Here is a 60948-nt window from a genome sequence, read left to right on the forward strand (position 1 = left end):
CTCAGATGCATCTGCCCAGCTCTTCCAGGGCAATCCCCTCTCTTTCTCCTTGAGCAACTTTTCCTGGCTCCCAACCCAGCCCCCAGCCCCCTGGTTCCTCTTTCCTCCATCCTCTTGTTTCCTTCTGGTCTTAGGAAAAACCTGTCCTCTTGTTAGCTCCTTGCCTTCTCTAAGGACACTTCTTTCTTTCCTTCCCCCAGCTCCAGTCTTGTGTTCCTTTATGATGGACTGATGTGCATTAGACTCAGAACCCACTCCTCTCCCTTATCCTGGACTGATCTTCAGACTTTTCTAAGAATCTAGGGGAAAATCATACTATATTATTATATCACTTACAATTGTGACAACATTTTAACATTAGAAATATTAAAACATAAATTAGTAAAAATAAGCAAATATAAGTATAAACTATTAATTTTATGTATTGCTATATAATGATGAGGATATTAAAATGGTCTGAACATTCCTATCTTTTCACACTTTTTTTTCAATTTAATTTTTTTTAATGAAGTATAGTTGATTTACAATGTTGTGCCAATCTCGAGTGAACTTGGCTGCTCCAGGGAGAATGCCTGAGCGTGGAAGAATTGGGAGATAGGTTCTGAGTATGCTTTGGTTCCCTAACAAGGAAAGAGTGTTTATTCTGTCCCAGTTGTCTGTTTTGATTCTCTAGAAGAGAATTTCCTTTGCTATTTTCTTAAATCTAATTAGTGGAACCAAAGACCTTGTTGCAAGACTTCCCTTACTCTACTTTCTTTGACAATCTTTAGTGCTTCTTTTAAATATAACTTCCATTACATTTTAAGATTTGTAGTTCTACAAAGTAATTTGCATTCAGTGGATGATATGGTTCTATGCTGGCAATCTCATTTTATGAGAAACGTGTTAAACCGTGCCTTCTGAAAGTTTTCCAGTCCATTCGCCTTAAGCATATTTAGCTAACCTAAACATCACATAGGAATTTAGAAATGCTAGAATTACAAGTGATTTCTTGACTAATGCCTGTCTCCCCTACTAGACTGTAAATGACAATGAGCTGAATCTATTTTCACTCACCATTGTATGCCCAGAGCCCACCACCGTGCCTGGCATGTAACTGGTGTTCCATACATATTGGTCGAACAAATAGATGGTACCCTATTTTGCCTTTAAAGCCTCTCTTGAAGATTTTATGCACATTTTAGAAATAAGGATGAAGAAGAATATTGGCAGAACCATATTAAAGACTGGAACAGTTGTGTTGAGGATTATGAAGGATAGGGAGAATAAGAAGAAAGTGAAGAGTTGGGGATTACGAAGTCAAGCTTGGGCTCGGTGGAAAGAGCCAAGTGCAGAGTGCTGCATCCTTGTATGCTGCATCAGCATACAGAGTGGCTGTATGCTGATCACATCTCATGCTGGGAGGCGGTGGCACCATGGAAAAAAATCACATATCGCCAATGTTTCACATAACTTTCTTCAGTTTGTAAACTCTGTAAGTTCCACAGTTCTGCACCACTCCAGCCATTGGTATATAAATTACTTGCGTTTTCTCATGCACTTAATGCTCTTACCGTTCAATTCAGCAAGCACATGCTGAACACTTGCTATCTTGGGGGTGTGCTGGTGGTGCCCAGTACACAGGTATTATGCTTACTACTCATTTTTAATAGATTTTATTATTTTAGAGAGTTTTACGTTCACAGCAAAATCTACTACTCATTTGTAAAAGCCTGAATCAAAGTTACCTACAAATGTAACAAATTCTAATTTCCAAATGAACCCAGGTAGCAAACAAATGCTAGACACACACACACACACACACACACACACACACACACACACACAACCAGTCAGCCTCCTCTTTCCACCATGGATACAACTTCTATACACCACTTCTCGGTTAATATTTACCAAAGTGAAAGGAGAAAAGTCAGAAACTTCAAAACACACCAGGAACATTTTTCTGTCACACTGGTTGGAAAAGAATCCACAACAATTTCTTTGCCAAATTCCTAGTAAGTTTTAAGATATTAATTGCTGGACACTTGTCAATTAATTAATCCTTGACTTCTGGAGAAAAGGTTGGAGAGTATAAAACTTTCATCTCTGAGCCAATTGAAATGTTTTAACTGGAAATTTTCCCAGGCCAGTCACAGAGAAGAAAAAAAAAGATGGTCAAGAAAAAAACTACATATCCTCAAATCTTCCATTGCTAACCAAAACAGCACCAAGAATTAAGTTCTTAGCTTTAGTGTCATTTTATCAGCAATCATTTCTTGAGTTGAAACTCTTACAAAGTATGTCTAGAAACTAGTGTAGTAAGTGTTTTACTCATTAAAAGTTAGGTTATTAAAACTTATTAAGACATCTAGCAAAGTAGATAAACTACTCTACATAAAAATAACTGTCATTTAGAAATTACATTTGGCTCAATGAACTAGAAATCCAACCATGGTGACTTAATCAAAAGGGGTTTATTTTTCTCCCCAAAGAGGAAGTCCAGAGATAGGCAATTCACAGTGTCAGTCATTAACATCCCAGGATCCTCCTATCCTTCTGGTTTGTTTTCCTTCGAATGTGGTGTTCATTTTCATGATTGCCTCATGGTTACAATATGGCTGCTCCACCTCCAGCATAATATCCACTTTCCGGGTAGGGAGAATAAGAATAAAGAGAAAGGCAAAGGCAAAAGCCTGAATTTGTCCTTGTCTATTGGAAAGCAATGGCTTTCCCAGGAGACTTGCCTCTCCTCTAGACTTCTACTTACACTTCTTTGGCCATAACTGTGTCACATGGTCACCCAGCTATAAGGAAGGGTAAGAAATACAGACTTTTAGTTAGGTGTATTGATACCCTGAACAAAATTTGGGTTCCCTTGTAAGGAAGAAGGGAGAATGGCTGTTGGATTGACAACCAGCAGTGTCTGCCACAAAAACACTTTTAAAAATTGAAGGCAGAAAGGGTTTGAGTCCCAGGAACTTTGGAGGCAGTGAGAAAATGAATGAATTTAACATTGTGAATAAAAGTTTCTTACAAGCTCAAGCTCAGGACAAGGATATTACCTATGTTTCCACCAATGGGCAGTTAGACGTAGTTCAGCATAAGCTGGCTTGAGTGATTTTTTTAAAGAACTATCTAGTCACCTTCCCACTTATGCTGTAGGATGCCTGAAAGGCACCAACTAGCAATGAACACCCTCAGAAGAATTTAGCAATGATGCATAATTGCAAATTTTTGTATTTGTATCCAATTTTAATGCCAACAACCTAATGATGGTCAGTTGCATTCAAAGTACAATTCAAATAGCCAAGTAATTTTTTACATATCCAAACTTTAACTTGTATCTCTTAAGCTATTGAAGGGTAATCATTTCCTACTACCCAGAAACTTCTTGCATCCCTTAATCTCTCTTCCTATTCACCCACACACTTTGTTATATTTTACAAAAGTATCAATCCACAATAGATTGGAACTTTTTTAATGGTCCATCACCACTGAGTTTGAAAAAGTACTGCCCTAGTCTAAAGGGTTGATTTTTGCATCTTAAAGGTCTAGAATGGGTCTAGTGGAGAGAGACTCTCCTTGGAGAGTCAGCATTCTCCACATTAGGCATGTGTGATGGGTGGGGGCAGCATGGGGAAATTTACAATATAGTAATCTTTTTACTCATTACACAATTATACAATGAAGGCGCAAAGTGTAAGTATTTCAGTTGGGGGTGGAGAAGATGGGCCTGCCTAGTTTCCTTTGGCTTCCTTCCTTTACCATCACTCCAGGGTTTTAGTGTTACACCCACCCATTCTTTCCTTGGGTCTCCAGGGGGAGGAAACAGTTAATGGGCAATTGACCAGAAGTAATATAGAGCAATAAATCAGAACTACTGAAATGCTATGGCTCCCTAGATATTCTTGTGTGATATCAAATAGCAGGATCAGACAGGAGAGAGTTGGCTATCAGATTCAACATAAATTATGACAGGTGAGTGTTCATTAAATATAGAATTGATGATACGCTAAAAGAAATTGGATATAAATCAGGTTTTATTTAATTGATAGTATTCTTCGGTTGTGGAATACAGATTTCCCTCACTATCCGAAAGTAGAGCAGGCCTATGTAAACTTTCGTAAGCCAAGACTGCGTAAAGCAAAGAAGCAATTACTGTTAATTTAAATGGAAAAATGTGTGAGTGTTCCCAGACCCAAAAATAATCTACCAAATCATACCAAATAGTATATAAAACCTAAAATAACACGAACATATGGTAAAAGCAGGAATGATATGATAAATACACAGGCTGGATAAAGTAGAAATAATGTATGGTACAGTGTAGTTTCGCTTATCAGAACCGGGAAGATGGTAAGCACACTGGAAGGCAGAGAGGTGGTGATGATGGTGTGTCAGGCTGAGTCATGGGAGGCTGGGGAGGTGGGAGGTAGAGGACAGGTAGGAGGGAGAGGAAGACAGTCACCTATTAAGATCTCATCACCATCTAAATCCATCAGGGCAGACAAGTCACTAAGATCTACACCTTCTGTGTCTGCCTGCCTTGATTGCTGTGGCTGATGTGGAAGACTTGAAATATGACAGTGTGCTTGACTGCTTAGCCTCATGCAATATGCTGTCACAGAATTCTTTGTAGGTACTCAAAACATCCTGCAAAACTGCCCTAAACCTACGTGCCCTTTCAAAATTAAAGTCATGCTTTTCTGCAATCACTGCAGCTCTGCCAGTCAGGGTGAAAGCTCACACAAGTGCTTCATGGTCGGTTCCTGGATGACCCTCTCCACCTGTCAGCTGTGGGTCATGGAATGCCAAAACCTCTTCAACATCATCTTTGCCAACTTCCACAAACACAGTCACTTTTGCTGTATTTATTGTTGTTGGTTCAAAGTCTTAAAATACTTCACTGCTTCGGGACACAGTGTCCTCCAAATGCCATTTCTCATAGAGACGGTTAGCCTATCAAGAGCATCTCCAAGGTTGACGATTACCAGTTTTATATTGTAGCCTTTCCAAATCTCTCATAAAGATGCTTCAGAGTTGCCCTTTCTGTCAATGGCACTTACAATAAAACACATCACATTTTGTATAGAGTAAGCCTTAATTGTGGCTATCTGGCCTGGGTCACACGGTTGCAGCAATGATGTTGTATTCAGTGGTAAGAACACAACACAAATGTTACTGCCATAGTCGGTAATGCCAGGTGGATAAGCAGACCAATTATTGACAATCAAAAGACACCTATTATCGTGGTTATTTTCTCTACAGTATTTTTCAACAAAAGGACTAACATATCCACTCATGTACTCAGAAAAAATCACTTGGGTATTCCAAACACTTGGATGTGAATGAAACACAACAGGAAGTGTATTCTTATCAATGTCTTTAAGTGCCCTCGGGTTTTCTGAATGGTACCCTAGTAGAGGCCTAAGGACAGCATCACCAGTGGTGTTAATAATAGGCATTAGCATTAACCTGTCCTTCAGTGCTTTGTGTCCCTTAGCCTGCTTTTCTTGTATTGAAATTAATGATTTGCTTGGCAACTTTTTCCAATAAATTGCTGTTTCCTTGCAGTTAAACACTTGCTTATACAAATAACCACCTTATGTAATTATTTCCTTCAGTTCTTCTGGGACCTTTTTTGGCAGCTTCAGTATCAGCTGAAGCACTCTCTCCAGTAACCTTTAAGCTATGAAACTCCCCTCACCTCAAAAACTGATCAAGTCACCCATGACTACCTTTAAATTCCACTTTTGCAGCATTTTCACCACCATCAACCAGTGCTTTCTGTTTCAGCTTATTGAAAAGACTGACTGATTTCTCCTTAGGTGTAGGAAAACTTAACTGAACACTGCACTTTGTACACTTTGCTCCTAGCAGAACCAATGGTGACTTCAGCAGCTTTGAAGAATCTCTCTTTCTGGGTGCAATTAGTACAAGTGGTGGACGCAGCCAAGTTCGATGCATGCACAGTGTCTATTTTGTTCACCACGATCAAAAGAATTACATCCAGTTTTATGCTAAGCACAACATCCTACGAGCTCTCTTAGGCTTTTCTGATACCTTAGGACACATCTTTCTAATGGGTGCACAAAATAAATGGAGATAAAGAACAGATGTTCACAGACACAGTTCAAAGCTGTGGAGGCTGATGCTGAGATGCTGAGGGTAGTTCTCAGGAAGGAGCTTGGTGGTGCCACTCTCGCTGCTCTGGGTGCTGCAAAACAAATGCTGAACACTATTTTCAGCTTTTGCCTTTTTAAATCAAAGTGGAAATCCTCTCCAGATTTCTTTTGTTAGCAAAAACAGGTATCCGTAGAAGCAAAGCGGTAAAACTCAAACTGTAGAAAAACGGGGGATACTTGTATCCTAATATCTCAGTGCTTGGACTCCAGCCTGCTGAAACTCACAGGCTCCTGGAATGGCTTTAGATCAGGTTAATATCTATTATTGCTGTATGCAAAATGTCCCCAACTCAGTGGTTTCAAACAACCACCATTTATTATTCCTCACAAATCTGGGGTGGTGCAGGGGCTGGCTGATCTCTGCTGGGATTGCAAACTGTCTGAAGACTTCCTGGGGCCTCTGTTGGGCTTAGCTAGAGTATCTTAGCTGGAACAGATCTGTTCTATGTGTTATTTATCCTCCTTCTGAGACCAGCATATATGCCTAGGTGTGTCCTTCTCATGGCAATGCCAGGAATCCAAGAAAGCAAGCAGAAATTCTAAGGCCTTCTGAGACATAGGCTGGGAATTGGTCCACTGTTCTGGCACATCCCCTCATTCAACCTGCCAAAGCAAATTACACAGCCAAACCCAGATTCAAAAATGGAAGGGAGGGCCTCTATAGTGAAGGAAACCACAAAGTCACATGGCAAAGGATGTGACTCCAGGATAGATAAAGAAGTGGGGCCATTAATGTGATTTCCACAGCATCTACTACAAGTGATAATCAAAGGGTTGAAGATTAAATTAGATGTAGGGTTTACTTGAATCACTGCATAGATAAGAACAGCTCTATTATTGACTAGTGATACATATATATAGGGTTAAACTTTTTCAAACAAAATCATAAAATCAAGGGGAAAGAGAAAAGAAAAGAAAGAGACAAATTAGAAAACAATGAAAGGGGAAGGAGAGGAGCAAAGATGGCAGTGGCAGTGATGGTAAAAATAGGACTCCAGAGCAGCACCTGAAGCACACATGTACAGTGAAGAGGATGTAATAATGAAACCATAGGAATGATTTTTCTAATCGGAACCATTGTTTTTAAACAGATGTCCCATAAAAATCCAAATTTCTGGCTTTCCTTGAAAAATCAGAAGCTCTGTAACACTGGGTTCACATTCCCACGTGGGTTCACAGTTCTCCAGGACTGAGTAGTTGCTGCCCTATGCCCTGTGCATTTATTTGCTTTATCTCCTTAGCCCTCGGAGCCATTTGTGTTTGCTTTACACACTACTTCTACAGCCAGATCTGTTTCTTAAGCTTCAGACGGGCTTCTAGAATGCTCATTACTTACTGAGCATCTGTACTGGATGTCCTGAAGGAACCTCAAACTCAATCTGGTCAACAAAATCAAAATGAAAGCAACCCTCCCCTGTGTAACATACTCTTCTCCAATGGTCCCTACCTTCTTTGTCCAAGCTAGAAAACTATCCATCACTTTGACTTTTCTTTCTCTAAAATACTAGAAAAAAAATTTTCATTCGCAATAAAACACCAGAGTGCCTAGGAAATACCTTAGAAAGAATGCCCAAGACCTTTTACAGAAAAAGTATTAAAACTCTATTAAAGGACAAAAGAGAATGAATAATTTGAACAACAACAACAACAAAAAGAACGTATGTGGATGGGATCTCTTAACAATGTAAAGTTTTATGCTATTTCTTCCCAAATAAATCTATATATTCAATGCAATCTTAATAAAAATTCCTTTGGATTTTTTGAGGATCTCAACAAGCTCATTCTAAAATTTACATGGAAAAATAGAGGTTCATGAGTAGGTCAATTTTGAAAAATAAAAGCAGAGTGGGAACTTGCCCTAGCAGATATCAAGATATACTACAAAACCAAAGTGTTGAATGTAGAATAGTTCTGGCTAACAGACAAACAGAAGAGAATAGAGAGCTCAGAAATGGACTCAGATATATATGGGAACTTCATAGATGATAAATGTGTGTGGAAAAAATACATCTGAATCCCTCCAGTTAAAGTAGAGAACTACAAGTGAAGGTTAAAATTATAAACTTACAGAAGAAAATATGACTCAGGAGTGGAGAAAGACTTCACGAATAAGATTCAAAAGCCCAAATCATAAAACATATGAAATAAAATGAAGTTGAATAAAGACTGATTTCACTCATAAAAATTAAGGATTTCTGTTCAATAAAAGACACCATAGATGAATTTAACAGATATATGACAGACTGGGAGAAGATCTCTGCAATATCTAAAACTGTAAAGGATTAATATCTAGATTATAGAAAGAACTGCAAAAGAACAGGAAAGAAATAGGCAAAAATATTATGAATAGGCAGTTCACAGAGGGGAAAGTCCAAATAGCCATTTCAATAAATATACGAAATTCTCTGATAATCAGAGAATTGCAAATTAAAACAACAGTGAAATACCTCATTACACTCATAAAAATGGCAAAAAAATGTACAAGAGGGACTAATATTATGTATTGGAGAGAATGTGGAGGACAAAGAACTCCTTGTGCACTGTTGGTGCCATTCTGAAAAGCAATATAGCAGAACATAGTGAAATTAAATGTTTGCCCTATGAGCCAGAGTTCACACGCCTTGTTGTATATCCCAAAGAAATGAATGCACAGGTCAATAAAGTGGCATGAACAAGGATTTTCATTGTGGCCTCAATTGTATTAATAGAGAATTGGAAATAACTTAGATGTTGACAACTAGGGTAATAGGTAAATAAAATGTGGTATATGTAAACCTTGGAATACTATGCAGCACTTAGATGTACGATAGCAATATATATGAATTTTAAAAACATCTTTACTGTGGAAAAAATAAGAAACAGCATAAGATTTAAAACCAAATACTACTTATGTAAAAGAAATACACAGGAAACATAAGGATAGGATAGATTTATATTTAATGTCATATATCAAACATGTGAAACTGGGTGCCCATATTGGCAGAAAGGAGGTAATGGGACTGGGGAATGGGGATACAGAGCAATTTTAAAACCAAAACCAAAACCAAAATAACAAAAAAAAAACACCCAAAAACAGAAAAAGAGAAGAGCCATCCATGGGCTAATGTTGATAATGTGTTGTGAACTAAGGAGTATGACTACAGTCTGAGGTACCAAATATCAATAATAACTTAGGAAAAACACTATAAAAACAAAGTCAAACTATGAAGGGTGCTGAGTAGTATGTTTCTCTAGGGCACTGGCCCTGTCCACTCTACTAAGTACCTTTTGATTTGAAAACTAGGTGTGGCAGACTGCTATTTACCTACTCAACAAGTATTTTCTCTTTCTTCCATATTTATAGAACCCTTTATTGTCAGAGGGAATAATGTGTCCAGCTCAGAAAGACACACACACACACACACACACACACACACACGCACACACAATTCCCAGCCCCACTTGCAGCAAGGGGTGAGATATAAACAGAAGTCACTGGGTGGGGCCTTGGGAAAGTCCTTTTGTCCCTTGCCATATTGTACCATGAATTGACCTGGAGGCTGGGAATATGCTCTACGAATAGAAGAGCAGAAAGGCAGATGGAGCCTGGGTCTCTAAAGAGCTGGTAGAGCCACCTCACCAGCTCTGGACAGCCCATCTCCAGACTTCTTTAATGTAATAGAGTAACCTCCTAATTTGTTTAATAAGCCACTATAAACTAAGTTCTGTTACTAGAACCTTAATGCAATTCCCACCTCATACACAAAGCTCTTTTTTTTTTCTCAAAAAAATATTGTGACTCTTTTCTTCCAGACTAATGGTCAGAGGTAAGTTATAGACTAGTGGCATGATAGGTCAGAATTTAGGATTAAATGGATTACCTTTAAGACAAATCATTGCTTCAAGTAGCAGCTAATAAGCTTATTTATTCCTTCTATAATGAATGGTTAAAACTTGAAATTTCCCATCTATAAAATGAGAAAGTGGAAGTCCCTTTTACCTTAAAGTTACCTTACAGGTGGTGTTTATGGAATTCCTTACCCTCCCACCCCCCCCAAAGGTGACGAAAGTGGGAAATATAGCTTTTATTTTAAAAGATTTGGATAAATTCTTGATTAGAGTCATAATGCATTAAGGTAAGTCAGATTTTGGGGGGCAGTACATCTCTATTTTACATCGGGGAGTACATATTCTGCCTTCTCACTAAATATCCTTTGATGGCTAGAAGATCACTGTGGTGCCATTTTGAAGGACTCTTAAAGCCTAAGGAAGAATGTGTGCAGGACCTAGAGAGGGCAGGTCCCCGCTGGAGAACTCACCGCCTGTGACTTAACTAGTGGGCAATGCACGGGACAAAAAGCACACAGAGCGGCCACTGAACTAGGACATCAAACAGGATTCTTATGTTCAGCAAATATTTAAGGATACCCGCTCTGTGACAGGCACTGAGCCGGGCCCTGGGAGAGGACAGGCAAGACATAGTCGCTGACCTCCATAGGTCTCAGGCCCGGCATTCCGAACTCAAGCTCTAATTCTAAAGGACGTTGGTTAAGAAAGGAAGTGTGTTCCAAGAAGCCCTCATCAGTTTAAAGGCTGCTGAACAAACGCCTGTTTCATAGACGAAACACCAAATAGATGCACTGAAACAGAAAAAATTTCTCTCCTGCTTCCGTAGAATCTTGCTGCTTACCTTCCCACTAGTGATGCTTCTCTCTGCAAGCCAGACCTATAGGAATTTGCCTTCTTTTCCTGGGGGGCCTAACCTCAATGAATCCGCAGAAGCACTAAGTAAGCAGAGCGTCAGAACACCACGTTCACAGTCCTGGTTTAGCATCAATTCTATGAACCTTGGCAAAACATTTCTTGGAGATTCACTGTTCTCATCTGTAAAACGAGGAGCTAGGAAGTGCACTCTGTGCAAAAAGTTTGAAAACGTTTTGAAAGTGTGCAAGGGTAAAATTCCGCGACCAGAGTATGCGCGATCTTCTGTTTATCTCTCCCGGGCTACTGTAGCACCTTTTCCGCCCGCTCGCCCCGCCCCGCCCCGCCCCGCCCCGCCCCGCCCCGCCCCGCCCCGCCCCGCCCCGCCCCGCCCCGCCCCGCCCCGCCCCGCCCCGCCCCGCCCCGTCCCGTGCACCACGCAGCCGGCAGGAAGTGCGCCTGTGCACTGTGAGGCCCTTCTCGCCTTCCGTCGCTTCCTTTTCTGTCTTGGCCCCGCCCACCGCCGGCGCCGTCGTTTCCGGTTCAGCCCAGAAACGGCCCAATCGCTTCTGGTCCCTGCTTCGCTGGCCCGCCCATTTCTCCAACGTTTCGGTGGCTTAATCGGTCGCCGGGGCAGGTGGTTACCAATAAAGTTTTACTGTTTCAAAGCCGGGCGGACTGGGCCCATTTTCCGTCCCCTTGCTCGCTGCCCGCAGTTCGCCTCGGCTACAGGTAACCAGCTTTAGGGCCTCATGGCCGCGGGCTGCCGCGGCCGGGCGGGGATGAGGCCGCCTTTCGCTGCCCGCGCGCTCCCGTGGCTCTTGGGTCCGTTGGCGTCCGTCTCAGCTTGAGCGCAGTCCCTCCGCTCCCGCGGGCCGCTTCGCGCCGGACCCCATGGCCTCTGAGGAGCCGCCGCCTTCGTTGTCGCCGTCGCCACCTCCCTCCCCCGAGCCTGAGCTGGCCCAGCTGAGGCGGAAGGTGGAAAAGTTGGAACGCGAGCTGCGGAGCTGCAAGCGGCAAGTGCGGGAGATCGAGAAGCTGCTGCATCACACAGAGCGGCTGTACCAGAGCGCCGAGAGCAACAACCAGGAGCTCCGCACCCAGGTGCGCGGTCCCCATCCAGCCCGAGATGAGGCCTTCGAAGTCTAAGATAGCCTCAGAAGGGCTCCCTGGTAGGGCCCGGGACTGCTTTATAGAGTACCTGAAAGAGTTAAAAGTTCAGTGCGATGATAATTCCGGGTACATTTGGAACAAACCTAAGAGTTGGGGTGCTCGATTTAGATAAGTGCGTGAACTGCAGTTGTGGCCGGCGTGGAGTGCACTTAAGTACTTGAGTCTTCATTCTCACTTGTGAAGTCCCATTGGCAGTAGGCACATTTCTAATATTTTGTTCTAGATCACTTTTGAGTTTGTTAAAGCGCCAGATTTCAATCAGAATCCCATTTATCATACCCTAGATGTGTGAACTGATATTGAGCCTCAGAGGCCCATAAAATGAGAATGCTAGGACCACACTGGTGGAGGTTAAATCAAAGGAAATGTCAACCGACTGTTTTACAGTTTTGCAAATTGCTGAACGCTAGGTATGTGTGAGGTTGTTCTGGGCATTCATCTTGAGTAGTCTAGTGGAAGTAGGGAAGATAGAACTGTCTTCGTTAGAGACAATAAGCAGCTAACTTTGTTCTTATAACGTGCAGTAAGGACAAATATTTAAACTCCCATTTAAAAAAAACTTTTAAACAGCATAATCTTTTCAGCTTGATTGTTTTGGGCAGTCGCACTCTTTCCCAACAAGTTATTTCCACGTAATTATTAATTTCAGTTAAACTGTTGTCTAGTCTTTTGGCATATATTGGTACATTTCCTAAAACCACAAATGTAGGCTGAACGTTAAAGTATCATCAAACTTTGTTACGCTTTGTTATCAAATAATCTATGAAAATAACCGCTGAGTTGCAATGACCTTTCTGTGCGCATTGTATAGAGTTGTTAACATTGTGACATTATCGAAAATTTGTGTTTTGTTACTCAACTATTTCTTGGACAACTACAGTGGATAGCGACTGTGCTAGGAGACTACAAATATTGTTAAAATATTGAGGGGAAAGGGGAGCAAAATATGATGAGCTGTATAAAAACGCTTTTATAATTCTAAATTGTAACAGTACAGCTTGCTATAGAGATCCTAAAAGAAAACGTTTTTGCTAATCTTTGAAGAGCCAGCGTTTTGGTTATTAGTGTTAATTTGATAGCAGTCTAATATGAAAAATTGAAATGCATAGAAAGCTGTAACTTTACTAGTGATAGTAATTACTCTTCTTTATTATCTTTCTAGTCAGCCTCCCCTGGTGGTGGGTAGACAGTTTGTTAACTGTCATTCCTAATGACTAGATAGTGTTTTATGTGGAGCAGTAAAACTTTGGCTTGAGAATTGAGGGTGAACTAGCAGGAAAGTACAATATGTACAGGCTTTGGAGTCAAAGAAACCTTGTGCAAATTACTTTCTTTAGATTTCTCAGATGTAAAATGGGGATTAGGACAACTAATTTGTAAGGTGGTTGTAAGAATGAATGAGATGTTACCCACAGTACCAAGTGCCGTGCCTAGCATGTAGCAGATACTATATAAATGGTCTTGTTCATAGTAATAGTGGTAGTAGCCAGAGCCAGGATTAGAGCAAGGCAGTCAGTAGCCTAGGGAGAAAAATTCAAGGGGGCACTCATTCTCAGGTATGATTCGATACTTGCATGAATCTGAGAGTGAATGCCTCCTTAAATTTTGTGCCTTAGGTGTCTTGCTCGCTTCACTTTAGTTCCAGCCCTGGTGGTAGCAGCAGATTTGATTATCTGTGAAGTGCACAGATAATCTGTATATAATCAGTCTGATCACCTTTCTCTTTTTAAGCTTTATGTATCATTAAAGAAATACTTAGAAGCTTGTTTTTTGGGTTTGCACTTATAATGGGTATAATCTCACACTGAGTTCCTGTCTGACTGAGCTGTATTGATGAGGCAGCTCTTCATCTGCTTATGGGTATTTTTCACACTCAGTTGCTTTGGCCTTGGTATTCAGTGAGACACAGGGAGGTGAGGTGCATCTCTGAGGCAGTCACCTCTCTTTCCTTCTGCTCCAGTTACTTAATTATAAGATTACTATTTCAAGGAAAAAGTATGTTAAAGTATATGAGTGGCATTGTTTAAGTGAATGGTTAATTCCAGGTGGAGAACACTGAATGATACTAGATAATTTAATTCAGTGATTTAATTCTCCTTAGGGAGAACTGCTGGCTGATTAAAATAGTAGTATAAAAACTTTCTTATTTGTTAGAAATAAAGGATCCTGTTCACAAAGTCTTATTAATTTAGTCAGGCTGATTTTTGGAGGTAATAGTTTGAGGTTAGCTAGAGAATATAAGAATAAAAACATCTTCTTTTGCAGATGTAAAAGGTGAAAGCCAGTTATATTGTAGTATTTTCAGTTTTTCTGAAAAGGAAACTAGCTGATATTGGTACTTCTCCAAACTTTTACCAGGAAAAATAATCATTGTAATTTCAGGAGAATAGTGTGTATATTATTAGATTGCTGTATGGTTTATTTTTCCTAAAGCCTTGCTTTCTTTCAGGTAGAAGAGCTCAGTAAAATACTCCATTGTGGGAGAAATGAAGATAATAAAAAGTCTGATGTAGAAGTACAAACAGAGAACCACCCTCCTTGGTCAATCTCAGGTATTCAGCTTATAGTGAAGATATCCTAATACTTCTACATTCAAATCATGCTAACATGGAGTTTTCTTTAAATTAGAATCTGTATACATCTAGATAAATAGGAGAGCTGTTACAAAGTTGACTTTTCTCCATATGATTTGGTATTTTCAGATAATCTATTTGCTCTTTTGGTGGGAAAGTAGAAATGTATTGTTATTCCTGTAAATACGTAATATTGCTAATATGCTTTCATTGGCACATTCACTGAGTAATTTTTGCTATGCTGTAAGCCATCTACTCTCATCTTACCTTACTTGTGACCAGGGGCATGTGTTTTCTTGTTGATGCGTTCCACTTAGCCTCAATTCAGTGTCAGTCTCTTAGGCCCTCCTGGGAATGGGGTGAGCCTACAACCCTGGCCTTATTAGTGGCATTATGTTGTGAGGCAAAATAACTGAGAAACCAAGTTTTAATAAATAGGGATCACAAGAAATGATCTTTCCCATTAAATTTTGCCTTGTTTTATTCAGTACGCAACTTAGCAAATTGCTGAACACAGCAATGGTATGAACATTACATATCTGTATATTATGTATTTTAAAAAGTCAGCACCATGAGCAAAATTTGACAGAAAAGTCAGCCCTCGACATGTTGTCATTTGATATTGAAGTATACTGAGGTATGTAGTTAGACATTGTTAAAAGTTGCTAATTTTTTTTTTTTTGACAGAACACAACCTATCTACCCGTTTTCTCTTTTTACTCTTGCTATGGAAAACCCAAATCTGCTTACCTTTTTTTCCTTTTTAGCTTGACAGCTAGGGTACTGAAGGTGACATTAGAATCAAAGATACATATCTCTGCAGATTTATTTGGACCATTAATTTTAATCTGTTAAAATGTGTATAATTATAAAAATATGATTTGTTTGCAACGTGTGCTCTTTTGTGTTCAGTGCCAGTGTTTTGGAATTAAGTCCTTTTTATATACACTATTTTAATATGATATCACTTAATTTGTTTTTTCAATAGATTATTATTATCAGACATACTATAATGATGTTAATCTTCCAAATAAAGCATCTGAACTCCCAGTTCAGGAAGATCAGGATATCAAAGCTTCTACTTTTAATTCTAAAGACCAGTCACACATAGAAAATGATGCTTATGCTGGTACTGATACAACAGAAAATGTTAATTGTGGACAGGACCATTTTGCCTCAAATTCACAGGTAATAAAATGCTTCACTTGAAACTGTTGTTACTCAAGAACTTGTTCTTCTTTGTTGTTATTATGTAGAAAAATAGACTTTTTTGGTTTATTACAACATATGCAAGGGTTGTAAATGTTCTGTGTGTAATTATGCAGTGAATAATACAGTTTTTGAGAAACAAAAATTAGAACTTGTTCGTATGTGTAACTGTTTTCCTACTCTGTTGTGTTACAAAAGTGTATGCTGTACATAAACTAAAACAAAATTTGTCAGTACGTTTGACTCAACCAAAAAATTTTGAGCAACCACAATACCATGTTCACACCACATTTTTTTTTAATACTTCCTTTCTGTCAAATATCTTGCCACTGTTCAAATTTCCCAAAATGTTTTATAAATTTGTTTTTACCATTTGTTTGAATCAGGAGCCCAGTAAGGTTCATACAGGGCAACTGCTTGATGTGTGATGTATAATTTATAGCTTTCTTCTCTATCTCTTTTCTAAAATTTTTTTTCCCCTTGAGCCTGTAGTTATTGAAGAATCCAGATCATTTGTCTTAAAGAATATTTCAGTCTGTATTTTGTGGATTGCTTCCCTATGGTATTAGGCATTTATTTTTGAGTAATGGTCACTCACTTACTTCTAGTGTCTTCAAAACTGGGTCAGAATTGAATTAACTGATACACTAATTCATATTTTTTAAAGTGGATCAAATTGTAATTGATAGCCATCCCTTTCCATTGCAGAAATTGAGGTCTTATTATTCAAAATAGTTTTTAGGTCTGTTTATTGTTTCAGATTCTGCTAACTTTTATATTGACATGAGGATGTTTTTGTCCTATTTGACACGATTGTATCGTACCTAGGAGCCAGCATCTGTGTTAGCAACAGAAGATACATCCTTAGAAGGTTCATCACTAGCTGAAAGTTTGAGAGCTGCAGCAGAAGCTGCTGTATCACAGACTGGATTTAGTTATGATGAGAATACTGGATTGTATTTTGATCACAGCACTGGATTCTATTATGATTCTGTAAGTATCTCAGACCTTTTAGTACTGTATGGTTGTGTTCTTAGCTGCTTGAATACCAAATATTAAACCCTAGGTTGAATTAAGATAAGCAGGGAGCTGCATGTAAAAATTGATTTAAAGCTATTTGGCAAGAGTAAAGATTTATAAAATAGCTTATGATACTATATTTCTATGTTTATTTAATTAAATAAGTTAATTGTGTTATTATAGATTAATATTTTAGAGAGATCTAATAACCTTTTATATGTAAAGTAACATACAAAAATGTTAGTGTATTAATAAAAGGAGACAACTACATTTTGTAAAATGTTTAAGAACCTAAACTAAAAGGAAGTAATGTTGTTGATTCTAGGTTTGGGGTAAGATTTTTTAAAAATCGTTTCAAATACTTATATCTTTATGAATCCATTTTAGACCACAGAGGAGTCTTTTTCTTAAATTCTTTATAGCATGTTTATTATTAGTCATTGTTTTATATTTTGTGACTTTTAAGCATTTCACTTTTAAAAAATCAATTTGTTAACAGTGAGAACTAGGGAATTAATATGGAATCAGAAATATAATGGACCACGGACTAGGACAAAACCAGAAAAGAAAGTTCTTGATTTATAATATAGTGTTATGACTGTTGAAGGTCTGGTATTTAATTGGATTTTTTTCAGGTGTTGATGACAATGATGCTGGAAGTTATATACCCACATACCTCAACCTCAGTGGTCTACACATATGATCTGGTCCTCAGGAATTACAGAATGTAATGCCCCAAAGTAGAGCAGATATTCACCATTCCAGTTATTGGAACTATTATTAACTAGTCTAGGGAATGTAATGATAATAGTAAATTTTTTAGTTAGATAAGGGATTTCATTAGCTTGTCAGTTTGTACTTGGTATAGTACTTTGTAAATACTTTGTAAAAGAGGGTTTAATTTCACAGGAGTATGCTAATTGACAGTGCTAATTAATACCTAGAAAATTAATGTTTAAACTCTTATTACCAAAGAAAATAGCTATTAATTACTTGGTTTCTAGAAAAATATGGAATTTCCAAGTATATGACGTTAGTCTTTGTCATTCTTCTGCCTTCTTTTCTGTAACTTTCTTCCTGACATCTATTCTGTAAATGCTTAATTACATTCTGCAGGTTGTGTCTCAGTGGAGTAGGGACTTCATTGTTTTGCCATTTTTATTGTGCTAGTTTTCATTTTATTTTAATTAATTTTCTTACATATTTGAAAATGTCTATATTTTGGACTGAAAGACATAGAAGATTAAAAAGATTTGAGTTGTAGAAGTTCTGTTATCACTGGAAATAAAGATCAGAAAGCTTCCATTCAGTTTTTAGCTGAAGGAAAGATAGTGAGAATTCTAAATATTTTTGTAAGAGATCTACAAAATTAATTAAAGAAAATAAATTGCAATAGTATCAACAGTTAGAAAAATAAATTATTCTTTTTCAGGAAGCTTTACTTGCTTAATCTCAGTATATATCTTAGCAAGATGTTTCCAAGTCTGATCTGCATGGATTTATGATGTAAATAAGATACAGACGGTTCAATTAAATCTTGGTTATAGAGTACTGGCCAGTATCTAATAAATGCAGATGATTACATAATTTTATCTTTCTAGTTTTTATCCATAATTTACCAAAACTCTATATGGTATGGCTGCTTTACTCTAAGTCTTATGTAGTTACTTAGTGTAGAATTAATTGATTAGTGAAGACAATTGTTTATTGATTTCTTTGTACAGAATGTTATATTGTAGTGTTCATGAGCTTAATTTTATTTTCAGATTTTTCTCCAGGATTTTGAAACATGAACATTGAAAGGCAAATCTTTGTTTTATGTCATTGAGAGGAGGGTTTAGGGGTTTATACTACCAAACCATTATCGTGTAATTATATGGAGAATGAGTCTGCAATTGCTTTTATATGGTCGGCTTTTTCTGATGCATACCTTAGTTTTCATGACTTCTAAAAGGTTTCTGTTGAACCATATGAAGTTGCTGTTTCTATAAGTAAAAAAATGGTCAAATATTGGCAATTTCATGAGACTTATTATAATATGTTAATGTATTCATTTTCCTCACTAGGAAAATTAGAGCAGATATTGAATGGTAAAGTATTTTGGAAAATTAAAAGCATTTTTCATTCTGTTATCTTTATTCGTTTTTTCCAAAAAATACTATAGTTCTTAAAAGAAAATTTACTGTATTTGAATATATTTGTCATTTCTATTAAGTCTATTTTTCTATTTTATTTCATCTTACATGAATAGAACTTATTGTTTTCTTAACTTTGAAAGGAAAATCAACTATATTATGATCCTTCCACTGGAATTTATTACTACTGTGATGTGGAAAGTGGTCGATATCAATTTCATTCTCGAGTAGATTTGCAACCTTATCAGACTTCTGGCACAAAACAAAGTAAAGATAAAAAATTGAAGAAGAAAAGAAAGGATCTTGATTCTTCTACAACAAATGAGGAAAAGGTAATGTCATAATTTTTTAAATTTACATAATGATATCATAGTTAAGCCAAAATTTTTGATGAAACTGAAAATCATTTAGTAACTCTGTATTTTAAACATATTCATTACAATAGCAAGATATCAGAATCTATCAACCAAGAAGCTTTCACATGGAGCAAACATGGACTTTTCACAAATTCTCAATCACTAGAAGTAGAAAAAATTTCTTAAAGTTTGAAGCAGGTAGATTTAGGGCAGATAAAATACTCTTGTGTTACATAATTTGGAAGAAGAACAATCATACCAGCTATTGATAAGTTGATGTCAGTGCACAATTCACAATAAAAGAAAAACACAGTTTGTAAGTAGGTGTAGGTAAAAGTTCAAAATTCTTAGTTGTGTTGAGCAATTTCTTCTTATGTTAGCAAACATTAAAAAAATCCATTGCTAGCAAATGTAAGATACGTATATATTCATTAGTTTCAATTGGTATCTTTTGGGAAAATGGATTATTTGTATCAATAACCATAAAAATGTTCATATGCTTTAATTGGAAAAGTCTCATTTCTAGTTTGTAATTTAAAAAAAAATTCCAAAGAAAGAAACATTCCTTTGTATAGTTATACAGCAATATTTATAAGAACAAAAAAATGGATTTAAATGGCTGACAGTTATTGGTTAAGAAGATGATGGTACATTTAAACTTCCAGTTACAAAGTAAATGAGTCACAGGGATGAAATGTACAGTGTGGGGAATATAGTCAATAATAATGTAATATCTTTGTGTGGAAACATGGTAACTAGACTTGACATTGTGATCATTTTGTAATGTATAGAAATATTGAATTACTATATTGTGCACCAAGAACTGAGATAGTGTTATAAGTCAGTTACATTTGAAAAACAAATAAATAATCTCATAGAAGATGATAACCAGATTTGTGGTTACCAGAGGCAGGGGGTGGGGAGAGGGGGATAGTTAGATGAAGGTAGTCAAAAGGTACAAACTTCCAGTTATAGGATTAATAAATACTAGGGCTGTAATGTACAACATGATAAATACAGTTAACACTGCTGTAAGTTATATATGGAAGTTGTTAAGAGAGTAAATTCTGAGAGTTCTTATCACAAGGAAAAAAATTTTTTGTATCAAAATGAGATGATGGACGTTCACTAAACTTAACCATGGTAGTCATTTTTGATGTATGTAAGTCAAATCATTATGCTGTAAACCTTAAACTTCTGCAGTGCTGTATGTCAATTATGTCTTAATAAAAATGAAAGAAAAAAAGAAAGAAAATGATAGTACATTTAATTGAAAAAACATTATTTAGTCATTCAGATGGTAGTTTATAAAGGCTGAGGGGAATTTTTAAAATACTTATGATACAATGTTAAATTGAAAGAAGGGAAGTAAAAAAATGTTATCAATGCTCTTATTTCTACTCCCTAAATAGAATTAGGTTGGTAGTTTACAGGCAGGAAAGGAGGCTTATTTGCTATATTGGCATTTTGTAAATTGTGGCAACTATTCGATACTTTACTCTTGATTTTTTTTTTTTCTTTGAAATACAGTTGAAGTACAATATTATGTTAGGTTCAGGTGTACTAAATAGTGATTTGACATTTGCATACGTTATGAAATGATCACCACCTTAAGTCTAGTAACCATCATCTTCCACATAAAAAGTTATTATATTATTATTGACCATATTCCTTATGCTGTAAATTGTATATCCATGGCTTATTTATTTTATAACTGGAAAGTTGTACGTCTTAATCCCCTTCACTTCGTTTGCCCCCCACTCCCAGCTCCCTCCCCTCTGGCAACCATCCAGTTGTTCTCTGTATCTATGAATCTGTTTTCCTTTTGTTTGTTTTGTTTTTTAGATTCCACATGTAAGTGAGATCATAAGGTATTTGCCTTTCTCTGACTTATTTCACTTAGCATAATGCACTCTAGAGTCATTAATGTCTTTGCAAATGATAAGATTTCATTTTTTAAATAGCTGAGTAATATTCCTGTGTGTGTGTGTGCGCGCACACGCCACATCTTTATCTATTTATCTATCAATGGACACTTTGGTTGCTTTCATGTTGGCTGTTGTAAATAATGCTGTGATGAACATTGGGGTGCATATATATTTTTGAGTTCATGTTTTTGTTTTCTTCTGGTAAATACGGAGAAGTGAAATTTCTGGATCATATGGCAGTTCTCTCTTGAATTTTTTGAGGAACCTTCATACTATTTTCCATAGCGGCTGAACCAATTTACAATACCACAAACAGTGCAAAAGAGTTCTCTTTTCTCCACATCCTTGGCAACACTTGTTATTTGTTGTCTTTTTGATAATAGCTTCTAGAACAGGTGTGAGGTGATAATCTCATTGTGGTTTTGATTTGCATGTCCCTCATGATTAGCAGTGTTGAGCATCTTTTCGTGTGCCTGTTGGCCATCTGCATTTCCTCTTTGCAAAAATGTCTATTTGTTCTTCTGCACATTTTTTAATTGGGTTGTTTTTTTGATGCAAAGTTGTGTAAGCTGTTTATATATTTTGGATATTAACCCATTTTTGGTCATATCATTTGCGAATACCTTCTCCCTTTCACTAGGCTGCCTTTTTGTTTTGTTTATAGTTTCCTTTGCTGTGCAAAAGCTTTTTAGTTTGATGTAGTCCCATTTGTTTATCTTTGCTTTTGTTTTCCTTGACTGAGGAGACATATCCAAAAAAATATTCGTAAGACTGATGTCAAGGAGCATACTGCCTATGTTTTCTTCTAGGGGGTTTGTGGTTTCAGGTCATACATGTCTTTTTATACATATATATTCATATTTTTTTATTGAAGTATAGTTGATTTATAATGCATTAGTTTCTGGTGTACGGCAAAGTGATTCAGTAATATGTATATATATTCTTTTTCATATTTTCCATTACGGTTTATTACAAGATAATATAGTTCCCTGTGCTATACAGTAGGGCCTTGTTGTTCATCTGTTCTATATATAGTAGTTTGTATCTGCTAATCCCGAGCTCTTAATTTATTCCCTCACCCCCACCCCTTTGGTAACCATAAATTTGTTTTCTATGTCTGTGAGTCTGTTTCTGTTTTGTAAATAAGTTCGGGTCATGTTTTAGACTCCACATATAAGTGATATATGATATTTGTCTTTCTCTTTCTGACTTACTTCACTTGAGATGATAATCTCTAGGTGCATCCATGTGCTGCAAATGGCATGATTTCATTCTTTTTTTTATAGCTGAGTAGTATTCCATTGTGTATATATACCACATCGTCTTTATCCATTCATCTGTCGATGGACATTTAGGTTGCTTCCATGTCTTGGCTGTTGTAAATAGCGCTGCAAAGAACATTGGGGTGCATGTATCTTTTCGAATTATAGTTTTCTCCGGGTATGTGCCCAGGTGTGGGATTGATGGATCATATGGTAACTCTATTTTTAGCTTTTTAAGGAACTTCTATACTGTTTTCCATAGTGGCTGCACCAACTTATATTTCCATCAACAGTGTAAGAGGGTTCCCTTTTCTCCACACCCTCTCCAGCATTTATTATTTGTAGACTTTTTAATGATGGCCATTCTGACCAGTGTGAGGGGTTACCTCATTGTAGTTTTGATTTGCATTTCTCTAATAATTAATGAAGTTGAGTATCCTTTCATGTGCTTCTTGGCCATCTGTATGTCTTCTTTGGAGAAATGTCTATTTAGGTCTTCTGCCCATTTTTTGTTTTGGGTTGGTTGTTTTCCTGTTATTGAGTTGTGTGACCTGTTTGTATATTTTGGAAATTAAGCCCTTGTCGGTTGCATTGTATGCAAAGGTTTTCTCCCAGTCTATGGGTTGTCTTTTTGTTTGTTTATAGTTTCCTTTGCTGTGCAAAAGCTTTTAAGTTTGATTAGATCTTGTTTATTAATATTTCTGTTGCCTTGGGAGACTGACCTAAGAAAACATTGCTACAATTTATGTCAGAGAATGTTTCTCCTATGTTTCTCCTATGTTCTTCTCTAGGAGTTTTATGGTGTCATGTCTTATATTTAAGTCTTTAAACCGTTTTGAGTTTATTTTTGTGTAGGGTGTGAGAGAGTGTTCTAACTTCATTGATTTTATATGTGGCTGTCCAGCTTTCCCAACACCACTTGCTGAAAAGACTGTTTTTTCTCTATTGTATATTCTTTCCTCCTTTGTTACATTTAAGTCTTTAATCCATTTTGAGTTTATTTTTGTGTTTGGTGTGAGGAAATGGTCCAGTTTCATTCTTTTGCACATAGCCGTCCAATTTTCCCATCACCATTTACTGAAGAGGCAATCTTTTCCCATTGTGTATCCTTGCCTCCTTTGTCATAGATTAACTTCCCATATAAGTGTGGGTTTATTTCTGGGCTCTCTATTCTGTTCCATTGATCTATGTGTCTTTTTTTGTGCCGGTACCATACTGTTTTGATTACTGTAGCTTTGTAGTATATTTTGAAATCAGGGCGCATGGTACCTCCAGCTTTGTTCTTCTTTCTTAAGATTGTTTTGGCTATTTGGGGTCTTTTGTGTTTCCTTACAAATTATAGAATTATTCTAGTTCTGCGAAAAACACCATTGGTATTTTAACAGGGATTGCATTGAGTCTTTAAATTGTCTTGGATATAGTATGGCCATTTTAACAATATTAATTCTCCCAATCCATGAGCACAGTATATCTTTCCATTTGTTCCTCTTCTTTCCTCAATATTTTATAGTTTTCAGAGTATGAGTCATTTTCCTCTTTGGTTAGATTTTTTTTTTTTTTAATTCATCAATCCCTGAGCCTTATTTATTTATTTATTTATTTTATTTATTTTTGGCTGTGTTGGGTCTTCGTTGCTGCGTGCGGGCTTTCTCTAGTTGCGGCAAGCAGGGGCTACTCTTCGTTGCAGTGCGCGGGCTTCCCATTGCGGTGGCTTCTCTTGTTGCGGAGCATGGGCTCTAGGCACGCAGGCTCTGTAATTGTAGCACGTGGGCTCAGTAGTTGTGGCGTGTGGGCTCTAGAGCGCAGGCTCAGTAGTTGTGGTGCCTGGGCTTAGTTGCTCTGCAGCATGTGGGATCTTCCTGGACCAGGGCTCGAACCTGTGTCCTCTGCATTGACCATTGAGCCAAGAGGGGAGTCCCTCTTTGGTTAGATTTATTCCTAGGTATTTTATTCTTTTTGGTGCAGTTGTAAATGGGATTGTTTTCTTTTTTAAAAAATATATTTCTTTATTTGGTTGCACTGGGTCTTAGTTGTGGCAGGCAGGGTCCTTAGTTGCGGCTGGCGAGCTCCTTAGTTACGGCTTGCGGGCTCCTTCGTTGTGGCACATGGGCTCCTTAGTTGTGGCAGGTGGGCTCCTTAGTTGTGGCTCAAGGGCTCCTTAGTTGTGGCATGCAAACTCTTAGCTGCGGCATGCATGTGGGATCTAGTTCCCTGACCAGGGATCGAACCTGGGCCCCCTGCATTGGGAGTGTGGAGTCTTAACGACTGCGCCACCAGGGAAGTCCCTGGGATTGTTTTCTTAATTTCTCTTGTAGTTTGTTGTTAAATGTGTAAAAATACAACAGGTTTCTGTATATTAATTTTGTATCCTGCAGCTTTACTGAATTCATTTGTTAGTTCTCACAGTTTTTTTGGTAGTGTCTTTAGGATTTTCTGTATGTTGTATAATGTCACCAGCAAACAGTGACAGTTTTACTTCTTCCTTTCTAGTTTGGATTCTTTTCTTTTTCTTGTCTGATTGCTGTGGTGAGGACTTCCAATACTGAGTTGAATAAATGTGACAAGAGTGAGCATCCTTGTCTTGTTCCTGATCTTAGAGGAAATGCTTTCAGCTTTTCACCGTTGAGTATGATGTTGGCTGTGGGTTTGTCATATATGGCCTTTATTATGTTGAAGTACGTTTCCTTTGTACTCAGTTTGTTTAGAGCTTATCATAAATGGATGTTGAATTTTGTCAAAAGCTTTTTCTGCATCTGTTTAGATGATCATGGTTTTTATTCTTGAGTTTGTTAGTGTGGTGTATTGTATTGATTGATTTGTGGGTATTGAACCATCCTTGTGTTCCTGGGATAAATCCCACTTGATCATGGTATATGGTCCTTTTAATGTATTATTGAATTTGGTTTGCTAATATTTTCTTGAGGATTTTTGCATCTGTGTTCATCAGTGATATTGGCCGGAAATTTTCTTTTTTTGTCGTGTCTTTGTCTGGTTTTGGTATCAGGCTGATGCTGGCCTTGTAGAGAGTTTGGAAGTGTTCCCTCCTCTTAACTTTTTTGAATACTTTGAGAAAGATTTGTTAACTCTTGTCTAAATGTTTGGTGGAAATCACCTGTGAGGCCATCTGATCCTGGACTTCTGTTTCTTGTGAGTTTTTTGGATTACTGAATCAATTTCATTTGCAGTAAATGGTTTGTTCATATTTTCTATTTTTTCCTGATTCAGTCTTGGGAGACTGTGTTTCTCAGGGTTTATCCATTTTTTCTAGGTTGTCTGTTTTATTGGCATATAATTGTTCATAGTAATCTCTTGTTTTTTGTATTTCTGCAATATCAATTGTAACTTCTCTTTCTGATTTTATTTATTTGGGCCCTCTCTTTTGGTGATAAGTCTTGCTAAAGGTTTACCAATTTTGTTTATTTTTTCAAAGAACCAGCTCTTAGTTTCACTGATCTTTTTTCTTTTTTTAGTCCCTACCATTTCTTTCTTTCTTTTTCTTTTTTCTTTTTTTTTTTTTTTGGCCATGCTGCGCAGCTTGCAGAATCTTAGTTTCCCAACCAGCGATCAAACCCATGCCCTCTGCAGTGGAAGCGCAGAGTCCTAACCACTGGACCACCAGGGAATTCCCTGTATCCTTTATTTCTGTTCTGACCTTTATTATTTCTTCTCTTAACTTTGGGGTTTTTTCTTCTTTTTCTGGTTCCTTCAGCTGTAAGGTTAGATTGTTTATTTAAGATTTTTCTTGTTTCCTGAGGTAAGCTTGTATTTCTATAAACTTCCTCTTAGAACTGCTTTTGCTGCATCCTATGGATTTGGGATCATTGTGTTTCCATTTTCATTTGTCTCCAGGTATTTTTCAGATTTCTTTTTTGAGTTCATTAGTGACCCATTGCTTGTGTAGTAGCGTATTGTTTAGACTCCATGTGTCTGTGGTTTTTGCAGTTTTTTTCTTGTAGTGGATTTCTAGTTTCATACTGTTGTGGTTGAAAACGCTGCTTAATATTTCAGTCTTAAATTTTTTTTTAATTTTAATTGAAGTATAGTTGATTTACAGTGTTGTACTAATTTCTGCTGAGTTATACACATCTATACATTCTTTTTTTTTTTTAATTCTTTTCCATTATGGTTTATCCCAGGAGACTGGATATAGTTCCCTGTGCTATACAGTAGCACCTTGTTTATCCATTCTAATTGTAATAGGTTGCATCTACTAACCCCAAACTCCCAGTCCATCCCTCTCCCTCCCTTCCTCCCCCTTGGCAACCACAGGTCTGTTCTATATGTTTGTGAGTCTGTTTCTGTTTTGTAGATAGGTTCATTTGTGTCATATTTTAGATTCCACATATAAGTGATATCATATGGTGTTTGTCTTTGTTTTTCTGACTTACTTCACGTTGTATGATAATCTCTAGTTGCATCTCAGTCTTAAATTTCTTGAGACTTGTTTTGTGGCCTAGCATGTCATCATCATACAGAATGTTCCATGTTCACTTGAAACAAATGTGTATCCTGCTGCTTTTGGATGAAATGTTCTCTATGTATCTGTTAGGTTCATTTAGTCACGTGTAATTTAAGGCCAGTGTTTCCTTACTGTTTTTCTGTCTAGATGATGTCCATTGATGTAAGTGGAGTGTTAAAGTCCCCTACTGTTATTGTGTTACTGTCAGTTTCTCCCTTTATGTTTGTTAGTATTTTCTTTATGTATTTAGGTGCTCCTGTGTTGGGTACATAGATATTTACAATTGTTATATCTTCTTGTTGGCTTGATCCCTTTAGCATATAACATTCTCGTTTGTCTCTTTCGACAGTCTTTGTTTTACAGTCTGTTTTGTCTGATGTAAGTATTGCTACCCCAGTTTCCTTTTTATTTCATTTGCATGGAATACCTTTTTCTGTCCCTCACTTTCAGTCTGTGTGTGTCTTTAGATCTGAAGTGAGTCTCTTGTAGGCAGCATATATATGTTTTTTTTTTTAATCCATTCAGCCACTTTGTCTTTTAATTGGAGCTTTTAATCCATTTACATTTGAAGTAATTACTGATAGGTATGTGCTTACTGCCATTTTGTTCATTGTTTTTTGGGGGGGTTCTGTAGTACTTTTTTGTTCCTTTTTTCTTTTGCTCTCTTCCCTTGTGATTTGATGACTACCTTTAAGTGTTGTTTGGATTGCTTTCTCTTATCTGTGTATGTGTTGTTGGTTTTTGGTAACCATGAGGTTCATATTTGACAACCTATATATATGTGATTATTTTAAGACGATTCCTGAAGTTTGAATGCATTCTAACTGCTTTACATTTTTACTTTCGTTTCCCCCCACATCTGATGTTTTTGAGGTCATATTGTACGTTTTCATTTTGTTTATCCCTTAACTGCTTATGTAGATATACATGATTTTACTACTTTCATCTTTTAGCCTTTCTACTAGCTTTATCAGTGGTTGATTTGCTATCTTTACTGTATGTTTACCTTTACCAATGAGATTTTTCCTTTCATAAATTCCATATTTCTAGTTGTGGTCCTTTCTTTTCTACTTAGAGAAGTCCCTTTAACATTTCTTGTAAAGCTGTTTTAATGGTGCTGAACTCTTTTAGCTTTTGCTTGTCTGTAAATCTCTTTATCTCTCCTTCCAATCTGAAGGATACCCTTTCTGGGTAGAGTGTTCTTGGTTGTAGGTTTTTTCCTTTCATCACCTTGAATATATGGTGCCACTCCCTTCTGGCCTGCAAAGTTCTGCTGAAAAGTCAGTGATAGCCTTATGGTAGCTCCCTTGTGTATAACTAGTTGCCTGTCCCTTGTTGCTTTTAAAATTCTCTGTTTTTCTTTAATTTTTGCCATTTTAATTGTAATTAACCTCTTTAGATTCATCTTGTTTGGGACTCTATGCTTCCTGGACCTGGATATCTGTTTCCTTCCCCAGGTTAGGGAAGTTTTCAGCTATGATTTCTTCAAATAAGCTTTCTGCCCCTTTCTTTCTCTTCTCCTCCTGGGACTTCTGTATTGTGATTGTTAATATGCTTGATATTGTCCCAGAGGTCTCTTAAATTATACTCATTTTTTTAAATTCTATTTTTTCTTCAGCTTGAGTGATTTCTGCTGTTGTTTTCCAGACTGCTGATCTGTTCCTCCGTATCATCTAATCTGTTGTCCGTTCTAGTTATATTTTTAATTTCAGTTATTCTATTTTTCAGCTCTGGTTCTTCTTCATATTTTCTAACTATTGAAATTTTATGTTCATTCATTCTTCTCCTGAGTTTGGTGAGCATCTTTATGATCATTACCTTGAACTCTTTATCTGGTAGATTGCTTATCTCCACTTTGTTTGTTCTTTTTATGAGGTTATGTCTTGTACCTTCATTTGGAACATATTCCTCTGTCTCCTCACTTTACCCAATTCTCTGTGTTTATTTCTGTGTGTTAGGTAGGTTGTTTATGTTTCCCGTCTTGGAGAAATGGCCTTATTTAGGAGACCTCCTCTGGGGCCCCAGCAGCACACTCCTTTTTGGTCTCCAGAACCAGATGCTTTAGGGGTGTCCCCTATGTGGGCTGCATATACATCCTTCTGTTGTGGTGGGGCTGATTACTGTGGGAGCACTGGTAGGCAGGGCTAGCCCCTGGCCTGGTTGGCTGTGAGGCCATGCCTTGTATGGTGGCTGTAGGCCTACTAGAGGGTAGGGTAGCCTTCCTGTGAAGTTGGCTGCATGGTCTGGGGGGCTCAAGGCTGTTCCTGGTTCAGTGGAGGGTGAAGCTGGGTCCCCACATGGCTGTCTTTCTGGCAGGCCAGGGGTAGGGTTTGGGGCTTGTGCCAGCCTGCTGGTGGGCAGGGCTGGGGCGCCAGCACTAACAGACTAGAGGAAAATTCCAAAGTGGTGTGTTCCAGTACCAGTGTTATTGGGGTAGAACAGACTCCCAAAAATGGCTGACCCAGGCTCCTTTCAAACTACTGCCTCAGTGTTGGGACATAGAGCATGTGACATTTTGCATGTGCCCTTGAGAGCAGAATCTTATTCCTGTATCCCTCTAGTTCTCCTGAACATAAGCTCTGCTGGTTTTTCAAAGCCAGACATTCTGGGGGCTCATCTTTCCAGTGCAAGACCCCTGGGCTGGGGACCCCATTTGGGGCTCAGACTCCTCACTCCTTGTAGAGGACCTCTGTGCTTGTGATATTCCTTCCATTTGTGGGTTGCCAGCATGGGGGTGTGGGTCTCCACCTGTCCTACCCATCTCGTGTGGTTCCTTTTGTTTGTTTGTTTCTTTTAATTTTTTTTAAAATTTTTATTGGTGTATAGTTCCTTTACAATGTTGTGTTAGTTTCCACTGTACAGCGAAGTGAATCAGCAGTACGTATACATATATCCCCTCTTTTTTGGATTTCCTTCCCATTTAGGTCACCACAGAGCATTGAGTAGAGTCCCCCGTGCTATACAATAGGTTCTCATTAGTTATCTATTTTATACATAGTTTCAATAGTGTATGTATGTCAATCCCAATCTCCCAATTCATCCCACGCCCCCCCGCTTTCTGCCTTGGTATCCATACATTTGTTTTCTACGTCTGTGTCTCTATTTCTGCTTTGTAAATAAGATCGCCTATACCAGTTTTTTCAGATTCCACATATATGTGATAATAAACGATATTTGGTTTTCTCTTTCTGACTTACTTCACTCTGTATGACAGTCTCTAGGTCCATCCATGTCTCTACAAATGACCCAATTTCATTCCTTTTTATGGCTGAGTAATATTCCATTGTATATATGTATTGTGTGCTTACTTCTTTATGTCTTTAGTTGTGGAAAATCTTTTCTGCTAGTGTTCAGGTCATTCTCATAGATAGTTGCTCTGTAACTAGTTGTAATTTTGGTGTGTCTATGGGAGGAGGTGAGTTCAGTGTCTTCCTACTTCACCACCTTGGCCACCTCCCCTACTCTTGAAATTTTATCTCAATTCTCTATTTGATTTGTCTTTATTTCTCTTTTATTTTCACTGGCAATACCTAGGAATTGAAGATTATGTAACTAAAATACCAAAAATGATTTTTCTTTTTTTTTAAGATCTCTTTTTTAGTGACGTCTACCTATTACCAGTGGTTGAACTGTTTGAAAGGATACATTATGAAACTACCTCTCCCTAGCAAAGCAAAGAACATGTAGGGGTCCTCAAATGACCTTTCCTGACAAACTAGAGAATGAAATTTGAAAGCATTCTGTGAGATTTTGGTCCAGCTTAGCTCCCATAACTGTTCATCTTTACCATCCTTCAAAAATATATTAACTTCAGGACAGTGACTTAAGAAAAATCCTGATGAAATTCTGAGAATTCCCAAAGGATTCTAAAAGGTAATTGTGAAGCATGGGAGGAAAGCAGTTAGGACGTCCTCATCTTTTTCTTGAGTTTTAAGATGTTCTTGAGCCTCACTTTCTGGAAGTGTAGAGTATACAGAAGGAAGGAAGTAGGGTGAAGAGATTGGAGTAATAACTTGAAATATGCATATATGCTTAATGCCCACATGTAGGCCCCGGGCCTTTCTTATATCTTAATGAATATTTATCTAACATTCTAGACTGACAAATAGTTGTTTTTTTTTTTAAATAATTTTTTAATTTATTAATTTATTTATTTATGGCTGTGTTGGGTCTTCATTTCTGTGCCAGGGCTTTCCCCAGTTGCGGCAAGTGGGGGCCACTCTTCATCGCGGTGCGCGGGCCTCTCATAATCACGGCCTCTCTTGTTGCGGAGCACAGGCTCCAGAAGCGCAGGCTCAGTAATTGTGGCTCACAGGCCCAGCTGCTCCGCGGCATGTGGGATCCTCCCAGACCAGGGCTCGAACCCGTGTCCCCTGCACTGGCAGGCAGACTCTCAACCACTGCGCCATCAGGGAAGCCCTAGACTGACAAATAGTTTTTAAAAAGCAGTACCTCTTGCAATTTCACTCATTTTTCCTCTGCATGTATTGTCCTATAAGCAGTAGTAATAATAAAATATGTAAGATTGGAAACTGTTTTTTTTTTTTTTTTTTAAAGCATACATAGATAGGGAAATTTTTTGGCCATAACTCACAGTGGCCTTTAAAGTTCCTCATAGTTTTTCAGCTCCTTGCCCTTGTTCTTGTTCTTGGTGAGTTTATGTTGCTGGAAATATGTATAGTTTATCTATCACACTGTGAGTGTTTAGCCAGTCTTCAAACTGAATTTATGCTGCTATTAAAAATGCGTGTTTAGGGACTTCCCTGGTGGCGCAGTGGTTAAGAATCTGCCTGCCAATGCAGGGGACACAGGTTCGATCCCTGGTCCGGGAAGATCCCAAATGCCACGGAGCAGCTAAGCCTGTGCACGACAACTACTGAGCCTGCGATCTACAGCCCGTGAGCCACAGATACTGAGCCCACGTGCCACAGCTACTGAAGCCCGCGCGCCTAGAGCCCTTGCTCCGCAACAAGAGAAGCCACTGCAATGAGAAGCCCGCGCACCACAACGAAGAGTAGCCCCCACCCACTGCAACTAGAGAAAGCCCGCGCACAGCAACAAAAGACCAACGCAGCCAAAAATAAATAAATTAATTAATTTAAAAAACAAACAAACACAAGTGTGTTTAAGATGCTCTCATATTTTATAAAGTAACAGCGGAACATATGAATTCACATCATCATGTTGCTCTAAGATAGAAAGAAAATTCAGACTGTGTTACAAACCAAAGGAAAATAACCCTCTGTTTCTTCTAAAGTTAAAATAATAGATTTGTTCATTTGTCCTAGGGTATGCCCAGTATGCATGTATAATAAATAATAAAAGGCTTATGCCAGGTAAGTTGGAATTTTGGAACAAAAGAGATGTAACTGATTCATCTGTACTTTTTTTGTATTATCAAACCAACTCTCTAATATATTAAATTTTAGCAAAACTTCACTTCTGCTACATTAGGTACATTTGGACCTTTAAATCCCTGCTATAATTAAAGCTAATTCTTTATGTTATGTATGTTGACTTGATAATTGGCTCAACGTTCAAAAAAAAAATTTAGGTTTAGTTGTATTCTCTAGGCCTGCACTGTTCAGCCAGCTCCATCTGGCTATTGAATACTTGAAATGTAGCTAATCCTAATTAAGATGCTTTCTAAGTGTAAACTACACTCAGTTTTGAAGACTTAGTACAGAAAATCCATGTAAAATATTTTGGTAATTTTTATATTGATTAAATGTTGATTTTATATATAATTAATAATATTTTGTAAGTACTGGGTTAGATAAAATGAATTTCACTGGTTTCTTTTTACCTTTTTAATGGCCCTACTAGACAACTTTAAAGTATAAATATAACTTGCATTTTATTTTTGACAGCATTGTTCTAGGCTGTCACATGTCCAAGCAATATGTGATGAGGGCCTGGACTGGGGCAGTTAAGACACTGAAAATAGATAAGGAGAGAAAATTGGTATAAATTTCAAACAGAGTCTATAGCACTTGGTAATTGATTTCAAGTGGTGGTTAAGGAGATGTCAAAGACTTATGATTTGGATAAGTGGATGGTAATATCATTAACCAGGAAAGGGAACATGAGAGGAAGAGGCAGTAGAGATAATAGCTATTGTTATTTCACTGTACATATATCTTCACTAATTCATTGAAACATGTAGCATTAAATACAAGATGGTCATGTTTAAGAGTCTTCTCTCCTGTTCCCACCTCTTTCCAGAATTTGAATTCAGAAGATCAAAAAACATCAAGTATTGAACATATAAGCTGCAGTGAGGGAGAAGATTTTGCAAATGTGAAAAAGAAGGCCAAAATAGACATTCATTACAAAAAGAGTCCCCCCAAATACACTGTTCCAGTTAGCGCAAAGACTGTAGAATCTCCTCTTAATGAAAACATTTATAATTCGGCTTCATTTAAAGATGAGAAAATCATAGAGACTGATAGTGAGCCCGAAGAAGGTGAAATTACAGATTCTCAGACCGAGGACAGTTATGATGAAGACATTACCAGTGAAGACAATGTAACTGCAGAAGATACTGAAGATGAAGGTGAGTAAATGGCCATTATTTAATTTTACATAAATAACCAAGTATGGTCATTGTAAAAGTGCAAAACAGTTAAAAGTGTTAGTAACCCATATAATATATCTGCCAAAAAGTGAGCCAATTGTTTTAAAGAGATTAATGACATTATTAAAAATTATAACTGCTTGGTTATTTTTCAAGAGTAGGATGTGAATAAATGACTAGTACTTGGATCCTGAAGTTTCATTGCATTGTATGGCTTAGTCAGTAGAACACAAAACCAAGTTACCTACTTTCTAATCCTAAAGTAGGTACAAAGTCTATTTTAGTGGATTAGATAATTGTCCACTTTTGTAGTTGAGGGATGGAAAGCAGTTGCCTTCAAAAAGAGTAGTCCATGAATTCAGCTTACATAGGTATTATGGTAAATCTAATATTTATTTTACTTGAGGATATAAAGATATACTTTTAAAACTCAGGATTTCATATTGGTGTATATGAGCTTATTTTGTTCTTAATGGAATTTCCTCTCATTTTTTCTTAAAAAGGGCAGACTCAGTTTTTCTAACTTAATGTAAAAATGCTTTTTTGAGATACTTTCAAATTCCAAGACCTTAAAAAAGAGAGAGTTGATTATTTTATAATTGTGATAGGTGCTGAATATCTTTAGGTTGATCTTTTTATAAATTTATTTATTTTTGGCCGCATTGCACGGCATGTGGGATCTTAGTTCCCTGACTGGGGATCGAGCCTGTGCTCCCTGCAGTGGAAGTGTGGAGTCTTAACCACTGGACCGCCAGGGAAGTCCCATAGGTTGATCATTTTAAATTGGTAACATTGTTAAACCTTACTTACTGTGTATGTGATATAGCAGAATTTAAGAATGTTGTTTTAAACAGAATGAAGATTTTTATCAATATATTTTTACTTTATGTATGCCTCCTACTCATCCCTATACATTTCTAATTTTTTCCCATAGCATTTGAATTAATATTTACACATTTCTTTCTTTGGCAGATGAAGAAAAAATTTGGCCCCCATGTATTAGAGTAATTGTAATTAGATCACCTGTGTTGCAGACAGGATCACTTTTTATCATTACAGCTGTAAATCCTGCTACAATTGGAAGGTAAAAATGTTTAATGTTATTATATTTGTGTATTTGTCTTATTCCAGTGGACTGTACTTTTCCTGAGCAGTTAATCATTAAATATGCATGGTACTTGTTGAATAGGCAAAAAGTGACATCCATGTCCCTCCCTTTTCCACTCAAAAAATATTCTGACACTTACCTTTTGTCACCTGCTTTTGGAAGACAATTGGAGATATAACCTCATTATCCCTAAAGGGGACTGCCTATGTAAAGAGATAAAATCTTGGTGATATGATACCTTCCACAGAGGCTTTTGTCATTTTCTTACCTTTTGTATTGCTTTTTTAGGTTTAAATTACTTAAACCCACTATTGACCTCCTCTGATTCTTTTCCTTTACCCCTTTGTAATTCAGCCAGCTTGGTAGAGAGGTAGGTTTTAATCATGAGGAGGATAATTTCCTTTCTTCCCAACTGGAAAGGTAATGTATCTTTAATTCAGGTTCCATGCGATATCTTAATTTTAAATTCTTAGAAATAGTATACTTTTTTTACATGTAGTAATAGAAGTGGAAACAGTCAACAGGTCTGGAAAAAGTGATTGACATTAGTACAAAGGATATTTTGTCTCACTGGATGTTTACTAGCCTGTGACAGATGTACCAAAGAGTAAAAGTAATTCTGGAACCTTCTTTCAAACAGGAAATTAGAGTAGCATTATGGAAACCAGATTTAGTGTGATAGAGAGACTTGCATTTTAACATTATCTTTTAAAACAAAAAAACTTATCTTTAAAAAAATTCTTTAAGTGCTACATTTATGTATACTTCAAAAATAATTAAAGGCATTTTACTTAACTCTGCAGAGAAAAAGATATGGAGCATACTCTCCGAATCCCTGAAGTTGGTGTCAGTAAGGTAAGCTCTTTGATTTTTCAGTTACAGCCCCCTAGATGTGATTTTGTAGATCATCATTATGGCAGAAAGCTTAGGATTTTTCCCATTAAAAAGAAAGGTTAATAGTCAATATAGTAATGGTAATGAAAGCAATGCAGATTTCTTTATTCCACTGCTTGAGAAAATAAAAATTCTCTTTCACAATTTGGATGAGCTAAAGTTATGTTTAATTTTTAACAGTCTGATGCAGGAGTAGAAAATGTGGATTGATTTAAATATTAAAGTAATACCCATTTAACAAATATTTATTGAATGAAATAAATATGCTAGATATTATAGCAGTTCAAAAATAAATCAGACCTGGATTCAGGCTACTTTAGTGCATGGTTACTTTGAGTTCAGGGTATTTTCCAACTCAAGAACAATCTATCCTCTACCATCCAAGGCTTTCCATTTATAGCTTTTCCTAGTTGAGTCTCTAATGGTTTCAGGAAAAAGAGTAGTCGGGTTTTTCAAAACAAACAATAAGAACAGTTGCAGCGCTCTGTTTACAATAGCCAGGACATGGAAGCAACCTAGGTGTCCATCATCGGATGAATGGATAAAGAAGATGTGGCACATATATACAATGGAATATTACTCAGCCATAAAAAGAAATGAAATGGAGGTGTTTGTAATGAGGTGGATGGAGTTAGAGTCTGTCATACAGAGTGAAGTAAGTCAGAAAGAGAAAAACAAATACAGTATGCTAACACATATATATGGAATCTAAGGGAAAAAAAAAAAAAAAGAGGTCATGAAGAACCTAGTGGCAAGATGGGAATAAAGACACAGACCTACTAGAGAATGGACTTGAGGATATGGGGAGGGGGGGCGGGTGAGATGTGACAGGGTGAGAGAGTGTCATGGACATATATACACTACCAAATGTAAAATAGATAAGTAGTGGGAAGCAGCCGCATAGCACAGGGAGATCAGCTCGGTGCTTTGTGAACACCTAGAGGGGTGGGATAGGGAGGGTGGGAGGGAGGGAGATGCAAGAGGGAAGAGATATGGCAACATATGTATATGTGTAACTGATTCACTTTGTTGTAAAGCAGAAGCTAGCACACCATTGTAAAGCAATTATACTTCAATAAAGATGTTTAAAAAAAAAAAAAAAAAAAAGAACAGTTGCAGCTTAAGTTATAAGGTTTAGCTACCGAAACTCTCATTTATCTTTTTTCTTTACTGTATTTTCTGTACTTTTCCCCCCTCCCTTTTCTGACTGTTACCTTTTTTCTTTTTTTTTTGACCTTTCATCATCCCCATTTTGTTTCTATTTAATGGACTATAATATAATTCTAACATATGTATTTTTTGTGATTTTTGTCTTTTTGGAATGAAATTTGTTTTCCCATTATTAGTTTGAAAGTCTAGTTATTTTTACTTTGTACTCATTCAGAGGGAAGGAAATCCTCGTAATCCTAACTCTGACCAAGTTATCTTTCTTTTTTACCTTCTTATGACCCTTGATTCTTCTGCCTCCAAAGAAAACCCAGTCTGTAACTTAAGTAGCAAAGACATCCTCCTCCCACTTCAGTCTAAAATGTAGGTAGTTCTCTGGTGGCATTTCTGCTTTTTCTTTCTTTTAAACAAACATGTCCACCGGTGGGATAGATGATTTGTTAGCTGTGTGAAATCAGTTTGACAATATATATCACACATATCCAGGTATATGAAAAAATTAAATTAAAAAAAAACCCACATACTTCATATTAATATTAGGGGGAAAACAGAAATGAATATTTAACAAATGGATAGGAAAGGACCTTCCAAGTTTAAAAAAAAGGAAAAAAATCGCAGAGGACAAGGTAATACTGAATAATTTAAGTTTGAAGTTCTTTATTTGTTAAATAAATTTAAAAGGCAGACTAGGACAGTCAGATCTGATAAAATATATATCCTTTATATTTTAAAAGTTCATACAAATTCATTTTTTCAAACCCCGCTGTGGGTAAATGAGAGAAGGACATAAGTAATTCACAGTAGAGGAAATATGGTTAATATGTGAAAACCATTCAATATTTGTAGTAATTTAAGAAGTACAAATGAGACCAAGATGTCAGTTTTCATTCATCCTATTTATTAAATATCATTCCTGTTGAGAGCATAATTTAGAAAGCTCTTTGGAATAAGGTTTCAGGTCAAAAGACTTGAAACTATTTAAACTCTTCGATATAGTTACTATGATTCTAAACAACCCAATTGAAAGAAATGTACGAAGGACATGAAGAGAAAATTTACAGAAGAGGAAACCCAAATGGCTAATAAATATAAGAAAAGGTTTCAGTCTCAGCAGTAATAAGGAAAATGCAAATTAAAATCACAGTGATGAGATTAATTTCACACCTGTTATGCTTGCAAAAACTAAAAATTCTGACAATACAAAGTGTTAAGAGTACATGGAGCAACAAGAATTCTTATAGATTGGTGTGGAATATAAATTGGTCCAACCACTTTGGAAAATGATCATGGCAGTATCAAAGTTTAAGGTTTGCATATACTGTGGCTTAGCAGTTTCATTCCTAAGTGTATACCCCAGAGAAACCCTCGTATTGTCCACAAGAAGGGTACATGTACAAGAATGTTCATAGAAGCATTTTGAAAAATAGTAAAACCTTGGAAAAAACCTGGATGTCGGCATCAGTAGAATGTGTAGAAATATGTAGAACACGTAGTGGTACAGCCATACAATGGATTACCATTCAGCAAAGTAGCACAACTATGCACAACAGCTAGATATACTTCACAACATAATATTAAGCCAAAGAAGCAAGATAAAAGAAATATATACTCTTAGCATAAATTTGTCAGAACTCATCAAACTGTACATTTAAGAACTATGAATTTCCTGTCTATAAACTGTCTCAATAAAAAATTCATAGTGTGATTCCTATTTATATCAAGTTCCAAACAAGACAAAATAAACATAATTTTTATGGATATATACATATATGGTAAAAGTGTAAAGAGATACATCATGATTAAATAAACATCAAACCTCTGAAAGAAAGGGTGGAGGATAGAGTGAAGCACATGTCAATGGATAATTATTTTCTTTTAAGTATCTGAGGCAAATATAACAAAATTTATTAAAGCTGGATCATGGGTAGACATTTTTCAGTATATTCTTTTGTATGTTTGAACCATTTTATAAGTTTATACTTATGAAAATTTTTAAGAACTTTATTGAGATATAGTCTACATACCGTATACTATTTACCCATTGAAAGTGTGTAATTCAGAGGATTTTAGTGTATTCACAGTTGTGTAACCATCGCCACAGTCAATTTTAGAACATTTTGATCACCATGAAAAGAAACATCATACTCAATAGTGATCACTCCCCATTTCCACCTGACCTCCACACCCCTAGGCAACCACCAGTCTACTTTCTGTCTCTGTGGATTTGCCTGTTCTGCACATTTCATATAAATGGAATCATATAATATGTAGTCTTTTGTAACTTTTTTTTTTTTTAACATCTTTATTGGAGTATAACTGCTTTGCAGTGTTGTGTTAGTTTCTGCTGTATAACAGAGTGAATCAGCTATATGCATACGTATATCCCCATTGGGGATACGTATATCCCTCTTGCGCCTGTCTCCCACCCTCCCTATCCCACCCCTCTAGGTGGTCACAAAGCACCGAGCTGATCTCCCTGTGCTATGCAGCTGCTTCCCACTAGCTATCAATTTTACGTTTGCTAGCGCATATATATCAATGCTACTCTCTCACTTCGTCCCAGCTTACCTTTCCCCTTGTGCTCAACTCCATTCTCTACGTCTGTGTCTTTATTCCTATCCTGACCTTAGGTTCATCAGAACCATTTTCTTTTTTTTTTATTTAGATTCCATGTATATGTGTTAGCATACGGTATTTGTTTTTCTCTTTCTGACTTACTTTACTCTGTATGACAGACTCTAGGTCCATCCACCTCACTACAGATAACTCAATTTCATTTCTTTTTATGGCTAAGTAATATTCCATTGTATATATATGCCACATCATCTTTATCCATTCATCTGTTGATGGACACTTAGGTTGCTTGCATTTCCTGGCTATTGTAAATAGTGCTGCAATGAACATTGTGGTACATGACTCTTTTTGAATTATGATTTTCTCAGGGTATATGCCTAGTAGCGGGATTACTGGGTCATATGATAGTTCTATTTTTAGTTTTTTAAGGAACCTCCATACTGTTCTCCATAGTGGCTGTATCAATTTACATTGCCACCAACAGTGTAAGAGGGTTCCCTTTTCTCCACACCCTTTCCAGCATTTAATGTTTGTAGATTTTTGATGATGGCCATTCTGACTGGTGTGAGGTGATACCTCATTGCAGTTTTGATTTGCATTTCTCTAATGATTAGCGATGTTGGGCATCCTTTCATGTGTTTGTTGGCAATCTGTATATCTTCTTTGGAGAAATGTCTATTTAGGTCTTCTGCCCATTTTTGGATTGGGTTGTTTGTTTTTTTGATATTGAGCTGCATGAGCTGCTTGTAAATCTTGGAGATTAATCCTTTGTCAGTTGCTTCATTTGCAAATATTTTCTCCCATTCTGAGGGTTGTCTTTTTGTCTTGTTTATGGTTTCCATTGCTGTGCAAAAGCTTTTAAGTTTCTTTAGGTCCCCTGTGTTTATTTTTGTTTTTATTTCCATTTCTCTAGGAGGTGGTTCAAAAAGGATCTTGCTGTGATTTATGTCATAGAGTGTTCTGCCCATGTTTTCCTCTAAGAGTTTTATAGTGCCTGGCCTTACATTTAGGTCATTAATCCATTACGAGTTTATTTTTGTGTATGGTGTTAGGGAGTGTTCTAATTTCATGCTTTTACATGTAGCTGTCCAGTTTTCCCAGCACCACTTATTGAAGAGGCTGTCTTTTCTCCATTGTATATTCTTCCCTCCTTTATCAAAGATAAGGTGACCATATGTGCGTGGGTTTATCTCTGGGCTTGCTATCCTGTTCCATTGATCTATATTTCTGTTTTTGTGCCAGTACCATACTGTCTTGATTACTGTAGCTTTGTGGTATAGTCTGAAGTCAGGGAGTCTGATTCCTCCAGCTCCATTTTTTTTCTCACAGTTGTTTTGTCTATTCGGGGTCTTTTGTGTTTCCATACAAATTGTGCAATTTTTTGTTCTAGTTCTGTGAAAGATGCCATTGGTAGTTTGATAGGGATTGCATTGAATCTGTAGATTGCTTTGGGTAGTATAGTGTTGATTCTTCCAATCCAAGAACATGGTATATCTCTCCATCTGGTTGTACCATCTTTAATTTCTTTCATCAGTGTCTTATAGTTTTCTGCATACAAGTCTTTTGTCTCCTTAAGTAGGTTTATTCCTAGATATTTTATTCTTTTTGTTGCAGTGGTAAATGGGAGTGTTTTCTTAATTTCACTTTCAGATTTTTCATCATTAGTGTATAGGAATGCAAGAGATTTCTGTGCATTAATTTTGTATCCTGCTACTTTACCAAATTCATTGATTAACTCTAGTAGTTTTGTGGTAACATCTTTAGGATTCTCTATGTATAGTATCATGTCATCTTCAAACAGTGACAGTTTTACTTCTTTTTTGATTTGGATTCCTTTTATTTCTTTTTCTTCTCTGATTGCTGTGGCTAAAACTTCCAAAACTATGTTGAATAATAATGGTGAGAGTGGGCAACCTTGTCTTGTTCCTGATCTTAGTGGAAATGGTTTCAGTTTTTCACCATTGAGAACGGTGTTGGCTGTGGGTTTGTCATATATGGCCTTTATTATGTTGATGTAGGTTCCCTCTATGCCTACTTTCTGGCATATCATAAATGGGTGTTGAATTTTGTTGAAAGCTTTTTCTGCATCTGTTGAGATTATCGTATGGTTTTTATCATTCAGTTTGTTAATACTGTGTGTCACACTGATTGATTTGCATATACTGAAGAATCCTTGCATTCCTGGAATAAACCCCACTTGACCATGGTGTATGATCCTTTTAATGTGCTGTTGGATTCTGTTTGCTAGTATTTTGTTGAGGAATTTTTGCACCTATGTTCATCAGTGATATTGGCCTGTAGTTTTCTTCCTTTGTGACATCTTTGTCTGGTTTTGGTATCAGCGTGATGGTGGCCTTGTCAAATGAGTTTGGCAGTGTTCCTCCCTCTGCTATATTTTGGAAGAGTTTGAGAAGGATAGGTGTTAGCTCTTCTCTAAATGTTCGATAGAATTCGCCTGAGAAGCCATCTAGTCCTGGGCTTTTGTTTGTTGGAAGATTTTTAATCACAGTTTCGATATCAGTGCTTGTGATTGGTCTGTTTATATTTTCTATTTCTTCCTGGTTCAGTCTCGGAAGGTTGTGCTTTTCTAAGAATTTGTCCATTTCTTCCAGGTTGTCCATTTTATTGGCATATAGTTTGTAGTAATCTCTCATGATCCTTTGTATTTCTGCAGTGTCAGTTGTTTCTTCTCCGTTTTCATTTCTAATTCTGTTGATTTGAGTCTTCTCCCTTTTTTTCTTGATGAGTGTGGCTAATGGTTTATCAATTTTGCTTATCTTCTCAAAGAACCAACTTTTAATTTTATTGATCTCTGCTATCGTTTCCTTCATTTCTTTTCCATTTATTTCTGATCTAATCTTTATGATTTCTTTCCTTTTGCTAACTTTGGGGGTTTTTTGTTCTTCTTTCTCTAATTGCTTTAGGTGTAAGGTGAGGTTGTTTATTTGAGATGTTTCTTGTTTCTTGAGGTAGGATTGTATTGCTATAAACTTCCCTCTTAGAACTGCTTTTGCTGCATCCCATAGGTTTTGGGTCGTCGTGTTTTCATTGTCATTTGTTTCTAGGTAATTTTCTATTTCCTCTTTGATCTCTTCAGTGATCTCTTGGTTATTTAGTAGCGTATTGTTTAGCCTCCATATGTTTGTATTTTTTACAGTATTTTTCCTGTAATTGATATCTAGTCTCATAGTGTTGTGGTCGGAACAGATACTTGATACGATTTCAATTTTCTTAAATTTACCAAGGCTTGATTTGTGACCCAAGATATGGTCTATCCTGGAGAATGTTTCATGAGCCCTTGAGAAGAAAGTGTATTCTGTTGTTTTTGGATGGAATGTCCTATAAATATCAGTTAAGTCCATCTTGTCTAATGTGTCATTTAAAGCTTTTGTTTCCTTATTTATTTTCATTTTGGATGATCTGTCCATTGGTGAAGGTGGGGTGTTAAAATCCCCTACTATTATTGTGTTACTGTCGATTTCCCCTTTTATGGCTGTTAGCATTTGCTTTATGTATTGAGGTGCTCCTGTGTTGGGGCATAAATATTTACAGTTGTTATATCTTCTTCTTGGATTGATATTTTGATCATTATGTAGTGTCCTTCTTTGTCTCTTGTAGTAGTCTTTATTTTAGAGTCTATTTTGTCTGATATGAGAATTGCTACTCCAGCTTTCTTTTGATTTCCATTTGCATGGAATATCTTCTTCCATCCCCTCGCTTTCAGTCTTTATGTGTCCCTAGGTCTGAAGTGGGTCTCTTGTAGACAGCATATGTACGGGTCTTGTTTTTGTATCCATTCGGCCAGTCTATGTCTTTTGGTTGGAGCATTTAATCCATTTACATTTAAGGTAATTATCGATATGTATGTTCCTATTACCATTTTCTTACTTGTTTTGAGTTTGTTTTTGTAAGTCTTTTCCTTCTCTTGTGTTTCCTTCCTAGAGAAGTTCCTTTAGCATTTGTTGTAAAGCTGGTTTGGTGGTGCTGAATGCTGTTAACTTTTGCTTGGCTGTAAACATTTTAATTTCTCCATCAAATCTGAATGAGATCCTTGCTGGGTAGAGTAATCTTGTTTGTAGATTTTTCCTTTTCAGCACTTTAAATATGTCCTGCCAGTCCCTTCTGGCTTGCAGAGTTTCTGCTGAAAGATCACCTGTTAACCTATGGGGATTCCCTTGTATGTCATTTGTTGCTTTTCCCTTGCTGCTTTTAATATTTTTGCTTTGTATTTATTTATTTATTTATTTTCTTTTTTTTGTTTTTCTTTTTTTTTTTATTTATGGCTGTGTTGGGTCTTCGTTTCTGTGCGAGGGCTTTCTCCAGTTGTGGCAAGCGGGGGCCACTCTTCATCGTGGTGCGCGGGCCTCTCACTATCACGGCCTCTCTTGTTGCGGAGCACAGGCTCCAGACGCGCAGGCTCAGTAATTGCGGCTCACGGGCCCAGTTTCTCCGCGGCATGTGGGATCTTCCCAGACCAGGGCACAAACCCGTGTCCCCTGCATTGGCAGACAGATTCTCAACCACTGCGCCACCCGGGAAGCCCTGTATTTATTTTTTGATAGTTTGATTAATATGTGTTTCTGTGTTTCTCTTTGGGTTTATCCTGTATGGTACTCTCTGTGCTTCCTAGACTTGATTGACTATTTCCTTTCCCATGTTAGGGAAGTTTTCAACTATAATCTCTTCCAATATTTTCTCAGACCCTTTCTTTTTCTCTTCTTCTTCTGGGACCCCTGTAATTTGGATGTTGGTGCATTTAATGTTGTCCCAGATGTCTCTGAGACTGTCCTCAACTCTTTTCATTCTTTTTTCTTTTTTCTGCTCCCTGGCAGTTTTTTCCACCATTTATCTTCCAGCTCACTTATCCGTTATTTTGTTATTGATTACTTCTAGAGTCTTTTTAATTTCAGTAATTGTGTTGTTCATCACTGTTTGTTTGCTCTTTAGTTTTTCTAGATCCTTGTTAAATGTTTCTTGTATTTTCTCCATTCTGTTTTCGAGATTTTGGATCATCTTTACTGTCATTACTCTGAATTCTTTTTCAGGTAGGTTGCCTATTTCATCTTCATTTATTTGGTCTTGTAGGTTTTTACCTGCTTCTTCATCTGTAACATAGTTTTTTGTCGGTTTTTTTTTTTTTTTTTCTTGATGGGTGGTGCTGTATTCCTGTCTTACTGGTTGTTTGCCCTGAGATGTCCAGTACTGGAGTTTGCAGGCAGTTGGATAAAGCTGGGTCTTGGTGCTGAGATGAGGACCTCTGGGAGGCCTCACTCCAATTGATATTCCCTGGGGTCTGAGGTTCTCTGTTAGTCCAGCGGTTTGGACTCGGAGCTCCCACCACAGGAGCTGGGACCTGATCTCCAGCCTGGGAACCAAGATCCTGCAAGCTTTGTGGCATGGTAAAAAAAAGAAAGAAAGAAAAAAAGGAGCAGTACAGTATCAAAGAATAAAAAACAAAATTGAATTAGAAAGATAAAAATTATATTAGGAAAAAAAACTATAATTGAAACAACTACAACAAGGTAAAATACAACCACAACAGAAAAAAGAAAAAAAGGAGGAGGGCAGGGAACAAGCCAAAAGGAGAGAACAATAACAAAGTATAAAGAATAAAATAAAATTAGAAAAATAAAGGATCTATTAGGAAAAATAAAAATATAAAAGAACAGCAATGAATCAACAAGGTAAAACAGAACCCGAATCTAAAAGAGAAAAAAGAAAAAAATGCACCTTGGCTATGGGGGCAGAGTTTAGACTGGGGTGGAAGAGACAGGGGCGGGATTTAGGGTGGGGCGGGACCTAGGCAGGTGGGGGGTGACATTTGAGCATGGGGTGGGGCCTAGGTGGCCATGTTCAGGCATTGGGCGGGGCCTCTGCTTAGGACCTGCGCTGAAGGGGAGAGGCAGCATGTCGAAAGGAGGGCCTCTGGAGTGTGGAGTTCCGGAGTTTGGAGGTAGGGCCCTGAGTGAGGGTGTGTGGGTGGGGTTTAGGCCAAGTGTTGGAGGGTGTCTCTGAGTGCAGAGGTAGGGCCCTGGGTGGGGGGGTGGGGATGGGGCTTGGGTTCTGCGAGGCAGGAGGGAGGCTCTGAGGGCAGAGGATTAGGCCTGGGAGCCCAACAGGCTCCCTGGTGCCTAAGTGGACAGGGAAAGCACTGGCCCCGTTCCCTTCCGTTCTTTTGTGACCCTCCCCCACTGTTTCCCCCAGGGTCTCCCCCACCACTGGACCCCTAACCGTGGGTGGGTCCCACTGGGTGTAGGAACTCCTCCCCTCCCTAGCCACCCCTCAGGGGTGCTGTCCCTTAGGTCCGGCCTTTACTTTTGCTCCCCCTTCCCTCTCTCCCACTTCCTCAGGACCCGTGCGGCTGGAGGGGGCCTCGGTGGGCAGAGGATCAGGCCTGGGATCTGAACAGGTTCCTGGGGGCCCAAGTGGGCAGGGGAAACCTGGCTACACTCCCTTTTGATCCTCTGCCCTCCCAGTGGTTCCCCAATTTCCCCCTTTGGCGTGGGATCCCTTCCCGTCCCCCAGCCGCCCCTTAGGGGCGCCAGTCCCGTCCCGCCTCCACTTCTCCTCCCCCTTCACTCCCCCCACGCCCCACATCCTACCCAGTTGCTGGGGTTTCCTCCCGTCCCCTTAGGTGTCTGTTGTCCCCCACCGGTGCCTGCTAGGTGCCCTAGTTGTGCGGAGACGCGAATTCCCCGTCCTCCTAGTACGCTATCTTGACTCCGCCCCTGTAACTAGCATTTTTACTTATTTAGCATGTCTTCAAGATTCATCCATGTTGTAGCATATATCAGTACTTCATTTCTTTTTATTGCCAAATAATATTCCATTGTTCAGATACAGTGTATTTTATCTGTTCATCAGCTGATGGACATTTGAATTGTTTTTACTTTTTGGTTATTAAGAATAATGCTGCTGTGAACATTTCACGTACAGGTTTTTGTTTGGAGGTATGTTTTCATTTCTCTTGATGCCTACCTCAGAGCAGAATTGTTGAATTGTATGGTAACTCTCTGTTTAACATTTTGAGGAACTGTCAGACCCCCCACAAAGCAGCTGCACCATTTTACATTCCCACCAGCAATGTATTGTTTATGAAATTTAAAGTTAAATATTTCTGCAGCTCTATATCCAGTTAAATACACATGTATTGAGTACCTGCCCAATATATGTGAGGCACTGTATTATGTACTAAGTGGTAAGAAAATTATAAACTAAATGTAAGCAATAGGGGCTTCCCTGGTGGTCCAGTGGTAGAGAATCCACCTTCCAATGCAGGGGATGTGGGTTCGATCCCTGGTCGGGGAACTAAGATCCCACATGCTTCAGGGCAGCTAAGCCCGAGCGCCTCAACAAGAGAGCCCACGTGCTGCAAACTAAAGAGCCCACAGCGCTCTGGAGCCTGCGCACCACAACTAGAGAGAAAACCCACACGCCACAACTAGAGAGAAGCCCATACGCCAAAACGAAAGATCCGCGTGCCTCAAGGAAGATCCTGCATGCTGCAGCTAAGACCTGACACAGCCAAATAAATAAATTAATTAATTAAATAAAAATAAATAAATGTAAGCGATAATTGTAAGCAGTACAGTGACATTCACATATACGGAAACTTTATGTAAATTAATTGTTATATAAACAAAGTGCTGTGGAACAGAAGGGAGTGATTAGTTCTGAGTATTGAAAATTTGGAAAAAACAGAAGTCGGCCTTGAATGTTTCAAATCACCTTTCGTATTAAGAATTTTTAATAACATGAACAAATATATTAGGTGAAAAAATTATTTCGAATTATATATATAGTATAATCTCAACTATATTATAAAAGTAGAAAAGGTAGGACACATACTAAATTATTAATGGTAATTATAGGTGGAATTATAGGTGACTTTTTCTTCTGTAGCCTTCTCATTTCTACCAGGAGCATTATTACACTTTTGTATTCTGAAAAAAATGTATTAAAAATAATAAAAGTTAAATTATTAAGAGACTAAAGTTCATTGCATCTTATCATAGAGAAATTATCTATGGTTTAAAAAAAAGTATAATACTTTATAATTACCTGGTTTCTTTTTTTTAAGTTTCATGCAGAAATTTATTTTGACCACGACTTACAAAGTTATGTCCTTGTGGATCAAGGCAGTCAAAATGGTACAATTGTTAATGGAAAACAGATTCTTCAAGTGAGTATATACTTATTAATTAAATACTTGCACATTATTTTAAAAAACTGAAATGAAACTTTTTATCCCTCAGGGCCGTAGTTATTATGCATATCATTTAGTTCAGATTGGTATTCACCCAAATGTGTTAACATGGAAGGGAATTCTTAGAAAGGGCTAAAAAATGTATACAGTAAGAGGATACTTAACTGTTGAGTTTTGACTTCTAATTATGTACCTGTGCCTTATATTTAGAAATAAATGCATTTTAAAGCTATGCAGAGTAAATGTTCTTACAGCAACTTTAGGGGCCATCCTTTTTGTGTGTGTGTGTGTGTGTGTGTTTAAACTTTTAAAGGAAATGTTGTTAAACTGGAAACTCCTTGAAGGCAGGGATTATGTCTATTCAGTTAACTCTTCTATCCCAACATGTAACAAAGTGTTTTAGCACATAATAAGATAATATATGGAAGTGAGGGAGGGAGGTCTTATTCTTAGTCTATAAGAATCAAAAATGAGATAAAACTGAATTATCAAGAGAGGACGGAAAAAGGGAAATATGATGCACTTATCTCCTTAACACTTCATCTTTTTGACTGTGATGATTATTCATTTTGGTAATAGACTGTTTGAAGTTTGAGTTGGGTATTTCTGTGATAGGATTGGGCATGGAGATGGGGAGATCAGTGAATTTTGATAATATAAAAATTAGAGGGCCTCCCTGGTGGCACAGTGGTTAAGAATCTGCCTGCCAATGCAGGGCACAGGGCTTCGAGCCCTGGTCCCGGAAGATCCCACATGCCGCGGAGCAACTAAACCTGCGAGCCACAACTACTGAGCCCATGTGCCACAACTAGTGAAGCCCACGCACTTAGAGCCTGTGCTCTGCAATAAGAGAAGCCACTGCAGTGAGAAGCCCATGCACCACAACGAAGAGTAATCCCTGCTCGCTGCAACTAGACAAAGCCCACGCCTGGCAACGAAGACCCAATGCAGCCAAAAATAAATAATAATCAATAAAATAATTACTAAAAAAAAAAAATTAGAAGTTGCTTGGTTCAGCTGTCATCTTCTCGACTAGTAGAATATTATGCATCACCTTCAAGTTTTGTGGAAATGTGTGTGCATATGTCTATCTCATTGAGAACAATCTCAAATTTTTTTTTTATAATCAGACATTACTTACAGTAGACATAAATAAAATAACCATATGTAACTCTCTTGGGTTTGGTTTTGTAATTTTTTTCTCCTTTAGCCCAAAACTAAATGTGACCCTTACGTACTTGAGCATGGAGATGAAGTGAAAATTGGAGAGACTGTGTTGTCCTTTCACATTCACCCTGGCAGTGATACCTGTGATGGCTGTGAACCAGGGCAGGTTAGAGCTCACCTTCGTCTTGATAAGAAAGATGAACCTTTTGGTATGTGAAACATACTGTGTATGGGCATGGTAGCTTTTTAATTCACTGCGTGTTCTAAAAAAGTATCAGTTAGTTACCAGCTTCATATCTAATTGATATAATACTCTATTGAGATACATTTATAGTTAAGTGAATATTATCAAATGAGACTAAGAAATGACATGTATTTGAAATTTGAGACCTAGACTAGTAGATTATGATTGTAGTTGGTTTTTCTGTGTAATAATTTAGTTGTACTATTACAGCATTAGGTTACTTTATGACCAGGAATGATAATCATTAGCTCTGTTTCTGCTAATCCAGTCTATAGGCTTTTGAAGCATCGCTGCAGTGGTAGCTAAATGTACTTCAAAGGAGTAATTGTGACATAAATAGAGATTGGTTTCCCTTTAACATCTATTTACTGATATAAAAAGTCATCCACAGTTAAACTCTGATGTAAAATAGTAACATAGAAAATAATAGGCCAAGGTATTAAGATTTATTGGTTGATATATTTGCTTTCCTACTTATAGTTTGTTTGATATATTATCTGTGTATATACCATTACTTTCTATAATAAATAATATTGTAAAATGTTGCTATCTTGTTTAAAACCCACTCATCTAAGGCTTTAAAAATTGAAAGATACTTTTAACTAGTAAGAAGTAATTTTTTTCACATCATTTGTTTCCTTTAAATACCAACTATACATGTTCATTATGTATTTTTTGTTTTCTCATACTACATTATGAAAATGAGTATGGCACATTAAATAGTAACGTGAATCTTGGGTTCTGTTATTTTTCTTTTGCACAAGCTTATGTTCCTTTGGAAAATTCACAATGTTTCTGCATTTGGGTTTCTATTACAGTAACCATATTGAAAAATTAAGATGTTCAGTGTTTCTTTCAGTATCTAAAACATTCCTATAATCTTTGAGTTTTGGTTTACTTTCCAAGTAGACTTAATTACCAAAATGCTGAAAGGACATCATCACAACCTAAGATCCTTTTATATTAATTTATTTGAACTTTTTGTTAATCTGCAGATGGGATACTAGTACTATTAGTTTTTCATAATTAAATAAACAGTATTATATCAGATTTAGTGTTTTGTTTTGTTTTTTTTAAACCAAACTCAATTTTTCCTTTTAGTTGGTCCAACTCTAAGTAAGGAGGAAAAAGAGTTGGAAAGGAGAAAAGAATTAAAGAAAATACGAGTAAAATATGGTTTGCAGGTAAGGGAGTTAAATATTGTTACATGTGTTAAACTGTGCATCTGGTTTTGTATAAAACTGCCTGTAGATAAGCATAGTCCATTTATATATATAAAACGAGAGCTATTTAGAATGATTCTGAGATCTATGTAATTCCTGTTAGTTGTTTACTGTTTACCTCAACAACTGTTGAGGTTGGAGTAGGAAAGTGATGATAATACCCTATATTGGAATAGCCATTTCTAGTTTTTAAAAAACTTGCATTAAAATGATACCCTTGAAAAACACAGTTGGAGTACTAATACTGCCTGATTTCAAGACTTATTATAAACTACAGCAATAAAGACAGTATAGTACTGGCAAAAAGATAAACAAATATGTTGATGGAACAGCATAATGAGTTCAGAAATAGACCCATATAGATAGATAGATACATAGATAAATGTGTATATATGTATGTGTGTGTGTGTGTGTGTGTATGATTCTCAGCAAAGGCATGAAGGCAATTTGGTGGAAAGAGGATGGTCTTTTTTCAACAATCAGTGCTGGAACAATTAGATAGCCATATACAACAACAACCTTGATCCCCACCTCATAACATATAAAAATGAGCTCAAAATGGACTATACATATAAATTTAAAACTTAAAACTATAAAACTTCTAGAAGCAAACCTTAAAAAAAAGTCAAAGATTTGTTAAGGTATCTAACACTAAGAGCACTATCCATAAAAGCACAAATTGTACTTCCTCCAAAACTTCTGTTCTTCCAAAGACACGATTAAGAGAATGAAAAGATAAGCCACAGACTGGGAAAAATATTCGCAAATCATATATCTGATAAAAATCATGTATCTTATACCTAGAGTATATAAAGAACTCTGAAAACTCAATAAGGGAAAACAACTTAATTTAAAAATGAGCAAAAGATTTGAATAGACACTTCACCAAAGCAGGTGGCAAATACACACATGAAAAGATGTTCAGTATTATTAGTCATTGGGGAATTGCAATTTAAAACCAGTTAAAAAGACTGACCATACTAAGTGTTGGTGGGCATGTGGAGGAACTGGAACTCTCATACACTGCTGGTGAAAATATAAATGGTGTGATTGCTTTGGAGAAGAGTTTAGTACTTTGTCTAAAAGTTAAATATACACCTACTGTATTATTCACCATTCTACTTCAAAGTATTTCATTTCTATCCAAGAGAAATGAAAGCATATGTTCATACAAAAACTAGTGAACAAATGGTCACAGCAGCTTTTTTTCTAATAGCCAAAAACTCATCTGTCCATCCTTAATGGGTAAGCAAACTATGTTAACTCTGTATGGTCAAACATTCTAGCAATAAAAAAGCATAAGCTATTGATACAGACTACAACATGGATGAATCTCAAAATGATTGTGCTGAGTGAAAGAGCCAGACAAAAAGAGTACAGTTGACTGTTGAAAAACCCGGGGATTAGGTGTGCTGACTCTCACCTTGGTTGAAAAATCTGCATATAGCTGGTACTCAGCCCTCTATGTCCACAGTTCCTGTATACCTGGGGTTCTGCATCCACAGATTCAACCAATTGCAGATCGTGTAGTACTGTAGTATTTACCACTGAAAAAAAATCTATGTATAAGTGGATCCACGGAGTTCAAACCCATGTTGTTCAAAGATCAACTCAACCATACTATATACTTCGATTCTATAAAATTCTAGGAAAGCAAACCTAATGTATCATGGCAGAAAGATCAGTGGTTGCCTGGCTACAGGAGAAGATGCACAGGGAGAGGGGCTGGAGGGATAGATTACAAAGAAGGACGAGGATACTTTTGTGGGAGATGAATATGTTTGTTATCTTAATTGCGATGGTTTCATAAGTGTATACGAATCTCAAAAGTAACTGTACACTTTATGTGTAATTTATCGTATGTTAATTATACCTCAGTAAGGCAGTTTAAAAAAATTACCATTTAATCCTATAAGTAGACCAGGAAAGTAATTAATATTGCCAGTTTACATTAGAGAAACTAGAGCTGGTCACCTACCTACTAAATGACAGAGCTAGATATAAGATCTAGGTCTTAAGTGTATTTGTCCAGTGTTTTTTACACTTTATGAACAAGTCAGAAAAGATGCTGCCAAAATAACATATTTTTATGCAGAATTGTATTTTTTGTTACTGTTATACTAAGGGAGAGAAATCATAATAGAAAAAAATGTTAAGAGGTTAATTTGGGAGGAAAATAGAAGATATGTAAGGAGAGAATAAAATGTTTTTTCAAAAATTTTAGCTCAATTTCTACATCATTTTCTGGGGGGGAATACCCATTAGGGTTGGTGGTCTGTATTTTTCTGTTTTGAAAGCAAAATTAAGTAAAAACTTCTGTGGTACTTTCCTTGCATTGCTCTAGCAGTCCGTAGCATCTTTTTGGATGAGTGTTGTACTTTTTATGTAAAGATTAGCAAATAGTAACAAAGGGGAAGAGGAGCTTTTGAAACCCCAAGCTGAATTGCCTATCTCTTCTGTGCCATTGCCATATCTTGTGTATACCTTAATTGTTGAACCAGTCATACTGTAGCATGCTGAAGACTGTGTGTCTGCACTTCAGGATTATAAATTTCTTTGCATTCTGTCACCTAGCATAGGACATAACTTACTCTTTACTTAGAAAATATTTGTTGAGTGACTGATTAATCATATAATGAAGCTGTATTGAAGCAAAAAGCTATTATTATTGCCAGGGTAAAAGAGTATTTATTTCCTTTTATCTATTTTTTAAAGACTTTCTACATTTTTCCCTTCTAAGGAACAGTATCAAAATACTTTAGGTCCTTTGGAACTTTCAGTTCCTTAGAGAAAAGGAGAAATAGATTTTTTCCCCCAACCCCAGGGGTTCTCCATAGTTTTTTGAACACTTGTAGTTCATATGAGAATATGAGTACACAGCACTGATTCAAAATATACTATATTTTCACTATATTAAAGGGGATAGAATAGAAATATTCAATAATGTAATTGTCTTAATTTGTATCATATCTTAATTTATGTCATGGTTTGTTTAATGGAGACCACATTGAACCATATTTGCTAAGCAAGGCAAATATACAGACATTATATTTTTATTTATCAGTTTTGTTTTCTTCAATGAATATTTCATGTTTATGAAGAATACAGACTACGAAGATGAAAAGGCTTTGAAGAATCCAAAATATAAAGATAGAGCTGGAAAACGCAGGGAGCAGATCGGAAGTGAAGGAACTTTCCAAAGAGATGATGCTCCTGCATCTGTTCATTCGTAAGTATTAAATTTTAATTGCTTGAAACAGTCTTTGTACCATAATCACATTCATAGGGTAATGTGATTTATAGGGCTATATAATCTGATAGGTAGCCTTTAAAGGAATAATATAGAACAAGATGGAAACTCTACATCTGTTTACATTTTCCTCTAATATTGGTATTGCGTTATTCCCTAGAAAATTACTGATCATATATGTAAGTATACATACAGATTTATCACACACAAACTTAAACACACATATATATGCATAGCTAACATTGTAGCCACACAACTGAGTGACCATACTTTTATATATTAGATATTTAGGAGGCTGGGCTAGTAAGAAATTGGTATGGACTGATACTTTTAATAGTTATTTCAGAACTCAACTGCTTCTGTTCTTGACCCTGAAATACTATTTTTCTTACTTTTTTGGGGGGGGGGGGCGGCTGCGTCGGGTCTTAGTTGTGGCACGCGGGATCTTAGTTGTGACATGTGGGATCTTTCTTTGCGGGGTGCAGGCTTCTCTCTAGTTGTGGCGCGTGGGCTTAGTTGCCCTGTAGCACGTGAGATCTTAGTTCCCCGACCAGGGATGGAACCCGCATCCCCTGCGTTGGAAGGTGGATTCTTAACCACTGGACCACCAGGGAAGTCCCTTACTTATTTTTGATCCAGTTCTTTTCTCTTGGTAAAGTAGCATTGATAAACATGAAAAATGTAATTTTGAAGCCTACAAAATGATTATATTTCTGCGTTTAATCATATATTAGCTACATTTTGTTTCTCAGAATATAAATTCTAGGTTTAGTTAACATTTAAATCTTTCATGTAGAACTAACAATTAGTTACTAAATTTTGACTTATTATCATTTTATTGATTCTAAGATATACTACTTGGATAGAATTTTACAGTTACATGTGACAGTTTTTTCTTAATGGTACATAGACTAACAGTGCATCTGAGAATTTATGGAGTCACATTTTATGAAATATAGCATTTTAAATTAGATATGCTAAGCAACATGACAAATACATATATATATATTTTTTTTTTTAATTAATTAATTTATTTATTTTTGGCTGTGTTGGGTCTTCGTTTCTGTGCGAGGGCTTTCTCTAGTTGTGGCGAGTGGGGGCCACTCTTCATCGCGGTGTGCGGGCCTCTCACTGTCGCGGCCTCTCTTGTTGCGGAGCACAAGCTCCAGACGCGCAGGCTCAGTAGTTGTGGCTCACGGGCCTAGTTGCTCCGCGGCATGTGGGATCTTCCCAGACCAGGGCTCGAACCCGTGTCCCCTGCATCGGCAGGCAGATTCTCAACCACTGCGCCACCAGGGAAACCCGACAAATATATTTTAAGGTTTAATATTTTTGAAATAATTGCTAGAGAATATGAAGATTGTATTACAGTTAAATTAGAAGACAGAAATGAAAAATGAAATCCATTGGTCTGACATTGCTTGGGTTATCGTTATTGAAGAGCTAATTTACATATTTTGTAGAACTGAAAAGACAATGTGATAGAACATAAAATTAAAATACCCTTAAATTAGCAGACCATAAAATCATAAAACAAAATGCAAATAGTTAATGAGAGGTTTAGTTTCGTTTTATTTTAACTTTTTTTGTTGATGTTAAATTCACAAATGTAAGTATCAATATCAGTGATCTATCATAAGATTAACACATTGCAGAATACACATCTTGGTCAAGAAATAGAAAATTATCAGTAACCCCAGAAACCTACCCTCCTAGTGTCCCCTCTTAATCACTATTCCTCTCTCCTCCCCAAAGGTAACTTATTCTACTGACTTCACCAGCATCAGATTAATTTCACTTATTTTTTAACTTTAAATAAATGGAATAATTTAGTATTTATTTTGTGTCTATATTCTTTTTGTCCAGCATTACTTTGTTATGTTAGGTACATTTTATTTTCATTGCCATATAATTTTCTCTGTATGAATATGCCACAGTTTATCCACTTTACCACTGACGGACATCTGGATTGTTTCTAATTTGTGGTTATTGTTAGATTTAGCTGCAAAACATTCCTTTTTCTGTTAAGTAGTATATGTAGGAGTAGAATTTGTGTATCTTCAACTTTATTAGGTAATGCCAAATAGTTTCTAAAGTAGTTATACCAGTTATTTTTATTTCATGAATTTATTATAAATGTGACTTAAATGGTCTTTTAGAAATCAACTCTCATCTTACTTTTCTCTAAAGTGAAATTACTGATAGCAATAAAGGTCGGAAGATGTTGGAAAAGATGGGTTGGAAAAAAGGAGAGGGCCTAGGGAAGGACGGTGGAGGAATGAAAACTCCGGTAAGACTCGAGATTTCTTTCATTCTTTATTCTTGTAACGGATATATTTACTGTACTTACTATATGCCAGGTGTTGCCTTAAGTGCTAGGAGTATTGTAGCAAGCAAAAAGAGACATAATTACTACCTTTGTGGCAATCACAGTTACCAAATATATGTGTTTATGATTTGTTTTGTTTTGTTTGTAAAGTTCTTAGGAAGGCTCTTTTAGAGTTTTTTCCTTCATCAGACTAGGATAGTGAATGTTATTTCCTGAGCCAGAAGTTCTTCTGTGTCTTAGTTATTTTTACTGACTTCTCTACTGTGCCTTGTCCTAACATGCAAGAGCAATCACAGTGTTACTTTACGAACAGGCAGACTCTACTAGCTGGAGAATCTGTTTTAGGTTCAAGATTCAGAGCATGTAGCAAGCAATAGAGAGAATCATGTCTGGAAAACAATACAGTGGTTTAATTCTATAGTCCCATGGTTCATTGGAGGTTCAGATTCTCTTTCACAAAAACCTTACAAAGTAGTAATATGATCAAAGAACTTTCTTGATTACTTGGTACCTAAAAAAATAATGGGTGCATCAGTGTGAGTTCAATGTAAATTTTCTCATTTCATTGAGGTAGAGTGGGATGAACATGGGTTTTGTAGTCAGGTTAGAATATGTGTTCTATCACTAGCTGTGCGACTTAGGGCAAGTTTGGATTTCAGTTTTCATATGTAAAAATGGGGATAATGAGGACTCTTTCAGGGATGTCTGAACATAAAGCCCCTAGGATGGTGCCTGACATATATTAGGCACTCAGTAACTGGTGGCTTATAATGGTTCTCATAATAATGCGAACTCCTCCCCTCCTTTTATGAAAATAAACAAGTTCTCTTTTTATGACTCTTAATGTTTAACTTACCTGTTCACTTACTTAGGTGAGGCTTGGACTGTAGGTTTAAATACATCCATTGCTTTTACTTCTCGTTAGAGTAGATGACAGATTGATTCTGCAGCATCTCAGTGAAATTTGGTGATTGCTATTTAAGGAGCATTCTGTTTTCTATAGAGTCAACTGTACTTATTGACAAGCAAGACAATGTAGAAAAATGAGCTTAAGTTCCATGTATAATCATGTATTTATTCCTGTATGTATTTGATGTATTTGACAGTTTTTTCTTATGCATCAATCTTTTCTAATTCAAAGAATTATAGTTAAAGTACCAAATTGGATACAGCAGATTTCAGTGTGTTTAGATACTACAGTAAGTTCTCTTCTTAACTTTTGGTAACAGATCCAGCTTCAACTTCGGCGAACACATGCAGGCTTGGGGACAGGCAAGCCATCTTCAGTTGAAGATCTTCACCTTCTCCAAAACAAGAGCAAAAAGAACTGGGAGAAAGCACGAGAGAGGTTTGCTGAAAACTTCCCCGAAACTAAATCTCAAAAAGATGCACCAGGGACTGTGCCTTGGGTCAAAGGGACTGTAGAGTGAAGGTCAGTCATAGAACACAAAAGCTTTTTTATAGAATTTGGAAACTCTTGTTTAATTGCAGAAATTTTCTCTCCAAAAGAGTCAGTGGCATGAGGGAGCCGTGTCACAGTTTACCCCCTCTTGATTCAGAAATGTGTAATAAAGTGTGGTTTGCAGTTTTTAAAAAACATTTTTAAAAGCTAATAAATAGTGACTGAATCAAGTTATGCTGTGAGTGGACTAAAGTTCACAGGGCACAGATGAGCTTATCAAGCTTTGTTACTTTATTTTGTCATTTGCAAGACCCATATAAGCAACTAGCCATATAAGCAAAATTCATGTAACCACTAACTTAAATGTACATTTGTCCTTGTCTCCTTATATTCATTATTGTACGATGCATAACAAAAGAAACATCGAAAGTTTATAAAAACAATTCTGACTATATACATCCTTGTTTATGCCCTTTAGGACCTAGGTAGAAAATGTTGAGAAAACATGGGTAGTGGTGTATAAATGTTATTATATTTGAAATAACCCAAGTAATATTATTGAAGAACTAATGAACAGCTGACATGTTGTAGAAAATCAGTCTCATTGTTTTCTTCTGTGAAGAATCTGTTGATTTGTACTATATATTAAGCATTTACCTTTGGTTTGTTTCATAGCTGAAATATTTAGATATGAACAATTGAGTACAGTATTGAAATATTCAGTGTGCTGGCATTTGTAGTTTTGATAAATCCCATTGCTGGCAATGGAGTTGTGCCAGAAAAATCTGATTTCTACTGCAAAAGGGTTACCTAGCCAAGGCCTCAAACTCAAGATACTTATTGAAAACGTCTTCAAATGCAATAAAAAACATTATAACATCAAAAAGAATGATTCATTGAACCAATAATTTAAACATACTGGTCTGCTTTGAACTCATGACCAGCCAGAATTTTCCTCTGTAAATTGGCAGCACAATAATGAAAGGATAACCTCAGATTCTCGGAGACTGCAGTGCAGCTTTCTGAGTGCAGGTGTCACCGCTCTGCCAGTTAACACTGTTCTTTTCCTTTCTGTTCAACTTTTCTCTCAGCTTTTTGCTGGGAAATCAATGCTGGAACTGATCTTTTCTCATAATGAATATAAACTATATAGCTCCTTCATCTACTATAAAGAAATGTCTTCAAGATATAGAAATAGGAAAGGAAAATTCTGGAAAAAAGTATGCAATAGGGAAGATAATTCAGAAAGAAAGGCTACCTGTTGGAATTTCTAGTCTTAATGTACAGGGTACTTAGGAAGAAAGGGGGGGTGTGGAAAGAAAAATAAATGTATTACTAAAGATGAGACATATGACCAAACAATTGTCAAGTTATTAAAGCCCTAAGATGGGAAAAACAGAGGTCCTATAACTCTAAAAATCTAGATTAAGTATTTTTCTGTATCCTTTTTGGCCACCTACATACCCTAACACATACACATATATGTACATTAGACTTGGAGGCACTAGGAGTGTCCTGCATTATTTTCTCTAAAGAAGAAAAATTACTCATCTAAATGTGGTTCTGGTGCCGGTGCCCTACATATAGGTAACAATATAGGACCCTCAGAGTAAACTTGCTTCTGGTAGATCTCACTCATTGGGTTAGTATACAACTGTCTATGTAATATTTCCCATTTTTATTATTAGATTGTGGAAAACTTTTTCATTGTTTTCTTTTGTTAAGAAAATGGAAACTTGAAAATGGTGATAAAAATTGAAATATATGTGATATTTGCTTTATTAAAACCCTTTGCAGATCTAAAGTCTCAGGGCTATACTATATACTGGTTAAAGCACTGAATAATGTCTGGTTCTATTTCTACCTGTGAAATGAGAATATTTAACTCTCATGTTTGTCTTGAATAGAAAATGGGAAAATGTATGTAAAAGCACTTTGTAAACTGTAAAAGTAGTACAAATGTGAGCTTCTGTTTGTTTAGAAGCATAAATATGGATTATGTACAATTTGAATTACACATAAAGTTGTTTTGCGTCTAATATTTAAAACTATAGTTTATTCATGCGGTATAAATTTATTAACTTAATAGCCTTTAAGTGTTTAAGTGGAGCTACAAGTTGCTGAATTTTGAGAAATCTAACATATTTTGCCAGAACATGAGAAGCTGGCAAAATAGAGAACAGAAGAAACCATCACCATTACTGTAAAATAACAGAAATTGTTTTCTAGAATTAAATAGCCAGGAAGCACTTTTTCTCAGAAAGGGGGGGATTTTTTTCTTTCTGTTTTTAAAAGTTTTTACTTCTGATGTTTCACTTACTTTAGTTGTGAACTTATGAAAAGTTATGGTTCACCCAATTCAAACACCTTCCAACTTTTCATGTAAAAGATTATTTCTTAATTTGGCACATTTTCAAAGAGCAGGCAAAAGAAATAGAAATTTCCAGCAAGGAGAGATTGTATACAGAGGCCTTCCTAACGAGTTGCAGGACAGAGGGATATGCTTGGCAGGGAGCCAGAAAGGCATTTCTAGACCTAGCATCTAAAGGTGTTCTCAGGAACAGCTGAAAGAATTTTCCCCATTGTGTTGTTCTAAGTGTGCTTCTTATTTTTGTAGGGCGTCACTTATATCTCTGCTTTGAATCTTTGATCTAAAACATTTCATTTTACTTTTTCAGGCTTTAAAGTGGAAATACATTTGGATTCTTTAAAATGAGTCAGTGTTTACGTGTGTGTCTATGTGTATCAGGGCCCAGGCTTTCTCTTTGCCTTTCTGCTTTACTCTTCTTAGTGCTGGCTTATGGCATTGTAGTTGCAAAATGACTTTTGGAACTCCAGTCGTCACAGTCATGTCCAAAACAGAAGAAAGGGGAAAGAGCAGTATTCCTGTTAGTTCTCTTTTATCAGGAAAGCAAAAGCTTATTCAGAAACTCTCACAACAGACTTCTACTTAGGGTTATTAGCCAGAGCCTGATAACATTACTGCCCATAGCTGCAAGGGAAGTTGAAAAGGTAGGCCAACAGGATGGTCTCACTTGCCTTAAGCCAATCATGAACTATCACCTAGGGCAGGACATGTTGCTTGTTGGAACAAAATCAGGTTCAATGAGCAAGGCAGAGGGGGACAATGGCTACTGAATGGGCCTGTAACTGTCTGCCAGATAACTCAACTATCCATTAGTGGTGACTTGGGGTGTTGGTTAAATTGTGTTGCAGGCCTACTATGTAATACTTTGTAGCCATTCAGATGAGTAAGATAGAACTGTCTATACCATGATAGAGAAGAATATTCTTATTACATTGCTGATTTAAAAAAGCATATTGGGGCTTCCCTGGTGGTGCAGTGGTTAAGAATCTGCCTGCCAATGCAGGGGTCACGGGTTCAAGCCCTGGTCTGGGAAGATCCCACATGCCGCGGAGCAACTAAGCTCGTGTGCCACAACTGCTGAGCCTGCGTGCCACAACTACTGAGCCCGCACGCCTAGAGCCCGTGCTCCGCAACAAGAGGCCACCACAGTGAGAAGCCCGTGCACCACAACGAAGAGTAGCCCCCACTCGCCGCAACTAGAGAAAGCCCATGCGCAGCAATGAAGACCCAACACAGCCAAAAATAAATAAAATAAATTTATAAAAAAAAGCATACTGTAGAAAAGTATGTAAAGCATCATCCCATTTAAAAACTATATGAGGGTATGTATCAAAGTGTTTACTTACCCAAGGAGTGAGCAGATTTTTGCTTTTTATTCATTTCTATATTTGAACTTTAAAGCAGTAAAACTGTGTAGTTAACTATGTGTATTCATAGACATTTATAATAAGTAGAAATACAACACCAGGAAGAGTGG

At 36.9% G+C, this 60948-nt stretch overlaps 1 protein-coding gene across 2 annotated transcripts; it reads left to right on the forward strand.

Annotated features, from left to right (window-relative positions):
- The first annotated feature begins 11394 nt into the window (after nucleotides 1–11394).
- Nucleotides 11395–57992, forward strand: AGGF1 (angiogenic factor with G-patch and FHA domains 1). Of its 2 annotated transcripts, XM_061187926.1 has the most exons (14): nucleotides 11395–11951; nucleotides 14470–14572; nucleotides 15582–15781; nucleotides 16631–16795; nucleotides 19101–19289; nucleotides 33188–33518; nucleotides 34512–34623; nucleotides 35451–35502; nucleotides 47363–47464; nucleotides 48699–48864; nucleotides 50001–50083; nucleotides 53224–53351; nucleotides 55563–55662; nucleotides 56931–57992. In XM_061187926.1, exons 1-14 carry the CDS (start codon nucleotides 11742–11744, stop codon nucleotides 57129–57131), a joined length of 2142 nt encoding a protein of 713 aa, XP_061043909.1. In that variant the 5' UTR covers nucleotides 11395–11741; the 3' UTR covers nucleotides 57132–57992. The 2 variants fall into 2 exon arrangements, with proteins under 2 accessions (XP_061043909.1, XP_061043910.1); XM_061187927.1 differs by lacking the exons at nucleotides 47363–47464; nucleotides 48699–48864; nucleotides 50001–50083.
- Nucleotides 57993–60948: the final 2956 nt, after the last annotated feature.

The sequence above is a fragment of the Eubalaena glacialis genome, chromosome 4 (assembly GCF_028564815.1).
Source record: "Eubalaena glacialis isolate mEubGla1 chromosome 4, mEubGla1.1.hap2.+ XY, whole genome shotgun sequence".
In the NCBI taxonomy this organism is placed as follows: Eukaryota; Metazoa; Chordata; class Mammalia; order Artiodactyla; family Balaenidae; genus Eubalaena; species Eubalaena glacialis.

Excerpts from the sequence above, each read along its gene's own strand:
- AGGF1 (XM_061187926.1), top strand. The coding sequence starts at position 11,742 with ATGGCCTCTGAGGAGCCGCCGCCTTCGTTGTCGCCGTCGCCACCTCCC. Across the intron at positions 33,519-34,511 it reads AGAAGATACTGAAGATGAAG|ATGAAGAAAAAATTTGGCCC; the intron begins GTGAGTAAATGG and ends TTTCTTTGGCAG. Across the intron at positions 55,663-56,930 it reads GTGGAGGAATGAAAACTCCG|ATCCAGCTTCAACTTCGGCG; the intron begins GTAAGACTCGAG and ends TTTTGGTAACAG.